Here is a 72089-nt window from a genome sequence, read left to right as displayed (position 1 = left end):
ATACAGTGGTGTTGCCCCTACTCCTGATAACCCTGGTGCAACTAATCAGCACCATTACCAATCATTACCAAGACCTCCTTAAAGACCAACAGATGGCCTACACTCTCTAACTTCTAAATGGGCAAGGTGAAGCTCTCAGGGTACAGTGGCTGATGCCTATATGGCTACAAAGGCCAGTTCTGACCTCATGGTTCTGACCTTTTATTATAGTTCAAAGAACAACAGCAGTTGAAGAACACCACTTAAGTTAATCACTGAGTGTATGTGCAGGACCGTCTCCAGGAGAGTGAAACGTGGAGTATTTAGGAGACATGGAAGTCATTTTAGCTTCTATTACTTGGATGCATTTCAACCTCCTGTTGCCTGACATGCCTCCCACAGCATATTACCTAGTAAACCTTTGACCTGAGTGCCATGTGATGGCCGGACCAGTTGTCAGAAAAGTCAAGAAGGGTCAAAGGGACATTGGATGGAGACAATTTTAAGATGTGGAGATATCTTGCTTTGTGGAAAAGCTTCTCAGACGTTTTATGTTCAGATTTCTTGCAAATAGAGATAAATAAAGTAAATAAAGGTGTGGTTGGAAGTCTACATAAACTCCATGCCATGCCATGGCTTTCAATGATTTCTTTTTCATACTGCTGAATATTCCTTTCTTTTAATTTACCAAGGCCTCTTAACTTCATGTTAGTGATCATGATAGACTACAGCCGGAAGCTTCTCTGCACCCACATAAAAACAGTTAGCACTGATTGGACTGACCAACACACATTACATTGGGAATGTCCAAGGAGCTGAGAAGGATCATTCCAGCTTTACAGATTTAGTAAGGGACGTATCTTGGAGCCATTTCTAAACATCCTCAGTTCAAACCATTGTACTCAAGCACAAGTTTGTTAGGGGTTCAGCCACTTTGCCATGGTCTGAAGAAAGATCCGAACAGTCACCCTCATCTGAGAGGAAATAGTTTGACTGGTCAGGAACAACCCAATAACCACCAAGACACTGGCCTGCCAAGAACTGGAAGCTGCTGGTCCACCAGTGCCACTGTCTATAGCCAAGCAAGTTTTACAATGCTGTGGACTGAGAGGCCGTCCAGGACAGAAACCCCTTCTCCAAAATCAGCACCCTTAAGGATGTTTAAATTAATGGTCAGATGAGAGTTGTTTGGCCACAATGACCAGAGCTATGTTTAGGGGAACACATTTACATTTATAGCATTTAGCTGACGTTCTTATCCAGAGCGACTTACAGGGTTACTCGTATTACAGAGGAGGGCCAATGTAGTGTTAGGAGTCTTGCCTAAGGACTCTTATTGGTGTAGCGCAGCATAATCACCCAGACCGGAAATCAAAGCCCAGTCTCCTACGTGGGGTGGTAGCTCACTGGCAGGTAGTGGTGTTATCTGTTGCGTAAAGAAGTAAAGGTGAGGCATTCAACCCAAAGAACTGTTAAGCGTGATGGTGGTAGCATCTGCCAGTAGAAGAGCGGTCAAATATCTGACCAGAATTCTGCCAGAAGCTTGTTGATGGCTACCACAAACAACTGGTCAAGGTGCAACTTGCTAGGCGACATACCAAAAATTAGTTTTTGTATGTTCTCTCATATCTTAGCATCTTAAAGGAGTGCCGTGTAGTACAGGGTCATAAATGTCCTTGTATGTGGTAAAAGAACAGAAATCCTGTAGTAGGGATACTTAAATAAGTACTCAGGTTTGTTTATGTTTAGTATTCAGAAGCATTCTGAGCCACATAAAGCCTTAAGATAGACCAGTTATTGTAAATACAGTGAAAATGTTAAAAAAAATATATTGCTAGTTAAGCTGATTGCATCATAAATTTTTGCCAGGCGGCTTAGAGCACAACAACTGCAGTGCTTTCCATGCGGCCAGTGAAGCTAAATGACCCTTTAAATCATGTGTAGAAGCACTTTCAATTATTGGACAATATGAAAAATACTGTAAAATATGTAAAATGTGTGATTAGAGGTTGGTATACCATAGGGCCATGGTCGGTTTGATGAATCATCTCAAATATGCAAGTATTGGGATCCTTCTTATTCAAGTAGTTGAGCTACATATCTAACAGATACTCAAGCCTATTGGCACTGGCATTTGACATGCTGTTCAGGTCAGCCTTACCTTGCTGAATCATGCTTAATATAGAATCTGAGGGCCAGCACTTTAAAGTCTCCTACTTCTCCTACTCCAAAACCCCTTAACTGTTACAGAACAGACCTGACTCATGCGTCCAATATTTACATACGTCCAGCCCACTTGTGAAAACCTTTCAAGGCTACTTCCAGAGAATATGGGTGCGTCCCAATTGCATAATTAATCATGCAAACTAGTTTTTGAGCATGTAGTGTAGATAAAAGTGTCAAAGTTGCGTATACCCAAATATCTACTATGCATACATAGAAGCGGCAGTTGTTTGAGTGTGGTTTAGAGGGACACTTGCTTCCCGAAATGCAATGCAAAATGCCATGGAAGGAGCAACTCACGTCTGGCAAAACGAGGAATCACTTCCTGTTATTATTATTTTGTGTACTAACCTGCCAAACTCGCATTGATAGGATTAATAAATAGTCTAAACCTTACAGTATTAGTGTGTATTATGCCATTGGAAAGGAGGCTATACAGGTGTAAAGCAAATGCTAGCCAAAGGTGTGAAGAAGGGCTGACCAGAGGATGCATTGCTGTGGCTATCTGTGCAAAGGCCATTCGGATATATCCACCTCATACCTCGCCTGCGCTTATGCCCTTCCTCAGGCTACAAGAGGGGGAGTATGGGATAGACCCAGCCCCACCGATGCGCTGTCAGTTCATCTAGAGGAGTGAGTTGTGGGGAAGCTGATGACGCAAGCTGGTTTCAGTGCTAGGCTAAAAGCGAACCCTACCAGACTGTACTTCAATCTCTTCAGCTAGCTAACAGCACACCACGCCGTCTGGACAAAGAGAGGACCCAGAGTGGACAACAACACTATCTGGTAAGACTCTGCAACAACCATAAGCCCTAATTACAGTGCTGAAAACAAAGGTAAGCTATGCTACGCGATGAGATGCTATGTGACCAAGTTGTCATGGATATAAACCAGTCAAAGCAGAGGTCATCACACAGTCTCTCATGAGCCCACCATAAAAGGAAAACAGCATGCTTCAAAATGAGAAAATAACAGGGTTGTAAACAGCATTGTAAAACCACACCTTAATGTTTTTTAACTTAAAATAGTGTTAAAACACATTTTTCTGGCACATTTGAAAGCTACTTTTGGAATTCCACATTTCTCCCGGCTTTACAGGTCTAACAAATGTTTTAAACAACAAATCCCCAAGAATTGTGTCTATTATTACCAAGCAGTGGCTTGCAGTTTTTATAGGCCTCCCATACGCCTCTCTGTTTCTCCAGAAAGCCATGAAGCACAGTGAATTTTACAGCGCTGCATGTCTCCTCACCACCCTCCTGTATAATACACCTCCCTGCTCAGTTCATAAAGGAGAAAAACCTGCATTCGCTTTGAGCTGTGACATCCCTTTCACCAATCAGGCCTAATCTACCGTGGCTTTGGAGCTCAAAGCGAAAGCCTGGTAAACACGGCCCTGCATTCAAAAGCCTCCGCCGCGCGCCTTTTCCTGCTGACAGCCTCCGCCACAGGCCATGGTGTCTCGCAAAAGCGATGTGCACTTCAACATGGTGAATTTATGGAGGGGAAGGGGGAGGGGGAGGGGAGGGTAACCAGTCCGACGGACCTTTACTGTTCCGAACGGAGCAGAGAGAAACGGAGAGACGTAACGAATCTTAAGGGCAGAGACAGGCTGTCCGCTCCCATTTGGAGAGCGGCCGTCACTGAAAGTTAGCGCCACCAGACAAGTTTGTCCATTCGGATCTGTCCACCTCGCCGGGGCCTGCGCTTATGCCCTTCCTCAGGCTATGAGAGGGGGAGTGTGGGATAGATGTGACCTCCTGCGTGCGGAGGACAGGCCCACCGGTGCGCTGTCAGTCCACCTGTGGGCACCGTGAAGCACACCAGCAGACGTAGATCTGCCGGGGCAGGAGATATATTTATTTATTTAAATAATAAATAAATAAATAAAAAACACTCACTTGTCACGGCATCAAAAGCTAAAGCTGAGCCGTTCGGGCTGTGAAGTGCATTAAATCAAAAGCACTGGAAGTGTTCCGTGGCCACACACGTTTGTTTTCCTTCTCTAGCTGCTTCGAAGCACAAATTCGCACAACGTGAAGCATTCGCAGTCGACAGCATGGCCAGGCGATGCAACGATATGTCATGTGCAATTGGATATCAGAAGCGATGTTGAATATTGCAATATCGCCTACAGCTAACCTACATCTATTCTTGGCCTTTTGACGCTGCATTGTATTATTTGGAGCCTAATAACCGGAGGCCTTGTTTATCAGGAGTGTCACAGTGAGAACGCTGATTCCTGACCAGCTCTTGGGCCTTTACGTTTGAGTGGTGGAGGAAAGCGTGTCCTAATACCAGTAGGCTTTATAAATACGGGGCCAAGGCTTGGGCTTAGACCATGAAGATACATTCCCAATGTACGTTCATATGTAGATTAGTGAAAAATGTGTGGTATGCCTAATAAACGTATAATACCTCAGTGTAGTTTTGATAAATAATAGATAGATAAATGGATGATCAGTCATTGGGTTGGATTAAGCTAAGAGCTAAGAGAGGAGCAGCTGTGTGTGTGAGTGTGTGTAAGAGAATGAGAGTTAGTTATAAGATTCAATCCATATTTCAACATAAATAAAGTGTAATCTTCCCTCTGAGCTCAACAGTAGCGACGCTTTACGTCACTAGGCTCTGTAAAGAAAGTGACCTATGGGAGGAAGTTGGGACCAGACTTGGTAAGATAATTCATTTGTATTAAAAAAAAAAAAAAAAGGTTAAGGTTTGCAGATTAATCGTGTGTGTTAACATGTTAGCGTAAACAGCACTCGTTTAGATATACCTCCGCTTTTATAAGAGGTGGAGGATGTAGTGTATGTTTTTGCTCTCCTGCTTTTAATGGAAATGATTACCTTCAAGTATTAAGTAAGTACTGTGTGAGCTTAATAGAAGAGTAGTAAGAGTTTAATACAATACAATTCTATTCATGTAATTTTGTCATTCTCTTTTAAAACTGTAGGCACGTAAGGAAGCCCATTCCTACCAGGAACAAGAAAAATAATAATTTTGTTGGAATAATTATCACACTTCTTGTATTTTTGACTTTTTCTTTGACTTATTTTGCTGAAATAATTACATATGCCCTTGATATTGTCTTTGATATTGTTAATTTGTTGACCTATTTTAACTTCTGATGCAATATTTTCTTGTGATTTGGGGAAAAAGATGGATTTTCTCATGCATTTTTTTCAAAATACAAACTTGTTTTCCCATGGTTCTGACTTAGGTCCTGTCCAGACAAATTCAGATATTTTTAAAAAGGTTTTTGTCTGTTTTGGTCTCCTGTCCACACAAAAACACAGTTTTCAGTCTCTGAAAACAGAGCGTTTATGAAAACGTTGACATCACAACGCATGCACATTTCTGTCTGAATCTCAAATTCCTCCTTCTACACAAGATGTAAAACTACAGCATCTACACGCAGATCTGCTCTGGACTTCAGATTACAACATATGAATAAATGTAAACACTGTTCTATTACAGATCAGCAATGCTGTGTTTAGATTCAGATTGTGTAAATTTGAGAAATGTATAGTGCACTACATAGGGAGTAGTGTAGTGATGTTGTGTAATCTGAGATCAACCCTCTGTGTTTTGGTCCTTCTTCAAGGTGTTCTGATGTCTCACTTTATGAGAAACTGTCATCTCGTACAGGGCTAACATGCTCACTCAGGCGATTTTGTCTCTGTGTGTACAAAGCCTTAATCTTATAATTAACTATTTAGTCAGACTTATTTTCCCATGTTACAGACTTTATATTGCATAATTATCTCATTGATTTTGCAAGAGAAGTTTGGGGCATGGTCCTTCTCCCAAAATTTTATGTTGTTATAATTTGAGATTTTGACTTATCCCCCCCAAAAAACTCCCAATATGGTAACACAAGGTCTTGTTAAATAAGGTGAGAATAATAAATGGAGGAGGGGGATTGGAGGGGTTGAGAACCACTGCCATATTGCAATGTCTGTAGTGCCTGTTCTAATATTTTGGAATTATACTGTATTTCATAGCTCTCATTAGGAGATGATGGATGTCTAGAAATTGAAAGCTATTTTATTGGCAGAGTCCATTTTCAGTAAATTACAACGCAATTATAATGCAATTAGTTGGATTAGTAGTAATAAGTGGATAGAAATGACTTAAAACAAGTGAAAAATGTCTAGAATAAGTTGAATATCCTTACAACAATCTCAGTGAGATATCTTAGATTTCTTAAAAATATTAGCAATGTCTAGAATAACTTTTAACAATTTATACTTTAGCAAAGAGCTATACCATGTTAGTCAACCCATGCCCCTATGCATCGAGCATCCATCATTCAGCCCAAGAGAAAAGCAGAAAAGCTCAAGAAGGATACAGACTGATAAATGACTGGCGTTTTTATTGTTGAGAGTGCATATGAGGCATTATATACTCATTATTTTATGGAAGAGGTAAAGGATAAAAAAAAAGCTCTTAACAGTCACATTTCCAGTTTAACACAAAGCAGACAGTATTCCAGATAGTATAATATTGACTGATTATTTTCAGCAGTCCTGGATTAAACACAGGAAGAAAGTGGAGAATGTGAAGGTGAGGTGAAGGTGAGGTGAGGCAGCCCTTGACAGTTCTATCCACTGAGTCAGTATCCTGTGTGTCAGGTGTGCTACAGTTCAAGTCAGTTAGGCTGTATTCAGACTTCACGACTTGGTGCACAATTAAAATTGCAGTGAAAACCCAGGCCACTGCTCCCTTAGAAGCAAAGTACTGCCACTCGAAGCCCATATCAGAATATTTGGACATACAGAGCGGACAAACAATACTCAAAGGCTAATTACATGTGTAGAGGTATCTGAAACACATATGCATGAAAAACACTTTGCATAAGTAAACTGTGGGTGATCTTAGTGTAAACTGACTGATGTGTCTAATCTTTAACCGCTCCACAATAAACATAAAATTCTACTGGCAGTAATGGTTCCTGACGGCTTGAACAGAAAATCACTTAGTGCAGCTTTCTGGCATTTAACATACTGGCATGTGGCGTCACAGACCTTTATTTATTTATTTTTTTTTACAGAAAAGTCTAGATTTGTCAATACATACAGTACAGTGCAAAAGTCTTCGTCTGAGAGTATGGTATGCAAAGCTATTTATTACAACAATTCCCATCCCTTCCCAGTTGCCATCCAAATACCTAGTTTGTCTAATCAGGTCTTCTGCTGGTAGACCTGAACAAACCCTCAGAGACATCAGCAGCCAAACCTGTGTTCTTCTTACCAATGTATCAATAATTTTACTGAAACCAAAAAATTCCTCTTGCTTTTTATTGGAGTTATGGTGTATATGTTATTATAATTTAGCAATGGACTATACATTATTTTGTATATTAAATGAATAAAATAACTATAATTTATTTGTCCTTTTCCAGGTAACAACACACTTACTGCCGAGATGAACAGCCCAATGAACTGTGACTTTTGCACAGTACTGTATAAGAGCATTTTTATACTGTTATTAAGACAACCTGGCTATAGAGATCCAACAGGGTCCAGTTAACTGAGCTGAGATACTTCATGGAAGTAAGCGCCCAACATCTTGGTGCCTTGGATGTAGTTGGATCTGTTATGAGGAAAAAGAAAGAAATTGAGAGCAAAGTCTCACAATGCAGTAATACATCTTTACACCTTTGGTAAGTAATAAGCTTTCAAAGCCCTCCTTGAAACATCAGCCACACACTCCTTTGCAGCAAAAATATTACCTGTTGAGTTTCTCGTTTTGAGAGTGCGCTCCATCGTCCGATGAGCCGACAGGAAGCAGCATGACGTTGCGGCCGGTGGCCTCCTGGAAGGTCAAAGTCACTGGGATACTTCCGCCCTCACGGGTCAGGTCAGGCTCCACTCCAAACACTAGAGAAAGAGAGGTAAAACAGGTAAAACAGAAGCACAAAGTAGATTTAGGACTGCTTATTAGTCAATGCATAGAAAAGGTCTGACAAGAAGCTCTGACACAACCCAAGAAGAGCCTAAGGTTCCAATGCCCAATATGAAGTGTCAGCTAGGTTCCATCCAATGAGTTCCATGAGTTCCATCCAATACCTCTGGTTTGGGTTCCAGAACTAAATATTCACCATCAGTAGCCTGGTTTTCACTAATGCTCTTCTTGCTGAAGGATATCAAATTCTTAAAGCAAGGTTGCAAACACCCAAAACTTTTTTTTTCCAAAACACAATGTAAAATAAACACAGAATAAATTAAATAGTACTGTTATACTGAAGAACCCAGATGGGATATACAGTTCCAGCACTGAGTGTACCGACAATAACATTAGGCACAAGTCCCTTACCTGTCTTCATGGCCTTCCTTCCAGCCATGTAGTGAGGATGGTTAAAATCAGACACCCAGGCCTTGGCTCCATGGCCCATGTACACGTTCATCTTGTTGGGGCTCTCCAGCTCAGCAAACTTCTTCTCCAAGTAGGAGACAACCTGAGAGACAAAGGAATCATATAGTTTCTGTAACATCTTTTGGAACTTGATCTTATCCACTATCAAAAGTAAAGAGCTTTTTATATCCCTATATTTTTGCAATTATCAGACTAGGTGTACATATTTTATTCACAGTCAAGTTCCACCAACAGACACTGCCAGTTCCTGCGTAATATTAGCCGTGTTGATGAACTTGACGATTGCTCCTTAGTCTCGACGAGTCTCCATCAAGGACTCTTCATATTCCAAAAATTCAATAAACAAGACATTTCTGACCCAGCCAGGTTTATATGTACATATAACATTTTATTCAAGTAGGGAAAAGCCAAAAAAAAACTACCCACTTGTTTTTCCACCACTTTGGGATCCATGTCTGGCACCAGGCGGATGGAGAACTTGCCGTTGACCTTGCGTGGGATGACCGTCTTGGCACCACCACCTGAGAAAGCTCCCTCAATGCCGTGCAGTGACAGAGATGGGTATCTCCAGCGGTGCATGAGGATTTGCTCCTGCACAGAAGGATAAGATAAAATTGTAATATGAAAGTGAAATGTAATTTTACTTGAAGATCACTCATTTACTTGAAGGCCCTATTACTTAAATATCACAAATTTGATGGCCTTTTCGTCCACTCCCCTCGTCCCTTTGCATGATACCAGAGGTCAGTGTGTGGACCTCTGTTCACTGAATCAGGGCCCCTAACAAGACTGGCAGTTAGCGCCCTCCTCTGAATGCATCTAGCTGACATTGCATTAGCATACTTTTCTACGACTCAGAAAAAGCACATGCTGGCTTTCCCATTCCCAGCACTAGTGGCATTGTGTGATAGGAGTCCTACTGGGTGAGAATTGGAATTGACTAAAATTGGGGTGAAAATTGGTTTACACAAATGAATATTCAAATAAGGCATGTGTCTATAACAAGCAAGCAGTTTAGAACTAACAAAGAATTAAACACATTTTTAAATTAAAATATATATATTTTAAAGTTTTACTATACCAATTTTCATCTTTCCTGATAATTATTAGGGTAGGTTACCGCACAGGTGGAAATTAGAGAGACACACTTATGAAAGCAGCAGTATGACAGTTCAGAGTTTAGCACTGTGCAGATCATTTCCATATGAATAAAGGAAAAGTGCGAGAGGCAGGCCTACCTTGGTGTCATGCAGCAGGCGGTTAGCGCCTACATCTTTGGCATATTCTTCCATGTCAAAGTCAATTTTCTCATAAAGCTTCTTCTCCTCATCTGTCAGTGGGGCCACATCACCGTAAATCCCTGGCACCAAGATCTTCCCCTTCTTATCCACCAATGAGCCTGAAACCCAAACACATTCACAAAGTACATAACAGGTATAAGCACTATGGTGACACCACAAATCCACCAATGAGTTCTAATTATTCTGCATAACACTAGCACAGATGGAGATGGAGATATCCAGACTCACCCAGAAGAGCAATCAAGTCAGTCATGGCTTCATGAACAGAGCCTCCAAACACTCCAGAGTGCAGATCCTTATCACAGCACTCTATCTAAGAGTAAAAGATAAAAAATAATAATAACATTATATATAATGCATGTATTTCTATATAACAATTCCTCCAGAATGCCAAGAACTTTGCTTCATAAAAGCTCAGGCATTACGAAAATGAAACCCTGAGAACCCAACAGTCGTGCTGGAACAGAAAAGGGCCTTTCCCCAAACTGTTTAAACAAAGTACAACATGCCTTGTAATGCTAAAAAATTAAGCCTTAGAAGCTGCCCTACACTAAGGGGCCCAGGCCAACCCCTGAAAAACAGCCCACAGCATTATCCCTCCTCGACCAAACTTTACAGTTTGCACAATGCAGTCAGGTAGGTGACTTTCACCCAGTATTCAGTCCATCAGACTGCCAGATAGTTTTACACCACTCCATCCGATGCTTGGCATATATACATACATATCCCACCCATAACTTACAGTACTTCTTTCTTATTGAATAGCAAGCTGAGACTCATCTAGCAAGACACTTCAACTGAAAAGAAGGGATTAGTTTGGCTTCTTCTTACTTCAACAAAGAAGTAGCAGATTCCACGCAGGCCGTAGGTAATGCAGGGCTTGTTCTTTCCCAGCCAGTAGTTGTCAGAGATGCAGACGTAATCCACGTCTTTAAAGAAGCTATCTTTGCGGGAGAACACCAGGTCGTCCAAACCCTCAGAGCCAGACTCCTCCATGCCCTCGAAGCAGAACTTGATATTGATAGGCAGCTCCTGCAACAGAGAAGAAGTAAACACCCTTGAAACCTTTCAAAACAGGAGCTATAACGCTATAGACTGCTCAGCCATAACATTAAAGCCACTAAAGTAAAGCAAACAGCTTATTATCTGGTTACAGTGGCACACGTCAAGAGGCTGGGTATACAGATTAAGCAGCAAGTGAGTGATGTGTTCAAGCAGGATAAGCACAAGGGTCAAACTGTGACGGCTAGGCAACTGGGTCAGAGCATCTACAAAACGTCAGGCAAGTTTTGTGGGGTGTTGACTGTCTGCAGTGGCCAGTACAACAGTTAACTGGGACAGGGTCATGGGTGCCCAAGGCTCATTAATGCATATGGGGAGCAAAGACTAGTCCACAGAAGAGTTCCTGTAGCAAAGAAAAATGTATGGGTCAGAGCCGTTTTGACAGCACAGCGGAATCTACACAATTTATAGAAGGGAGTTTTAATGTTATGGCTGATCAGTGCATTTAAACAGCTTGGTGTAGTATTTGTCCTGGTTTAGGATGCGGTCTCACACATAGACAGTATCTGTATCCTCTTCTAAAGCCTGTACAAAGTCTACATTTCCTTTAAAGAACAGTGGACCAACTTAAACAAAGTTCACTAGATAACCTTTGGATCCTACTATCTTTCTGAAGTTATCTTTAACATCTGAAATGAATACATAATGACATACTGCACTTCAGCCAAGGGTTTATTATGGGTCATAGGATTGTTTCATGATCTCTGGCAAATGACTCCATGAAGTGCTGAAGGCTGGCCAACAGAGTCTAGCCAACCTTAAATAAAATGAAGGCCTTACTCTGACACAGTTGAACTTCTTTATTTTATTAACTTGCTGTACTGTGTATATTTCAGTCATAGAGCTAGAGCTGGCATAGCTAAAAGATTAGTCAATTGGCCTAATTTGGGTTAAGTCAATAGGGGGACGCACCTGTCCTATCTTCTGAAAGGCCTCAATAACGTTGAACCAGGCGAGCACTGGGCCCTTGTCATCTGTAGATCCACGGCCATAAAGTTTTCCTGCAAGACAAACAGCATTTTGGTCATGCCAAAAGCACAAAACCACTATAAACTCAGTTGGTGCTAAAACCTGTACTGCTTAGACCCCTCCAGATAATTGTCCAGTCAGTAAAACTGATGATAAAAAAAAAAAAAAAAAAAAAACACCACCACTGCAACACAGAATAGAAGACTATTGCGCAGCCGTATAAGATATGATGTTTCCTGTTGTAACAACTTCTGCACAGTTTGGTTTCATTTTAAGGGAACCTGCGACAATCTTCCGTGCAGTCATCTGCAGCCATCAGCAGACAAGTCACAAGGCCACTGAATCAGGACTTTCTCAAAAGGAAGGGAAAACAAGAACTCCCTTGCTGCAGCCTACAAAATAAACTGCTTAGTCAGTGCCACTCTGCCCTAAGATTACAGCAACCCAGACGTTATATAGTTAGTCATTAATCAGATGAATCTTTGAGCCACAACAGCAATGAGTACCAAAGAGGGAGTAATGCTATCAATTCAATCAGTCAAATTCCAGTATCCAAGCAGTTCTACTGCAGCCCTTCAGGTTGCAAGGTACACTCCTGCATACCGTCTTTCTCCACCAGGGTAAAAGGCTCCGTGTCCCAGCCGTCCTCAATGTTAGCTGGCTGGACGTCCAGGTGGCCATAGATGCAGACAGTCTTCTTGCCTGGGTCTGAGCCCAGCCTGCCCAGAATTATGGGTGGAAGAGGAATCTCCTCACCCCCTGGCAACTACCAGAGAAAAACAAAGGAAGAGGGTTAAACTCATAACCACATGGAATTCAAGACACGACAACACCACACCCAGCTTGCATCTTTGACGTTCTCGCATCACTAAAAATAAAGAACCTGGCATCAGTCCACATTTACAGAGCATTTTTGAAATCCAGTCAATCCTAGGAACGCAACAGTGATCATCAGAGACTCCAAAAGCTGGCAAAACTGCAAATCCTTCCAGGCTCAAGACCATCCTGAACCCTGAACCTTCAGGCAGCTTCACTCACCTTCTCTTTGCCAATGTCCACCAACTCCACTGTGCCTCCGAGCCTCTCTATGTCTTTGGCAGCCATCTCCATCATTTTCTTGATCTCTCCTCGTTTCTCTGGCCAGGCGGACACACTCTGCACCGCCACCCAGTCAGCCAGGCGCTGCAGACGTGAGAACACTAGAGGTTAACGTGACGAGCCCCTATTATCCTCCACTTGTCAGTGACATTCACATTCATAAGCGGAAAAAGGAAAAAAGGAAAACACAAAGAAAATAGACGCAATACCTACCTTAACGTATTCCTCCTGGTGCTCGTCCACATATTTGAAGAGAGTTGGAAGGTAAGACATGGTTCCCTAATGTTTCAGGTCTGAATCAGCGAAGAGAGATCTCAGGTAGATGTCCCAGCTCTTCCTCCTAGAGAAGCACAAAGACTTTGGCTCAGAGAAAGAGAAAGACTCAGAGATAGAGTCAGATCAGCCCACCTATCTAACTCTGCAACTGCTGACAGCTATAGTCTCCTTTATCAAAACTGATAAGAGTGCTGTTGCGTTGAGAGATAGCCCTGCACCAAACCAGGACTGATGGTCATTCATCAGATTACCTAAAGTCCAAACATCACGTCAAAGTCTGATGTGCTGACATACATACAGACTAGAACACAGCTTTCAGGGGCTTGACCAGATTAACACTAACCATTCAAACATACTAGCTAAGCACATGACATCTGTGTTTACAATCAGGCAAGGGCTCCACTAAGTCTACTACTTTAGCTAGCTAACGCTTACAGCAAATATGCAGACACCTTTCACATCTGCTTATGCACTGACGTTAAACACCTGAACATATCGTTCTCTTAGATGTTAGCTACCTGAACTATGAAGCCACCTGAATAAAAATCGCACCGTTCCGTTGAATAAATATAGCTAGATACACACCTGGACACACAAGCCTCCTGTAACTCACTCCGGCTGGCGCTGATGAAATGTGTCGGTTCCTTTAACCGAGTCGTATTTCCGCTTCGTGCAGCGCGACGCCGCGTCGTCAACCAATCACATCTCTACACTGGCCTTTGGATTTAAATTGACACCTCGGTTAACCAATCAGCGTTCTCCGTCCGCTAAGGCGTATCTCCACGCCGCTCTCTGGGAATCATGTGACGGCAGCGCTCAAGCCCGTGAACTGTGAACGCAGTCAGCCAGCAGATGGAGGCAGATATGGACGTTGAGCTGAGTTGAGTTCAGTGGAGTTGAGTTGTGTTGAGCTGAAAATTATTACAACAGATTTGACCGATTTTTACTCCTCGCGTTGCATATTTTGCATATTTCTCCTTAAGATTCATCCTGCGGTTGCGATATGCAGATTCGTCAAGGCTTCATCGTACTTCCTGTGCTCTTCTGAGATCATTCTGTCGGTTTTCAAGTTAGATAAATTACGTTTTTACGTTTTATCCTCCTGAGATATACAGGGAAAAACTTTTCATAAGTATAGTATTTTAGTAGAGTTTTTTTTAATAATAATAATAATTATTATTTTTTAATAATATTTTTTTATTATTAATTAATTATGTAATTTTTTTTTTTTTCATCATGTTCCTTGTAGTAATTTCTCTTTCTGGACACTGTAAAACCACTGTAATAAGTTCAGAGCCCCAGCTTGCACATTTATTTTTATTCATAATGGGCGGTGGTTGTCATCACTCAAGCCTCCAGGAAGCTGATAGGTCTTCCTCTGAACTCTCACCTTCCTGCTCTGCTGTCTGGCCCTCCATCCTCTCAGCTGACAGCTTTAACTCCCCTTCCACAATTCTGAGTTTAAAAAAGGGTAGTGTGTTAGTCCTGCGGTCCACTATAGACCGGACATTGGATAAAAGCTGTTTTGAAAGAGTTAAAATGACCAAACTGAAGAAACCTGATGTCTGAAGCTTCACTCAGATTCTGAGGAAGGCACCCAGGGCGTATCGTTGCCTTTATCGGAGACCTTCATCACTACACTGCTTTCTGAAACACTGACTTGTAAGACAACATGGGCAGCAAGGCATCAAGTCAGCTATACCTCCAGCTGGTGACTTGTGTGGACTTGGGACAGCCGAAACATCCCAGAATGCAATTTGTGTAGTGCACTAAATAGGGAATAGGGAGCCATTTGAGATTGAGCCTGAACATAGAATTTGCTCTGTGTTTTTTTGAGCAAATAATTATTTATTTTGACAGAAACTGAATAGCCTGAATAGGAAAGATTAATCTGCGGTGTTGCCAAACCCGCTGACCTCACCTGAGAGACCTTCTATTGTCTTATTCCTAGGGATTTTATACTGAAAAATAGTCACAGTAAATAAAAATAAAGATATTTCTGTTGTAAATAAACCTAAAGAAAACAACACTGGTATCCAGAGCTGCATTTTGATGATGTTTGCATCTTAAATCAGTGCCATTTTTTCTAAATTAACCTGTAGGAAAACCATGTTAGAATCAAGAACTGGATTTTTGACTATGTTAGTATAGTCAAATCAGTGTAATTTATTCAAAGTAAGCCAAAAGAAAGCCACAATTGTATCCATGACTAGATCTAGACCAAGTTTGTGTCTTAAATCAGTGTAATTCCAAGTAAACCTGGAGAAATCTACACTGGTATAAAGAGCAGCTAGCTCCACCCCAGTGGCCTAATGGATAAGGCACTGGCCTCCTAAACCAGGGATTGTGGGTTTGAGTCCCATCTGGGGTGATGAACTTTGGGGCAGTGGTGGCTCAGCGATTAGAGCGCCAGGCTCTCGATAACAGGGTTGCGGGTTCAATACCCGGGCTCGGCAAACTGCCACTGTTGGGCCATTGAGCAACAGTCTCTGCTCCCCGGGCGCTGGAGTTGGCTGCCCACCACTCTGGTGTGTACTCACTGCCCCTCACTATTGTGTTCACTACCACAGATGGGTTAAATGTGAAGGACACATTTCACTGTACAGTGACAAATATGTGCACCTTTAGAACTGGATTTTGATGAAGTCAGTATTTTAGACTGAAAATACAGCAGTGGTGGCTCAGCAGTGGTGGCTCAGCGGTTAGAGCTCCGGGATATCGATAACAGGGTTGTGGGTTTGATTCCCGGGCTCGGCAAGCTGCCACTGTTGGGCCCTTGAGCAAGGCCCTTTACCCTCTCTGCTCCCCGGGCGCTGGAGTTGGCTGCCCACCGCTCTGGGTGTGTGTGTGTACTCACTGCCCCTAACACATGTGTGTGTGTGTGAGTGAGTGTTCACTACCAGATGGGTTAAATGCGGAGGACACATTTCGCTGTACAGTCCACACTGTACAGTGACAAATACATGCACCTTTATCCTTTATCATTAGTAGATAAATAAATAAAGATAAAATTATTTTTTGTGGATTTTTCAAAATCTGCTTGTCTTGTCTCTGTAGCATTCATTAAGTCTAAGGCATCATTAAGTGCAAAATGCAAAAACTTCTTTATTTTATTTGTAAATCTGTTTAAAATTAGTATAAAAATGTGTATTAAATAAATTAATTAATTAATTAATTAATTAATAAACCAATAAATAAATTAATAAATAGTAGTGTGTGTGTTTCTCAGCCAGCTCCAGTCACAGGCATCCGCCTCACTCAGTGTTTGGGACAGAGTCAAATGTGTCGTTTCCAGGGTAACGGGATCCGCTTGAGGCGGAGTCAGAGAAGTGTCGAGCCAGCAGCCTTGTCTCACCGGACAGACAGACAGACAGACCGGAGGAGAGGCGCAGTTTGGTGGAATGTGTCTTACCTCCTCCTGAGACCAGCCAGCCTTCACAACACACACCTGCACTGCAGAAGTAGCGAGCTGTTAACCCCCTCCTGAAGAGGCACGCTGAGTGCATTAGAGAGGAAGGCTGTGTTGTAGACTATGATCTGAAAAGATGTCAGAAAGTGCTGGTGTCAGTCCCGGGAACACACAGCGGCTGCTGCAGCTCTGTCTGAGAGGAGAATGGATTGCTTTCGAGCAAACACTCAAAGCCTTAGACAAGGGAGACCCAGAAGTCCTCCAGGCTGATGAGGTGAGTTCGTTTGCAGGTGTTTCTGCATGGCAATAAACAGCACAGGAGCTAGTAGACCTGGACCCATTACACCCAGTAGAAAGGAAAAGTCTAGAGATCAGGGCCAGTTACTGTGAGCTGATGTAGCTACAGTGGTCTGGATAAGTCTAAGCTGGTGTCCAGAACTGGATTTAGACTATTTTAGTGTCTTAAATCAGTGTAATGTGTTGTAAAGAAACCTAAAGAAAGCTACACTGGTATAAATAACTGGATTTTGACTAAATTAGTATAAAATCAGTGACATTTTATTTAAATAAACCTGAGGAAAACTGTACTGGTATCCAGAACCGGGTTTTAACTTGGTTAATATCATAAATTAGTTTCATTTATTCTAAATGAACCTGTAGGAAAACCATGCTGGCATACAGAACTGGATTTTTGACTATGTTAGTATAGTAAAATCAGTGTAATTTATTCAAAGTAAGCCAAAAGAAAGCCACAATTGTATCCAAGACTAGATCTAGACCAAGTTTGTGTCTTAAATCAGTGTAATTCTAAATTAAACCTGAAGAAATCTACACTTATAAAGTACGCTGGTATCCAAAACTGGATTTAGACTATTTTAGTGTCTTAAATCAGTGTAATGCATTGTAAAGAAACCTAAAGAAAGCTACACTGGTATAAATAACTGGATTTTGACTAAATTAGTATAAAATCAGTGACATTTTATTTAAATAAACCTGAGGAAAACTGTACTGGTATCCAGAACCGGGTTTTAACTTGGTTAATATCATAAATTAGTTTCATTTATTGTAAATAAACCTGAAGGAAGATACACTGGTGTCCAGAACTGCATTTTGACTAAGTTTGTATCCTCAAATCAGTGTAATTCTTTCTGAATAAACCTGAAGAAAACTATACTGGTATCCAGAACTGGACTTTGACTAAGCTAGTACTGTAAATTGGTGTCATATGTTGTAAATAAACCTAAAAAAAAAAACACTGGTGTCCAGAACTGCATTTTGACTAAGTTTGTATCCTCAAATCAGTGTAATTCTAAATAAACCTGAAGAAATCTACACTTATAAAGTACGCTGGTATCCAAAACTGGACTGAAGTTAATATAGTACAATCAGTGACATTTCATTTAAATAAACCTGAGGAAAACTGTACTGGTATCCAGAACTGGAATTTGACTAAGCTAGTACTGTAGTTTGGTGTCATTTGTTGTAAATAAACCTAAAGAAAACAACACTGGCTGTCCAAAACTGCATTTTGATGATGATTGTATCTTAAATCAGTGCCATTTATTCTAAATTTACCTGTGAGAAAACCACGCTGGTATCCGGAACTGGATTTTGTCAGTATTAGTATAGTGTAATGTAATCGAAATCAGTGTAATTTATTCAAGCCAAAAGAGCCAAACGAAAGCCACAATTGTATTAACGACTAGATTTAAACTAAGTTTGTGTCTTAAATTAGTGTAATTCTAAATAAACTTGAAGAAATCTACATTGGTATAAAAAACTGTATTTTGATGAAGTCCGTATTTAATATAAATCAGTATAGTTTAGTAATAATAAATAAGCCTAAAGAATGCTACTCTGGTATCCAAAACTCAATACTGACTGATTAGACTGATTAGTACCATAAATCAGTGTGCTTTATTCTAAATAAGCCATAAGAATGCTATACTGGTATCCAGAACTGGATTTTAATGAAGTTAGTATAGTAAACCAGTGTAATTTATTCTAAACAAGCCTAAAGAAACCGATACTGTTATAAAGAACTGTATATTGACTATTTTACTGTTTTAAATCAGTGTTGTTAATTGTAAATGAACCTTAGGTGGGCTACACTAGTATTTAGAACTAGATTTTGACTTAGTTAATATTTTAAATCAGTGTAATTTATTCAAAATAAGCCATAAGAATGCTATACTGGTATTCAGAACTGGATTTCGATGAAGTTAGTATCGTAAACCAATGTTATTTATTCTAAACAAGCCTAAAGAAACCGATACTGTTAAAAAGAGCTGTATTTTGACCATTTTTAGTGTTTTAAATCAGTGTAATTAATTATAAATGAACCTAAAGAAAGCTACACTGGTATGTTGAACTAGATTTTGACTTAGTTAATATTTTAAATCAGTGTAATTTATTGTAAATAAGCCTATAGAACACTACTCTGGTATCCAGAATTCGATTCTGACTAAATTAGTACCATAAATCAGTGTATATTAATTTAAATTAAATCTGAAAAAACCATGCTGATATCCAGAACTGAATATTGATTGTTAGAATTGTAAATCAGTGTCATTTATTGTAAATAAGCCTGAAGAAATCTATACTGTTATGAAGAACTGGGTGTTGTTGTCATGCAAAAAGCTCCATTTTGGCCTATTTTTTAATCTGGCAGTTGTGTCAAAATGTCATAATATATGGACCAATAGACCTGCTTCAAAATGACTGAATAAAATTCCACTAAAGGTTCATAAGGTTTTCCATGACAGTAACAAAATGCTGGTGTCCGAAACTAGGCTTTGACTACCTATTGGTAAGTTTCTACCTGAAGTGCTGAAGTTCTCTTGGTGTTTCTTCATATTTTAGGAGTCAGGCTTGAGCCTTATGATGATCGCGGTCCGTGAGAACCGCCTTGCTATAGTGGAGAGGTTGCTGGAACTGGGAGTCAGTCCAGGAGAAAAAGCTAAGGTAGGACTGGCTCAATATCCGCAAGCATTATACCCAAAGAGAACATTTCTTCAATCTCCAATCAGTGAACACACATGTAGTTCATTAGTAGGTAATTAGGTGATTAAATGAAAGTATCCAAACAGCTAGTGTAGGGAAATTGATTTCGGCAGCTTTGTGAAGGAATGGATGCCCAGTTTTTAATCCTCTGCACCTGTACACACACCAGTGTTTCCAATGCACACAGTGTCATTATACTCTCTTCCAGTGTACACTGTAGGTGGTCATTTATCACTGAGGATTCGGTGGGGCAGAAGTTCTCAGCACTCTCAGGCAATACAAAGGATATTTTTTAAAGCAGTATTCACATTTTTCCCTTAAGATGTTGTTTTTTGGTCAATCTATGAAAATGAACAGCAGTACAGATACAGTTCAGGTTGCCATTACTGGTTTTAATGTACTGTGTAATAGGTGTGACATTCAGTGATTTCAGTGATGGGAAGTGTGTGATGATCACAGTTTGCACAATGCTAGTTGGTGAACCATGTCATTGCTGATCATCTACATTTTACAAGGGGAAATCTGGAAGTCAGATTTTGGGATGAACAATTCTGGTTCTACAGCAAAATTGGTTCTATATAGAGTCATAGCAGCAGTGAAACCCTTTTCCTTTTACGTTGAGAACCATTTAACCATTTTAACTGTTCAGACAGTTTGGTTCTATATAGAATCATTGCTTTCGCTTTAAAGAACCCCCTCCGCTTTTATAAGATTAAGTTACTGCCTAAATGTACACTGATAAGCCATAACATTAACACCACCTGCCTAATATTTAGTAGGTCCCCTTGTGCCACCAACAGATCTCCACAAAACCTCTGAAGGCGTCCTGTGTTATCTGGCACCAAGACGTTGGCAGCAGATCCTTTAAGTCCTAAAAATTGTGAGGTGGGGATGATTGATGTGATGTATGGATCACATCAATAAGCCTTAGTTCTCCATGACCCTAAGGTTGTTCTTTCTTGAAGCACTTTTGGTAGGTCCTGACCACTGCATTCCAGGAACACCCCACCTGAATGATGTTTTGGAGAGGCTGTGACCCAGCTGTCTAAGGTCACCATCACATTTTTTCTCTTGTCAAAGTGGCTCAGTTTCATATGCTTGTCCATTTTTCCTGCTTTTAACACATCACCTTCAGAACTGACTGTTTACATGCTGCCTAATATATCCACCTTTTGTCAGATGCCACTGTAGATGACGATAATCAGTGTTTTTCATCTCTCAGTGGTGCTAATGTTATGGCTCATCAGTCTATGTCTCCAGTTCTGCATTGAGCACAGTGTTTCTACTTGTTGTCATTCTCTGGGTGTCCAAAGGAGTGGCGTAAGCAGGTTTTGAAGAGCAGCCAGTGGGCATAGTGTTAATGGGTGGGTGAGTAGAAAAGGGGGGGGCCGGCTGGTGGCAGGCTGGGAAAAGGTCATTTGCTTAGTAGAGGGAGACTTAACGAGAGTGGTGAGTTTTAAAGCTGACCTTTACAGTGCAACCTCACAGGGACGCCTCATCCTTCTTTGTGCTGAACACCAACAGGCCTAACCTGAATTTGAAGCCTGAAAGCCATCATCAAATGCCAAAAGTAGCATACAAAGAGACAACAAGCATAGATAACACACTCAATCCATTTTTTAAAGATATTAAATCTTAATTATTGCTGCTATGAGACATTTTTGAACCATGGTTTAAGCTGTTTACCCCAGTCTTTGTAGCCTTCAGATGCCTATGAACAAGAGCCATATTTGGACCGTAGGCTATAAAATAGACTTTGCAAGCATACATCACTCTTGTAGAGGATATAAAACTCCTTTCCTTGTGATTAGGAAAGTACAGGGGTTACGAAATCTGTGGGATGTCTATAACAATTTTCTAAGTGGAACGGGTTTTCTGGATGAACGCAGAAAGCTCTGCTTTATGGGAACAAAGCAGAGGGCGGTCTAACAGAGCGGTTTTGAACAGACAAAAACACACTTGTAGCTCAGGGCTCACAAATCTGGACTGTGATCCAGCAACCATACTGATGAATGGCCATCATTAACCTCTGTTTCATAATTAGAACGTTTAATATGAGAACATTTGGTCTAAGAGGAGGCAATCAGATCCATTTTATTCATTTCCATTAGAAACGTTTCAGAAAGACAGTCTAATGGACAACTAATGGAGGGTATCAGAGGTCCCTTGTAGAATCTGTTACTCCAGAATTGGCATTGGGGAACAATTAGTGGAATTTTGCTGCTCAGAAAACGAGAACTATGAATCATGGTGTTTCCAGCAAGCACTTTTGGAAAAGTACTCCCATCAAAACCACAAAGGCAAACACCACTCCAACTCATCCCAGAGGTATTCAATGGTTTCTCCGTCATTCCAGAGAGCCCGATGTACACCTCTAGACACTTGGCATTGGCGCTTGACCTTTTTCACTACATTTACATTAAAGCTTTACTAAACCCTTTTTAAACTTACTCCATTCCAAAATACACTCAGTGGGCACTTTATTAGAAACACTCACGTATTCATACGATTGCCTAATGAGCAGTGTACTGCATACAATCATGCAGATATGGGCCAACAGCTTCAGGTAATGATTACACCAATCAACCAGTTCGAATGGAGGACAACGTGATCTTAGTGATAAGCAAGAAAGTGTCTCAGAGAGAACAATGGTTTAAACATTAAGGCAGATGGACTACAACAGCAGAAGCCCACATCAGGTTCCACTTCTGTCAGCCAAGAACAGAAAGCTGAGGCTGCAGTGACTCAGCACATGCTCACCAAAACTGGACAGTTAAAGACTGGAAAAATGTAGCCTGGTCTAATGGATCTTAATTTCTCCTGAGGTACTCAGATGGTAGGGTCAGACTTTGGCTTGGATTGCTTGAATCCATTGACCCAACCTGTCTTGGACCCAGCAGTCCAGGTGGGTGAAGGCGGTGTAAAGGTATGGGGAATATTTTCTTGGCACACTTTTAGGCTGTTAATACTAGTAAATCCTTGCTGGAATTCCACAGACATGTGCATCCATTCATGGCCACAGTTTACCCATCTTCTAATGCCTACATTCAGCATCATAGCAAAGCAAAAGTCATCTCGAACTGGTTTTAATGAACATGACAATGAGTTCAGTGTTCCTCAGTAGGCTTTGCATTCGCTGGATCTGAATCCAATAGAACGAGATGTGGTGGAATGGTAGCTTTGCATGCAGTCATATCAGAATAGACCAGAACCCCGAATGAATGATTCCAACATCTTGTGAAATCCGTCCAGTGTTTCCATACCAATTGCTTAATTACATGAAACTAAGTCTAGCCATCTCTCTGGGTTACTTTCCAATGTAGTATGAAGGTCTTTCCATGGAGTACATAAATACCAGCAATCAAGGGAAGCAAAGCTTTGCAGTTGAGCTTTGTAATATAGCATCAATAATGAGAGGTCACCTTTCTCTGCCAAAGAGAATGGAAGAATCTTTAGCCATGACCAGCATGTGGCTTAGTTTCACTTCAGGTTTGTCTCACAATTGCAGGGTGAACCCCTGCACTGCTGAGTGTTTTTACTGGATGCAACCTCTGTGCAATTACTGGATCCAGTGTTCCACACTGGCTGGAGATTTTACACTAAATTACTCCTGTAATAGCTAAAATCAGTCTTGATGGAAACTAAGGTTCCAGCTCATTCTGCTTGGGTGTTGAAAAACAGCTCTCTTTGGAGCAGACTGTCATATCACCTCTACAAGCACTAAAGCCAGGCACTGGCTGTGTGCAGTTAGCGGAGGGTAGTGATGCCTGATTAACTGCAGAAATGTCAGACATTTTGGTGGCTTTTCTCGTAGTTGTAGAATACCACTGCAACCACTGCCGCTACACAGGTAAACACAAGTAAAAGGTCAATACCTGCTGACCCTGCTCTGTTCAGTTTAATGGAATCGTCCTTAAGAAGGATAAGATCTGCTTTTTCTGGCTCTTAGAAATCAGGATGCCATGTCTAGCCATGCCAATGAGTTCCGTGGCTTCTCTGGCATCCCAAAGCCAATGAGATGAGAAACACAGAGAAGATTATCTTACTGCTAAAGCAAGCCCAGCTGTCCTTTTCATAGATGTCACTATATGTGCAATACATTAGTGAGTACATTAAAATGCATCATTTGCAGACAAGCATAGTTTGCAGAATCTCTATGGAAAAGCATTGGACATGTCCAATAGAATGGCATACTAAGGTCACTATGCCCAACAGCAAGGGTTGGTTTGAAACTCACCAGCATTTGGGCTGTGGACCAGTGGAACTGCATTGACTGGAGTGATGGAGTGATGAATCCAGCACTTTTAAGATGAGTTGCAGTGCCAGAACTAATCATCCAACATCAACACCTGACCTCAAATGGTTCGTTAAAAGTCTAAAGCGTTTCCAGAGAAGTTAAGGCAGTTACTGCAGGAAAGGGTACAAAAACTCGCTTGATTTCAGAAGAAACTTTAGATGAGAAGGCGTCTACAGACATTCGGATATATAAATAACCGTATATATTGTACATATTTAAGTGAATTTGAGAGAAATTGCATCTATAGACTATAGCAAACTTGGTGTACTCATTTTTTACAGACATAATTGATGTCACTTGTAATCTGAATTACTTGATATTAACTGATTTCACATTGCTACTTCAGAATTAGCGAAATGTCTTGCTTAGATAAACACACAAAACACTCAAACAGACTATAGTGCTTGGAGGCTGTGGAAGCTAGTTAAATATGACAGCTTAAAATGAAAAGACCCAAGCTGTGTTTTTACTGGGACAGTCTCGAGGGAGATGGATGGGGGGAACTCCCAAAGCTCAATAAATGGTACATTCTGTTGTGTGTGATGTTGTAGGTGGCCTGCGGTTGGCATCCACACCAGTCCTCCTGCCCAAACCACATTCGCCATCACTGCTGTTGGCAATGTAACTCTGCTGAAATGCTCTCATGCCGAAGCCCAGACTCTACTAACCCTTCATAAATGGCTCAAATTGCATTGCTGTCCATCGGTTGATCTATAGCACCAATTTATCTAGCTGTTTCTGACAGGAGTTCTGCGAGCTCACGTTGCGACAGACGTTTGGGTGCTTTTTTTGTGGTTCACCTCACTGTGAAGTTATATAAGTCAGTGAATATACCGTTTGTATAATAAAACATGAGAAATGGAGTTCTGCTAAGGAAATAATCAGAGTGGGACAGACTTTAATAAAAGCCAGACAATGGAGAAAATCCCCAGAATTTACATTAAGGTGGTCCCTGGCCAGTTGCTGAATCTGTGAATGGTTACATATCATGAATGTGGGGGTCATTATAGCATTTTAGGCTTTGCAGAGTGTTGCGAATACACACTAACACATTGGCCCAGTGGAACTTCAACACATTCCAAGATTGATATGTCATCTAAAGGCCTAAGAAGTAAAAGTCTTGATTTCTCTGGCTCTCAGGGCTCAGAATGCCATGTCTGGTCATGTCTGCAACTTCCGTGGCACCCTGGCATGGAGAGAGGTTAAAGTAATGAGAAAAGCAGAGTGGATTATTTTACTGTGAAAGCATGGCCAGCTGCCCTGTTCTCAGTCCAGACATATGCATTTGAGAATCGGGGTGCCACGTCTGGCCATGCCTGCGAATTCCATATACTATTTAATACGACTGCGCAATATTGTTTCATAAGGGGTGGATTGATCATGCTTTAGGCGTATTTTAGCAGCCAGTGGCACAAGAAGCATTTCACTGGTGGGGAAGAATGGATTCAGTTAATTACCAGCAAACTACACACCTCAAAATCCAGTCAATCCAGACAATTGACTACCTCAAGAGGCGCAAGCTAAAGGTTTTGCCATGGCCCTCACAGTTCCTCAACCTAAACAACATCACAATCTGTGGGTAGATTTCAAAAGAGCAGTCCATGAAAGATGGCCCATGAGTCTCCATTTGTGAGAAGAATGGGCAAAAAGGGTGTCACCTCATATCTCAGACAGAGTAACTTTATAGGAGAGGCAGAACATGTTCAATACAATTCAAAACAGTGATGATTTGACATGGTGACCTTTAAGGTACATCAGCGAGCAGTGTTAACAAGTCCAATAGCTCCTAACAGAGAGGGGTGTGGGGGGGTGGGTTACCAGACTTTTATACGAGACTTAGGGGCTTTATCACCCCAGCCATACCACCGGAATGTCTGTAATGAACGTGAGTGAACATCTGGATGGACAGACAGAATGGAGGTATCACCACTGGTCTGGCATTGGTAAAAATAAAAAGTGGAATTACAGCAGATATGCTGACAGCAGCATTCATACGATATGAGGACTCAAGCTCAACATTTTTAACCTCCTCTTTCTGCCAAAGGCCCTTCTGCACAACTTCTGCAGACACAAGTAGACACTGAGCTGAACTGCACTCAGCTGAGAAGGAGAGAAAAGAGACTGGAGACTGGAGTTAATATGGAATATTTAGTAGGGATGAGATGGTTACCAATTGGAATGATGTACAGTCCACAGCCTTGCTCGGATGGGATTAGTTTAATATGGGGAGGTTGGGTAATGTAATTATTACCAGAGTTTCTTAGTGATTTTAGTCCCGTCCGAATGCGTCATGCTCGAAGGGTTTTTCATGTTTTTTATCTCCAGTATGGAGGCGCTTGAGGAGGCATCTAGTTTTGTTGTGTATGACACAGATACCTTGTCTTTCAAACCTGTGGCAAACCTCAGTTGAATTCAGAAGATGAACCAAAGGACTCCTCTGTGGTGCTACACTGCTGGCAGCTTTAGAAATGTCATTGTGTAGCATAGCCTACATACATGTCATTAGCATGTAGCTTCTAATTTTCTAACGAATGTAAAAACAAATGTAAAAAATTAACGCATTTGAATTGTGAATATTTGTTCCAGTGATGTGATATTGATTTCTCTGTGTTGTACAGGATGGCAGGACTGCTCTGCACATTGCTGCTGCCCACTCCAAAGATGACCTTGTTAAACTCCTAGCAAGAAAAGTAGATCCCAACACTCCTGGAGGGGTGAGATCCACCTTTTCCATTTGTCATTCTTATTTACTTTTCTGTTCACACTGTTTGTTTTTGATATATATATATATATATATATATATATATATATATATATATATATATATCAAGGCCAATTGTGCCCTCTCGCATTCCGGCTGCTGATGGCAAGCAGCATGACCCAGGATTTGAACCAGCAATCCTCGGCTCGAAGGTGCTGTCCACTTAAAAAGTTATGCATGGGGCCCAGAGTGGTAGCCGAGGCCCCGATAGAGCACAATTGGCCTTGCTCACTCCCGGGTAAGTAGATGGCGCTCTCTCCCCACATTGCTTTAATGCAGTGCTGGCAGTCACTGCCATCTGCAGGCTGGTGTGTTGGAGCCGGGTATGCGACGCTTCCCTCCAGGTGCGTTGGTTGCCCGGTGATGTTGCATCGGTGGCAGTTTGAAAAATGAGCGGCTCGACTAAAGAGGCGTGTGTTGGTCCACCCTCAATAGTGTCTGGGGCATCGAATGTGATGGGGGGCGGTCCAAATTGGGGAGGAAAAGGGTGAAAAAATGGATTAAAACATTGTATTTACTTTTGGCTCGCAGGAGTATTTAGCACAACAAAAAAGAAGAAGGAAGGCTGGGCAGTTCCCCGGCAATCTGAATGCCAAGCATAGAAACCCATTGTACACAGCCATTAAAAATACATGCTTCTCGGGATTGGTAAAAAAAACATTTTGTAGATGGCTCTGTATAGAACCTTTTAAAGAATGGCTATAGTAAGCACGAAATAAGGTTCCTGGGATAAACCCTTTTTCAGTATTATGTTACATAAAGTGAAACAGCATAGAGCAGTCTGAAAACTGCACAGTATCTGTGATCCCCTCATGTCCCCTTTACCTAATGACTTGACCTCAGCATAGCTCTAAAAGTGTATGATAACAAAAGGAAAAGGTTAGTAATCATTTAAATATATTCAATATTTTGTTATTAAAATATTAAATATCTAGCATTGGATTTGGACATGTTCTAACTATGTTTTCTGCATTTTGCATCCATCTTTTTTGTGTCAGTTCACCACTACTCTCTCGACATTCAGAAAAGCATGTAAAGAATAGGATTCCAGTGGCTTTGTGTCTTTGGCTATTCTTTCACAGTAAAACACACACACTGTAACTGAGCCTGTTATTAGATATCTACAGTAGGTTTTGGCAGACTGCAAATACAGTCTCCAACCACCAACTGCTTGGCTCAGGTTTCATTCTGTTTGGACATGCAGTACTCATGCTTACAATCATTCCCTATGTCCATATGCATGGTGTTGTCGCATGGAAATTCTAACCCAGTGATAATGATCATGTAGCTTTTATCAGGCAGTGTTTGAAAATGTGAAGAGTTAAAGCTCAGAGGAAAAAGAGGGAAGGAGGAAGGGTGTGTGTGTGTGTGTGTGTGTGCAGTGGGCCAGTTGCAATGGGTCACTAAAACAGGACCTGAATGCAAAACAAGTGGCGGGAAAAGTGGCACCAAATCTCCACTGGATCAGACTGTGTGAGGAACACACTCTTATTCCTCACACACGTACTACAGGGGACGCTGCAGACAACACATTCTAATGACATTATACACGATTAGTCCTGGGATTAATCTGTTTGTTTCGGGTTACTGACCAAAAAAGTAACCTAATAACCTTTTTATAATAACTCTTTCTGTCCAGCCCAAGGCTCAGCTACCCCTGCATTATGCTGCATCTCGTCCCGCTGGTTCCCCCACTGCTGTGCAGACTCTGCTCAAACTCTCCAATAAAGAGGCTCGGCTCACACCAGACAAGGTAAAGCCCTTACTGTACAGCAATGAATGGTCTGAACCGCTAGTCTGCTTCCGAGCCTGATTCTAATGAGCAAACCCTCCCTTATTCCCACTAATAGTTTCTTCTTGGTAAAATCAACAGCATGTGGTTTGTTACGTTTGCAAATTAAGTTTTAATTGTGGGAGGGAAATGTGGCTCTTTAAACACTTAAACACTTTTGTATTTAAGAAGAAGGACTTGGTTATCCAGAAATTCTCAGTGGAGTTTCTCAGTGGAAAAAAAGAATGGGCCTGAAAATGGGCCTGACTTTCCCAGGATTGATTTAAGACCCTAAAGTTATGGGAATTTTTCTTTCCAAGCTTAGGCCTACATCGTATCAGCAGAAGGGACTAGTTAGGTACATTAGTTGTATCTCTGTTCATCAGATAATAGGTACTATACTAGATTTCAGTGCATTTCTAACATATATTCCAATATTTAAAGAAGTCGTTTTCCAAAAAAATCCAATATTCTCAGTTCTTTCCTTTCTCCAAATGTGATCAACCAAGATAGGTTTGTTGTTTAAAAGACCAATATCCTAAATTGGTTTTGTATTTGATTCATTTCACATTTATGGTCAATATAGACAAAAGACTAGCATGTGAATACTGTATATTGCTCCATATATTATGGGGCATAATTCCCACTTTTTCTTTTTACTTTAGTTAGGCCCTTGAAGTCAACTTATGACATCTATGAGGGTTTATGTACCAAAAACAGCCATAATGTATTTTTACATGATTTTTTGAATCTCTTATCATTGCTTAGACTATACAACAGGCCATCTTTGTTACTGTACCTTTAAGACTGAGCTCTTTTCTGATTGGCTGCCCTGTATTGTGCCTATTCAAAATGGCATAAGTGCTATGTTTGGAACATTTCATAAAGTTTATATGTATACAAAATCTTGTATAAAAAAGCAACAAAATTCATGTTTGCATTATATGGAGTTCTCAAAAAAAGACAAACTTCAGGCTTTAGTTATGCAGTTTGCGTTATGCTAATTTAGAGGAATATACAGTTGCAAAGTAGTAAGTGAACTCTTTAGAACTGCCTGTAGTTTTGCATTGATAACTAATTAAGTGTGGCCTGATCAATATCTAAGTCACAGTTACAATAAAACACAGTCTTAACTAATTGTGAAAACACACTATCAGCAGCAAAGCAGCCCCAAAGCCCTAAATGATTCTCCCTCCACCATGCTTCACAGTTGAGATGAGGTTTTGGTGTTGGTGTGCAGACAGTTTAACTTGATAAGAACACTTTTATCACTTACCTTTTCTAGTCTGCTCTTTTGTTGTTGCTCAGTGTGCTCATTTAAAGACATTAGCTGTTATAACTGTGTGCTATTAGATTAGTTAGATTGTGTCAGGCCACATTGTATCAGTAATCAATGGAGAAACTACTTTTCCCTGCAGCTGTAAGCTTCCGTTCCATTCTATTAGCCTTGTAGCAGTTGTGGACCTTGATTAATAAGCAACATTAGATCATTTGCCAAGCTATTCTTTAAACTTTGGCTCTGTTCATGGCTATATGGCTAAGGACTTAGTCAGCAGAGGATGTTCAGCCTTATATATTTTTCTTTATTCATCTTTTATATATGTTATTTGGTCTTGTTGTGCTTTGACTCCCTTCTTTTCTCTATGATATCAAATGAACAGCACATCACTGTTTTCACCTCCCTTGTCTTTTTTCCCCATGCCCAGGATGGCTGCATTCCACTGTTGCTGGCCGTTGAAGCGGGGAATGTTGGAATCGTTAAGGAGCTTCTCTCTGGCCAAACGGAGCCCCAACTCCAAGCTCAGAGAACAGTAAGTCCTGTTGGGTGTCACAGAGAGCCTCACACCCAACAATCTGTAACGATTATTCCGTCTTTTCCACTCAGATGTGTCTGTGGATTAAAGAGCGTGAGTCATTGTTCATGGGGTGTTGCGTTTCTTTTGTGCAATGGAAAGTGCCTGTGGAGATACAATAGATGTTTTTAATAACAGCTTTTATTGATTTTCCACGCTATGCAGTTTATGGAGCCACGTTGATGGCAAACTAGTGAACCCCTTCAAGGCTCCTGTTTCCTAGATGAGCAGATCAGTCTGAAAAGATACCAACTCTGGTATCTCGAGAATCCTGTGTTTAAGCTCAAGTCTTGCTGTAACAGCGGCGTAAAAGCTGTTTGGAAGCAAATTCATTTACGGTGAGATGACCCAGCCGACGTAGTTAGCAAACACATTTTTAATTATGGTTTTACGTCAGTGGAGTAATGGATTGAAGCTCTGTATAATATGAGTAATAGACTGAGGCTCGGTTAGTGCTTTCAGATGGGAAGCTCCACTCACCAGACCGCTGAATTGTGGGATTGGTGTGTGGTGTTTTAAAGAGTAATATCGCCCATGCTTTTCATTTTATGGCTTCATATTGGCTAAGTGAAGAAGTTGCCACCCCAGCGTGGGAAACACTTGTACCACTTGAACACTTGAACTGTCTTCCAGTGTTGAATGTGCACCGGCCATGACATAAAAACCATGGCGGGTGTACAAGTAAACAACATCCGTGACAAGTAAACAACATCAATTATCTTGTTACAAGACAAGAAAACCATATTCACCAAAATGGAATGGGTCAGAGCATCTCCAAACATCAGGCGGGTCTTGAGGTCCTGGTATGCAGTCAGTACCTACCAAAAGTGCCCTAGGAAAGGACAACCAGTGAACTGCTGGCAGGGTCATGGGCACTGATGCGATCCATGGCGGCTATGGAGTCCATGCGTTGACTGGTCAGAGCTGTTTTATCAGCACAAAGAAGACCTACTCAGTATTAGGTTTTAATGTTATGGCTTAACAATGTAAGGTTTTTAATAAACCTTAACCATACTTACTTTGCGCACTTATCAAAACCTTCATCCTGATGACTAATAGCACAGTAGTTCTGAAAGGGTATAACGTGGTTTCTCTCTCATTCTGCTGTTTATATGGTTTTTGTTCCTGCTGCTTTACCTTATGCTGCATGACATTACTTTTCATAAAATAGATACATCCTGAATAATAATCATATTCTGCTTGTAGGGAAGTGGAGACGCAGCTCTTCATATATGCTGCCGAAGGAAGGATGTTGAAATGACCAAGGTGCTGGTGGAGCATGGTGCTTGCGTGGATTTCCAAAATGTGAGGGGCAACGCTACACACCAGCACTTTTAAAGGTTTTACTCAAAGTGGTTTGTGGTGTTAGAAATTCAGCATATAGGAGTCAGATTCAGGAGTCAGGAGACTGTATCTTTAGGAGTTTATTCACGTGCAGACAGAAAATCATACACGAACACAGCTTAGTTGATCACGGTCAGTCTAGTCCAGTCTGATCAAGTCCAGTCAAAAGAATGCATAGACTGTCAGAGTTTACTTGGGGTATTAACATTAGGGGGGTTGATAGTCATCACCTTAGGGCTGACTGATTGTATCACCCTATGGTTGAGACTTTAGAGAAATGCAGTAAATGCAGAAAATGCAGTACACAAAGGTGGGCGGCCATCAACACTTTTCATATAGTTGGCAGGCAAAGGGTCATACAAACGCCTTAGGTTAGCAGACAAAGAGTAATCTCCATAGAGACAAATGAGTAAGATGACCAGTTGTTAAGATTCTATATGGCAAAGACCATAGAAAAGTCATGTTAGTAAGGAGCACATTTCTCTCAGTAGGTTGGTGTGAGGCACTAATTTCATGCCAAGATTACAACCCACCCAGCAAAAACTCATTGAGGAGACGCTTTGCATGATGTCTCAGTGCTGATATTGGGTTAGAAAGTGAAAGGGGAAAGAAGGTCCTACTGGGTCTAGATTTAACCTGGTGCACTTGGCGGCAGTTCTTCACAGTGGTCAAAAGCAATCATTTCATGGATCTCCAGGATGTCAATGTATGAAGTTTTTGAACAGTGGAAATTATGTTCAGAAAGACTAGTCTGGGGTTGTACTCAACTTTTTCATCAAATAATATTTTGGGCTATACCAAAAAATGTGATCCACTTTGGTCTAAATTAGGACCAAATCACAGAACTAAATATTCAACGTCTCTTTTTGGGCCAAATAGTCCTTGGCAGGCCAACCCAATTTAGCCCAATAAACAACGTCCATATGACGTCTGTTGCTTGGTGGGAATAAACAACTGAGGCCCTCTGTGGATATGTCTGGATATTTTTGAATATTAAGCTCAAGATTGAGAGGCTTTATGAAGCGTCCATTGAGATATTTGGTTTGACTTGATTTGAGGGATTTGTGCTGCAAATAACTGACTGATTCTCTTATAGTTTCATATGTTGGCTACTAAAATGCCACCAAGATCACTAAACTGTGTGGTTTTGGTTTATTCGTATAGGATGAAGGACAGACTCCTCTGCACATAGCGGCCTGGGAGGGCGATGAGGCAGTGCTGAAGTTTTTCTACCAGAGCAAAGCTAACCCCAACATCGTAGACAAGGTGGGACTGAAAAAGAGAATGCTTCCCCAGAATTCTCCAAATGTTGTAGACGGAGCTTACTGTTTTATTTATATATATATATTTATATGTTTCTCTTTGCAATTTACATGCATGTTTAGCCTAGTGCAGGACTACACAGCATTCTGAATGGAGATTCTCAATTGCATATTTCTCTGGAAAACAGTTCTGGAACCCTGTATAGAAAATATGTAAATATAGGTGAAGCTGCAACTGAGACTTCTTTCCAGAACTGTGTAATGCTGCGTAACAAGAGTCATATGTAAAATCCTGTAGTATTACTCTTCTATTACTCCAGAAATGCATGCATACAGCTGTCAGTGAAGGGGCGCTCAAAGTGTGGTTTGTATTTACCGACGTGGAGTAAAAGTGAATTACACTCCTTACCTATAGGGGGAACCCAGGAACAATTTTCACATAATTCTGCTTTAAATGGCTCTCTGTCTGTTTAAAGGGTTCTTTCCTAGGAAAACCCTGGAAACTCTTCTTGATCTGGCCTTGTGAAATTCTTCTGATCATTTTTAAATGCCTTCATGGTCAAACTCTACTGTTCCTCAGCTATGTTCCTTCAAGAGCGCTCAGAGCAGCTGACATGAACATTGTGGGTGCATTTGTGTATGAAGAACCCTTTAAATTGAAATAGGTGCATTTACATAGCTGAATGAGTTGTCGTAAATCTACATGGAACCATTGTCTTTACTGAAACATCTTTGAGGAGACTTTACATTAAATGTTGGGGCGTTGTTGTGAAGATTTGTATTAAGCCACAAGAGTATTAGTGAGGTCAAGTACTGATACTAGATGATTTTGGATCACAAACTCCGCTCTAGCTTATCCCAAAGGTATTGGATGGAGCTTCATCACTACCAAGGACAAGTTCATCAGACACACGTCCTTCTATTTTTACGTGGCTGCTCTAGTGCATGGGTATCTGTAAACAGGTAGGGTCAGTTTTATGGACAATGATCAAGCCTAGTCTTGGACTACTGAATAGAGATTTTCCATTGATAGGATAATCTAGGCCCTGTCCTTGGAAACCAAGTGTGTTTTCTGTCATTCAGGACCTCATGCCAAGGAAGACCTCATACTCCCTGGAGCAACTTTGTTATGTTTAATGTTAAACATCTTGAAAACATCAGTAGTAGCAAACCCTACAGCTGGAATCAAGACCAAAACATTGAACATGCTGTACCTATCTTTTTTGTCCCTGTATAATTTTTTCATTTTCATTTTCCAGTTGGATAGATCCCCGCTCCACATCGCAGCAGAGCGAGGCCACACTAATGTGGTTGAGATCCTTACTGAGAAGTTCAAGTCCAACGTGTTGGCAAGAACCAAGGTCAGCATCTCACTCAAACTCTAAAACACTTACACGTACAATCTGGTGTTTGTAGCATAATGCTTGATCCTAATGCTGTTACAATTATTATAGATTAATTTACTTGGATTGCCTTCCTGATCTGTTTAGGATGGGAGCACATTACTGCACATTGCTTCCCAGTGTGGTCACCCAGAGACTGCCCTCACTTTTCTAAAGAAAGGAGTTCCTCTACACATGCCAAACAAGGTACTGCAGCTTCATAGGATGTGTTCACATTTCCGGCTTGCAGTGGTACAAAACTCAAAATCCAATTAACAGCTTTTGCTGCTACTTAGAAAGACTGACTCCCTACTTCCGACCTAATGCACTATATAGGTAGTAAAAATAAAGGCTTCTGTACCCAAACAGTGCGCTAACAAAAGAGCCAGTCAGGATTCAATCTGTGTGCACAGATCTTTACTGGACATATTGTGCACTATTTGGGTGTAGAAATCATAGTTAATAACTCAGAAAGTGCACTAGAAAAAAAGAAGCCATTTGAGATTCAGCCTTTTTCGATATTGATGAAGCCCGTGGTTTGTGAGGTTTTTGATAGTCCAGTGGATCAGCGACGGTGGTCTGATTTCTTACTGTGGTGTTATTTCTGGTAGTCTGGTGCAGTGTGCTTGCATGCAGCTGCCAAGCGGGGCCACACAGCTGTAGTGAAGTCTCTGCTCCTGAAGGGGGCGCACGTTGATGCCACCACCAAAGACGGCCAGACAGCGCTCCACATCGCTGTGCAGAACTGCAAGCCTCAGGTGGTGCAGATGCTGCTGGGGTTCGGCGCACAGGTGCAGCTCAGAGGGGGAAAGGTAACCAGACAATCTCTACATCACTAAACCCAATGTGGTTGGGCCTGTTAGAGCTTTCTACTAGATTTGATTGCATTCGCCCCAACTCCCCAGCTCATCCCACCGTTCCACTGCTCCACAACTCAATATTGAGGGCTTTATACCCCTCTAGTCTACGCATGGTGCTGATAGGTTCATGTTTATCTGCTCCAGAGTGTCCTGTTAAGTAGCCAAAAGCATTAATTAGAAGGGGTGTACCCAAACATTTGGACATATAGTGTATAACACATGTGGTTAACGGATTAAAGTTAACTTGATCACAAATCAATATGATTAACATTTTAGGTATTTATTCTAAAGCAAGTGATTGCATCTTATTTTTAAATAGCTTAACAGTCCATTAGCAGCAATAATTTGTTAATTAGTGTCTCATAGCACCATGGAGGAATGTTGTCCCACTCCTCCTTACAGAACTGCTTCAGCTCAGTGACATTTAAAGGCCTTTGAGGTAATTTGAGGTGTTGCCAGCAGTCATTTAACTGGGGGCTAAAGCTAAAGCTGAAGTGCAGTTGGGTCATGCAACAAGACAATGATCCAGAGCACACAAACAAGTCTAACTAACAGTGGCTGAAAAAGAGCTTTTGGAATTGCCTAATGTCTATGTCCTATAAGTGGGATCATATTGTGTATTATTACATTTTTGTACTGTATATTCTTATATAATAAAATTCTATATTCTTATTTTAAAAAAAACTCTTATATCAGAATTTATAATATGTATTCATTAGTTTTTTTTATTTTACTTGTTTAACGTTGTGGTCAAAAATATATTTAACCAGTGCTTGACACACAGCCTTTTTTTCATTAATCGTGTATGACATTAATGCAGATATTTGTATGATTTTTAGGTCGGAAAGCATGGTCTGGTTGAAACACAATACCGAAATGCGTTAAGTGGTACCTTACTCTCCCATAAAATGTGGCTGTATATACACTCATATTTCATGTGAACCTCCGTTCTGTGTGTAGGACTTGGAGACCCCTCTGCATGTAGCAGCCAGAGTGAAGGAGGGGGAAAAGGTGGCAGACATGCTGCTTAAGAGTGGAGCAGAAGTTAACGCAGAGCAGGAGGTCAGAATAAAACATCTCATAATGTATCATTTTCAGAGTACAGTGAAAGTGTCTTGCCTATGTTAGCGGATCCTAACTCTTATCCTTCGAAATGTTGTTGACGATGTCTGAGATAACATAAAATACTACAAAGTGCATATATTAGCACCACATTTTTTATTGATTAATCTAAGTATGCATTTCAGGGTACTGATCTGCAACAACACATACCTCAGTGGTAACAGCAGTGGTGCAGAAACTTACTGTGCTGTTATGCTGCCATCTTAAAACAGTTCTTTTAGCCATAGCTTGCTGTCCGAAGAAAGTAATGCCTGCATCCCAAACCACACACTACATTAATGAATGCACTTATATGTAACACACTGTTTAGTGTGGTAGTGTGTGGTTTGGGACAGAACCCCTGTTTCCAGTGGGCGTAGCCATCTTTGCAGCGCATGTTATGCAAAGTGACGTATATGTGTAATTGATAATGGCGATTATATCAACAAGTCACCCCAGCCATACCACAGACATCATGACCCCTGAGTTCCTATCATCATGACAAAGCTATTATACAATGCACCTTTTACAATTTAACATCAAACCACTGTTTTTACCATTTTATTATCTGAATAAGTGACGTTTTGGTGGAATTGGTGGAATTTCCCTTTTACAAGCCTCTTCTTGGTTCAAGTGGGTTCAAGCGCAGGCCGCGGATATTCCCGGATCCAGTCCAATTCAGTTGTGCAAAGCAGTCCTCTACAATCTACCATCCTGGGAAGAGGACCTGAGTGAAGCTGAAAGCTGGTTAAGGTTGATGGTGGATCTAGAGCCAAGGGTAAGCTGTTTTGCTGAACCAGCCCTCTGTCTTTTTCTGGCTCAGAATGGAGAGACTGCGATGCATGTGGCTGCACGTCATGGAGCTTTGCAGATGTTGAGAGCTCTGACAGAAGAGGGAGCTGACCTCACCTGGAGATCCAAGGTAGGCGTCCCCAAGCAGGCGTCCCAATACTTTTGTCAATGTGGTGTATCATTAACGAGACATTTTGTAAGAGTTAAAAGAACAGAGTTGAGCTAATGGAATTTATTTGTGTTCTCATATGAATTCAGGCAGGAGAGAGCCCACTCCATGTTGCAGTGCGTCACTGCCATGTCCGCATGGTGGAAGCCATCTTAAACGGCCTCACCAGCGAGAGGAGCCGAGAAGAGGCGGAGCTCTGTGTTCGTCAGGAGAACCAGGTGAGCCTGGCAAAGAATGGGAAAAAGTAGAAATGTGGAAAAGTTAATTAAGTGCAATTAAGTGAATACTTTTAAAATCAATAGTTTGCACAACAGCTTCAATTAGCCAGTGTAGTTTTGTGCTGGAGGTTATGAGGCTAATATAGCTAGCAAGTAATGAAACCTTAGTCTGCCAGCAATCAGCATAGTAGAAACTACATGACTGTATCACCACACATTTGCCTAAAACAACACCAGCAGGCTCTTATCTCAGTTTTTGGTGCTATATTCTTGTTCATGGTACACTATATGTCCAAATGTGTGTGGACACCCCTTCAAATGAATGCATTCAGCTACTTTAAGTTGCACCCATTGCTGAAAGTAGAGATGCAAATACACACATACAGCTTGTCTTATGCTTGTAGGGAAGCACTGCCAATAGAATAAGACTTTTTGGAGCAGCTAAACATGAACCTATTGACTTCATGCCTGGCATAAAGCTCCGCAGCATTGAGCTGTGGAGCAGTGGAGCTGTGTTATCTGGAATGATGGCTGGTGCTCCATCCAATACTTTTGGGATGAGTTGGGGATAAGGTTGGGTGGTCTTCCAACATCCTGACCTCCCCAAGGCTCTTGTCGCTGAATGCAATCAAATCCTCACAGCAATGTTCCAGAATCTAGTAGAAAGCCTCTTAATTCCAGAAGAAACAATAAATGAGCAGGTGTTCCAATATTTTTGTCCATATAGTTTTTCATCTTTATTCCTTCTGTAAGGTCTTGGTACTGTGTGATGTCTCTGCAGATTGGGGAGACTGCCCTGCATCTGGCAGCTGAACTGAGGAATGAGATGGTACACAGAGATGAAGAAGATGTTCTCATTATCAGGACTCTAATGGAGTATAGCGCTGACATCACAGCAGCTACCAGACAGGTAAGTCACTTGCGCATAGCTACTCTCCTGAAAAAGCACACTGAGGAACATTCAGAGAGTCACCACCCATCTCGACTTAATACACTATATGGACAACAAAAAGTATTGGGACACCTACACTTTACACACTACAGGAGCTTTTATGACACCCCATTCTAAATCTATAGTCATTGACATGAAGTTGGTCCCCTTTTGCAGCTCTAACTGCAAGTTTGGAGCTCTGCAGTTATTGAGTCTATGGAGCACTCATGGTCTGACACTTGGTGGCGTTGGAGTTGCTGTGGTTCCTAAACGCTTCTGCTCACATAGTGAAGAACAGCTGAATTCAGGAGAAGTCTATTGATAATCTATTAGATGTTCAGGTGCATTACTGAACATTACTGATATGGTGTTGAGATGTTACAGTGTTTATTTCATTTAAAAAATATTGTGTGCTTCTGCTGCTCCTATAGATGGGCGAAACTCCCCTGCATTACTGTGCCAGAGTGGGCAACGCCGCAGTCCTGCAGGAAATGCTCGATAATGTCCCCAGCAGCCGCCTGCAGACAGCTATCAACAAGCACAGCAAGGTACTGCCATTCCAAGCTCAGCTAGCCCCACTAGTGTCACTGTGGTCAGTTACTTTTTTGCCTTTAATCATGGCAAGTTGCATTCTTTATTTCTGTACATCTGACCAACACTCAGTCTCACAGCTTCAAATGAATGCCTGTCTGACCAAACTCTTTTTCTTGTCATGTCATGTGTGTGTGTGTGTATAACAGAATGGCAGGTCTCCGCTGCTGTTGGCAGCTGAGCGAGGTCACACAGCGGTAGTGCGGGTGCTGCTAGAGAACAATGCCAGAGTGGACGTGTTTGATGAGGTGAGACAGATAAAGTGTCTCTCAGCTTGACCACAGACACACTCAAGGTCCTAAAACTGCAGGATTGCCAGTGTTGAATATTACTGTGTAAAGTCAGGCAGCCTACATGTTTTTAGGCAGCGCTTGATGAATAGTGAGTGAATGCTGGGCTCCAAGATTTGATGCTACAGGTTATTTATCAGTATCCTAGGATCTGTCTCAACTGGTGCACTGTGCATTGTATTGGCACTCTATACACTATGTGCTTCACTATTCAGTGCCTGGATAGAAGGGAATATGCACTGGAAATGATATGTTACTGAGGGGTGCCTCAAGTCTTTGAATCACACATGAAAAACCTGCATACAAACAAATGGCAATTTTATTATGAGAAAATTGAGTCAGAGGCTGCTCAATAATTCAAGACAATCCACTATTGAATTAGATTAACTGGAAAAGGCATTTCCAGAAGGAAACGTAAGTGGTTCCAATGACTTCCAAAGGCTGTTGCTACATGGTCACTAGAGTGAAACTGTATTTGCTAGATGGCTGTTATGGTATACGAGATGGATGCCATGGGTAGTTGCTAGTTGATTTTGCTTCTAGTACAACGCTATGGCGTTGCTAGATGGTTGCTGCAGTGTTGCTGTACCAAAAAGTGTTGTTAAAGTGTACCAGTTGATTACTATGGTGTCGCTAAGTTGCTAGATGGGTTGTATGGTATCGCTTGCTATGATGTTAATAGGTGGCTGCCAAGTGGTTGCTAGATGGGTTACTAGATATCTGCTCAGTTTCTAGACGATTGGTACAGTGTCCCAGGTAGTGCGGATGCTATGGTGTTGCTTAGTGGTTGCTAGGTTGTTATTATGGAATTGCTTAGTGGTTGCTAGGGTCTTGCCAGGTGGTTGCTGGGCAGTTGCTATGGTATCCCAGGTGATTATGGGGGTTCTTAAGTGGTTGCTATGGTATCCCATGTGGTCGGTTCATTGTTATTAGTGTATTTTTGCATCCTGTCATTTCCTATGGGGATAAAATACTGTTGCCACTCACATGATAGCCATGTTACCAGTCATGAGACTTGCTTTACAGGAAGGCAAAGCCGCCCTTCACCTGGCCGCTGAGCAGGGCCACGATGACATTGCTGACATCCTGCTGTCCCATAAGGCCTTTGTGAACGCTAAGACCAAGCTGGGCCTCACCCCACTGCACCTCAGTGCCCAGAACGGCTCGGCTCGCCTGGTCAGACTGCTGGTGGAGACTCATCAGGCCTGCGTCGATGCCCTCTCTCTGGTCAGACCGCTGTTCTAACTGTTCTATTAGCCGTCTTAGCACTGTTAGTATTGTTTTGTACTGTGAGCTATAAGCATCCTGACCAACCCCAGTTTTGCAGATGAGTTTAGGTGTTTAATGATTTAAAATGAACAATCATGTCCATAAGTATTTGGACAGTGACATGATTTCTGTCATTTTGCCTGTGCACATCCATTACAATTGACTTTAAATTAAATAATTAATAAGTGGCTGAGATGTACAATATATAAGAATGAAAAGTAATTGGACAACATATCTAAAATATTTTACATGGCATTTAACATCTAATGAGATGCTTTGCCAGCTTCTATTGGCAGCCATACATGTGGTAGGCTTTTTTCCTTCTCCATACTCAAGCTAAACTTGCTTTCATCTGTCCAAAACATGTAAAGTGGGCCTTTTTGGATATTTTCTTTCATTCTAATCTGACCTTTCTGTTCTTGAGTGTTACCATAGCTTTCCATCTTGAAGTAAACCCAAACTTCTTGACTGTAAGAAATAATCAAATAGTGTAGGCCTATCTTTGACCCTGTCATATCATCAATTGCAACGCGTATCACATTTATAATATTGGACAATATACTGTAATTACAGTGTGGGTTTTTGGTCAGTAATGTGTAGCTTTAGCTCACTTAAGCTATTCACATTGAAACTATCAATAATGCATTTCCTGCACTTCAGATGTCATTGTAAATGCTATTTATTGATCAATTCTGTGTTCCAGAGTAAGCAGACTCCACTGCACTTAGCTGCTATTAGTGGACAGCTAGACGTGTGCAGCAGTTTGTTAAACCTCAGAGCCGACATCACTGCCACAGATATTGTGAGTATTTATCACAACCTTGAATGTGTGTTTAGCTATACACGTCTCGTCAAAAGTTTGCCGAAACCCATCTCTGAAATTGTTTATCCTCGTCTAACCTTTTAGCTTTTTAAAGAGGCCATGGAATGCATTTATTGAGTATTAACGTTGTTAGTTGATGCAAAAATAGTATGCATGTGACTTTGGTTGGGGTGGAAAATGCTCAGATGTGGTTTTACAAGTCTATTTACCACCCTGTTATTTTGTCTCAGAATGAAACTCAAACTGACTTTCCTTTTATGATGGGCTTGTAAAAATGATGAGCTCTGTTTTTATTGGCTGGGCCCACATAGTAGAGCACCCTTTTTTCAGTGTACTATCAGTATACTCCTGTGGTTAGCTTGCTGAGGAGATTGCCAGTCAGCTAGTTACTGACATAGCACCGACTCCCTTCCCCAGGTTTGGCTTTCTTTTGCAGCACAAGATAAAAAGAACAACTAGCAGAGTCTGGAGCAGTGGTTATCTAGGTTTTGACTCTAGATTGTCTCAGAAAACTGATGCAACTGGCCTTTGTGTTTGGCTGCACCACAGCTTTAAACTAGAACTTGCAGGGCTATTAAAATTGACCAGTTCTTCAGTGTTTGGGGTTCACAGTTTTCACTTCCATGTACTGCACTCACATCAATCAACTATGCCAAGCTAAATACAGTGTTTTAGTCAATGGCACCCATTCTATAGCACTGTTGCATTACCTTTAGATCAAACAAGTGTCAATGTGTAAAGAAAATTGTCTCCCTCAGCATGGACAGACCCCTCTTCACCTGGCAGCAGAAAATGACCACTCTGAGGTGGTAAAGCTCTTCCTGAAGCACAGGCCCGAGTTAGCCACACTGGCTAACGTGGAAGGAGCCACATGCACCCACATCGCTGCAGCCAAAGGCAGTGTAGCCGTCATTCGAGAACTGCTCAAGTTCAGCCAGGGAGGACTGACCACACTGCATAACAAGGTCAGTAGCCACTTTTACAAAGAAGAACTGTTACATTAAATAACAGTTTAGATAACTACCATAAATACTATAAATGGAACTACTATAAATGGTTCATTTATGACTTAAAACTATTCATTGGGTGCTAGGTAACTGCTATGAATGATTCAGGAACTACTATAAATGATTCAGTAATGACTATAAATGATTCAGTAATGGTTTTGAATGATTCAGTAACTGCTATAAATTATTTAGTAACTGCTATGAATGATTCAGTAACTGCTTTAAATTATTTAGTAACTGCTTTAAATTGTTTAGTAACTGCTATCCATGGTTCAGGAACTACTATAAATGATTCAGTAATGGTTTTGAATGATTCAGTAATGCTATAAATGATTCAGTAACTGCTATGAGTGATTCAGTAATGCTATAAATGATTCAGTAACTGCTATGAGTGATTCAGTAATGCTATAAATGATTTAGTAACTGCTATGAATGATTCAGCAACTGCTAAAAATGATTCAGTAACTGCTATGAATGATTCAGCAACTGCTATAAATGATTCAATAACTGCTTTAAATGATTTGGTAACTGCTATCCATGGTTCAGGAACTACTATAAATGATTCAATAATGGTTTTGAATGATTTAGTAACCGCTATGAATGATTTAGCAACTGCTATAAATGATTCAGTAACTGCTATGAGTGATTCAGTAACTGCTTTAAATGATTTGGTAACTGCTATCCATGATTCAGGAACTACTATAAATGATTCAGTAATGGTTTTGAATGATTCAGTAACTGCTATAAATGATTCAGTAACTGCTATGAGTGATTCAGTAACTGCTATAAATGATTCAGTAACTGCTATGAATGATTTAGCAACTGCTATAAATGATTCAGTAACTGCTATGAGTGATTCAGCAACTGCTTTAAATGATTTGGTAACTGCTATCCATGATTTAGGAACTACTATAAATGATTCAGTAATGGTTTTGAATGATTCAGTAACTGCTATAAATGATTCAGTAACTGCTATTAATGATTCAGTGACTGCTTTAAATGATTTGGTAACTGCTATCCATGGTTCAGGAACTACTATAAATGATTTAGGAACGTATAGGAATTGTTCAGTAATGATTTTAAAATATTCAGTAACTGCTATGAATGATTCAGTAATGCTATAAATGATTAAGAAACTGCTATACATGATTCAGGAACTACTATAAATGATTCGCTAACTGCTATGAAAATAATATGTAAATTATGTTGTTTGAGGTCATCATTTCCCCCAATCATTATTTCCAAATTAGAAATGCAAAGCTAAATTGTATCTGTAAAATGTGAATCTAAATATTGTAAGGGTCTTTAGTTGACAGATGTTTTAAATTTTCTTTACATTTGTTATTTTATTGTTTTTTTATTTAATCTTTGAAAAGGGTTGGGTTAGTTATGGGTTTTATTTTATGAATAAAACTAAATGCATGAGTTGCTATGTGTCACACTTATTACCAGTCTTTATCCTGGTAACTGTATTTTTTTTAAACAGACATTTGTTAGACACACCTATCATAAAGAACTAATAGGACTAATAACTGTCTGCCTCCACAGGCTAACGGATCATGTCCTTTGCACCTGGCTGCTGCAGGAGGTCACACAGAGGTCGTTAAGGTTCTTTTGGAGGCGGGAGCGTCGGCCACGGAGGAGGATTTAGTAAGACCACAAAATTCCTCAATACAGTCCAAATACTGAAATAGCACCTGAACACCACACATTTGACATTTGTTCACATCAGATCACATCATATTGTCCTGTGCTGGTGTGTGACTGCAGGAAGGAATGACCGCTGTCCACTTGGCTGCCCGGAGTGGGCACACACACATTCTTGAGGTGCTGAAAGCAAACGTCTCTCTGAAGATCATCAGCTCTAAGGTATCTAACCCCAGCTAGTGCAATGTGTGCGCACATGAATGAAAATTATATTATATTATATGGGTGCTGGGTTATTAAACACAAGGTTGTGGGTTCGATATATAAGCTTCCACTGTTAGGCCCTTGAGCAAGACCTTTAACCTTCTCCAGGGGTCCTGTAGGGGTCCATGGCTGACTCTGTGATTTGACCCAATCTTTCTGAGCTGGGATATTTATATTGATGCTGCAGTAGTGTATCAACAGTAAAGGTACATAAAATAATAGGGGAAAAATACACTATATGGTCAAAAGTATTGGGACACCTGCGCATCATAGTTTCTTCCGAAATCTGAGGTATTAAACCTTTACACTGCTGTTGTTGGAGTAGCTGCCTCTACTGTCCAGGGATGGCTTTATACTAGATTTTAAAGCAATGCTGTGAGAATTTGATTGTATTCAGTGACAGGAGCGTTAGTCAAGTCAGGATGTTGGATGATCACAACCCCACCTCATCCCCAACTCGTCCCAAAAGTATTGAATGGAGAACCATCATTCCAGAGCACACTGTTCTACTGCTCCACAGCTCAGTGCTGGGGGGCTTTATACCCCTCTAGCCCAAGCTTGGCATTAGGCACGGTGCCAGTAGGTTGATGGTTATTCTATTATTCTATTCTATTAGTCCTATTCTATTGGCAATACTTCTGTACAGGGACTAAACAAGCTGTGTGTGCGCATCGCAAATATTACATATAAATGCGTACGTGTGTGTGTGTGTGTGTGTCCTCTGTGTGGGTAGCACTAGGGCTTTTGGAAGGGATATGACTTAGTCTTATTTTCCTATATTATTACACACACCCATTGGACACTGGTACTGTAGACACAGTAGGTGTTAAGGAAATTAAATAATTTTTTTGTGTGTGTGTGTGTGTGTGTTTATAGACAGGGCTGACGGCTCTGCATGTCGCTGCCTGTTTCGGACAAGTAGATTTTGTGAGGGAGATTTTGACCAAAGTCCCAGCGGCTATCCGCAGTGAACTGCCCACAGGCAACAGCAGCAGCCGAGATGGCACCATGAAACACCAGCTTCACACCGAGGTACACCAACCTGCACTGCGCAACACACACACACTTACACACTAGCTTTCAGATGAATTGCTGCTTTTTATTTGTGTGTGCATATAAATGTCCCTGATACGGATACTCCAGGAGCCTGCACCATGCAGTTGAATTGTGGTTAGGCATGTTGGTTGACCAATCACTGTTCAGCATGAGTGCTTCTGTAGACTGAAAAGTGAATCAGTAATGTAGACCAATCTATAATCTTCACATTTTGTTAATTTATTCCTTCACAGTAGTAAATAAACAGCAAATACAAAATAAATATACAGAAAATATACACATTAACTTACACTATACATACTATTGCACTGCTTTAAAATGTACAAGTTATTAATATAGAAACTATGAAATACACAGATATGTACATTCCTATATATATATGCATTTGATCATACTGTAATACTGTAATACAGTCATATTATGTAGCAGTATAATCACAGTGTATTGTCTATATCAGTCAGTTACTTTGTTTTGTGTGTGTGCGTGTGTGTGTGTGTGTGTGTGTGTGTGTGTGTGTGTGTGTGTGTGTGCAGTCAGGGTACACTCCCTTACACCTAGCAGCTCAGTCTGGGCATGAGAATGTGGTGCGCTTGCTACTGAATTCACCAGGAGTGCAGGCTGATGCAGAGACCGATTCTGAGGCAAGTCCCCCCTGCTAGCCCTTCCAGCACATACATATATATAAGCATACAGTATACAGTACATGCTGTAAACATAGAGAAAATGAGCAGAAATGGCATTAGAGCAAGGATGCACAACTCCAGCCTCCAGTGTATTTTAGTCATTTTCCAAGTCGAACACACCTGATTCAGCAGGTTTACTACCTGTATTAATGTTCTAATTAAACATTCTTTAAACATCAGTCCCAAACATTTAATCCCAAAAACTCCAGTTTAAGCCAAGTGGCAAATGATAAGCCAAGTGGCAAATGACACTTGGTTTTAGGAGTATTATAGTCAACTAAAACAAAAATGAATGAATGCACCAGTGTGGGAATTGGGCACTGATAATTATTTCCAATATTTTTCCAATATACCTGTCAGTGCAGGTACATAAACATAAAAAAATTGGGAATACAATTCTCTGAATTAGCATTAAAGAGAAATGTAACAGTTATTTGTAGAATGTTATACATACAGTTTAATTATACATACATTTTAGTGTAGTAGCCCAGCCTCAATAAACTAACTGTAAACTCTCTAAACTCTAAACAAAGTAAAGTGTTTACTGTAAAAACAAGGCTAGGAAAGTGAAAGCCTTTTCAGGCTTTCAGTCCTTTTTTAAAAAGTTAATTCATTCTGGAGTTCAGGATCAAATATTGACAAACATTAAAGATGCCATAGAATGCATTTATTGAGTATTATAAGTTGTAGTTTGACATATAAATATCAAGTATGTTATGTTGGTTGGGATGAAACAGGCCCAGATGCCAATTTAGACACCTATTGACCACCCTGTTATTTTGTCTCAGATTGAAACTCCCTGATTTCTCTGTCATGGTGGGCTAGTGAAACAAAATCTCAGCACAGCTTTGTTTGTAGCACTGCAAGTTAGTGTTGCTACTGTCCTCAGGATCAATGGGCAGCTACACTAAATTATTTGTAATTATTTGTGTGTGTGTGTATACAGGGTTCAACCCCTCTGCACCTGGCCGCTCTGAGTGGTCACACGGCTGTGGTTGGTCTGCTTCTCAGCAAGTCCGCTTCGCTGCTGCACCTAAGAGACCGACGTGGACGCACCTGCCTGCACCTGGCCTCCGCTCATGAACACGTGGCCACAGTAAGGGTCCTTCTGGGCCAGGGTGCCGACATCAACCACACTGACAAGGTGTGCAAGTCTGTTTAATGTGTAACTGAGTTGGCATACGGTCATGGTAAAGTCTGAGCTATATCTGAGCTATATTAGCCTCATAGATCCAGTACTACAGAAGCAACCCTCTGTCCCTCTCTGCCCCTGTGTTGTGGCCTCCAGAGTGGCTGCACTGCACTGCACTATGCTGGTAAAGCTGGCTGTTTGGAGGTGGTGCGTTTCCTGGTGGAGAGCGGAGCATCAGCGCGGGCTGAGTGCCACGCCGGCCGCACACCGCTGCAGTACACAGCCGAGGAGAACCACCAGGCCACCGTCAGCTTCTTGCTCCGCAGACGAGACAACAACACGCTGAGACTTCTGGAGGACAGGAAGGTGGGCCTAGCATCACTGGCACACCCTTCAGCCATGTGCCACCCAATGAAATTGAAAAACTGGCTAAAATATTTTTATTGTCAGGCCAGGGCAGGAAAATGTGATGGCTGCCCACCACTCTGGGCATGTGTGCTTATGGTCACTTGCTCACTACTGTGTATGTTTGTGTTTACTGCACAGACAGGTTAAAAGCAGAGACCAAATTCTGAAACAAATAGTGAATATGGTTGTCTGTTTTTTTCTAGTAGCAACACTAGAGGGCAGTACATCACAGTGCTGAACAGTGCTGTCACGTCTTAATGGAGAATACATTACTTTAGGGGTCAGCCATTCTGGACCTTTGAGAGCTGATTATTTCCTTGCTCAAACACACCTACTAAACCTTGTAAATAAGTTTAAGCAGGAAATCCACCATTGACAAGTTGTCAATGAGTCAATTGTCAGCTGCACATAAGTAGGCTAGTTATAATAGTTATAATAAAAGACTTTCTTAATCATACATCAACATCAGTTGCTTTATTTGGAGATTAGTAGTTACTGAATATCCACACCTCTGAGCAGGTGTAAGTATATAACAACAGAAATGCATTCAAATTGGCAGTGCTCCAAAATCTAATGGAAAGCCTTCCCTGGACAGTAGAGACAGTTACTCCAACTCTCTTTTTAACACCCTTAATTTTGGAAGAAACAATGAATGAGCAGGTGTCCCAATACTTTTGTCTAAATAGTGTACTTCATGTAGCAGTTTGTTAAAACAAACTATTTGTCCAGCAAAAGCCTTTTTATGCTGATGAGGCTCAAAACCTGGCTTTTGCGGCAAGTAATTATTAAAAAAGGTAGAAACATGGCCCCCCCAACTGCCCCCTGACCTGGAATTGTTATCATTACCTGTACTTTTTAGCTGCCTTATAACATTTATGACTTGTTGTAGCTTATGTACAGTTTGACGTGTGTTTGAAATCATGGTGTATTTATGTTGTGTTCATTACCTATAGTTTGTTTTTGACCTGATGGTGTGCGGGAGGCTAAATGCTAACGTAGCTCTGGAGGAGCTGGTGCTGCACTCGACATCTCCCCTGACCACTGCCGTGCGTCTGTCCCGGGCTCTCAGTCTGGCCGCTCTGAGGGAAAAGGAGCGCTCAGCCCACCTGCAGGCCGCTGCCCGACACTGCGAGGTCATGGCCTCAGACCTCCTGACCTTGGCCTCCTCGGCTGAGGGGCATGGAGCAGGGGTGGTCCTGAGGGCACTGGACCATCGCGGGGCAAGTGTGCTGGACTGTCTGATAGAGGGGAGGCAGAAGGGTGTGGTAGCCCACCCTGCGGTTCAGAAGTACCTGACAGAGGTGTGGTACGGCAGTCTGCAGTGGGACTCGTGGAGGATCTTGCTGCTGTTCTTCAGTCTGCTGCTCTGCCCTCCTCTCTGGCTCTTCCTGTCACTGCCACTCAAACACAGGTAGCCCTTACTGATCTGTTCTGCATGTGGATATTCAGTGGGGGTGGGCATTAGGAACAGGGTTCAGCAGATATGTGCATAAGCAAATGTTAGATATTGGCACAATTCCTGTATCCTGGAACAACAGAGTAGTGTCCAGGTACCAGGTCTATTTTTGCTATACAAGATTTACAACTGACCTGTACACTCCCCACAGGTTCAACACCGTTCCCATCATCAAGTTTATGAGTCATCTAGTGTCCCACCTTTTCCTCCTGGCCCTCTTTATCCTCACCATCGTCTATCCGCCCATGAATCCTCTGTCCGAGGGGCGCCTGCTTCCAGGCTGGTGCGAGTGGCTCTTGCTGACCTGGCTGTGCGGGATGCTAGTTTCCGAGCTGAGCCACCCAGGGGAGCGGGCAGGGCTGGCCTGGGTAAGGCTCCTTCTCCTGGGCTTCTCTGCTTCAGCTCTTCTGTGCCACCTGCTAGCAGCTGCTCTCCAGAGGTGGCCCCCAGCTCCCATGCACTGCCTGTTCGCCCGCAATGTCCTGCTGGCGGTTGCCATGACACTAGGTTTCATCCAGCTCCTGGAGTTTCTGACATTCCACCACCTGTTTGGTCCGTGGGCCATCATCATCAGGGACTTGATGAAGGATCTGTGCCGCTTCGCCGTCATCCTGCTACTCTTCCACACTGCCTTCTCACTCAGCCTCACTGCCATCTGCCAACCTGTATACCCAGAAAATGACCTTCAAGTCAGCAACATAAACGGCAGCAACCTTGAAGGGACCAAACCGGACACAGAGCTGAACCCCCTGGACGTCTCTGTGCTGCTGTTCTTCGCTCTGTTTGGACTGACAGAGCAGGAGGACATCCCAGCTATGGATCGTTCACCCGCCGCGGCAAGTATCTTAGCCCGCCTGGCCTTCGGCATCTACCTTGTGGTGACCGTGATTGTGCTGGTCAACTTGCTCATTGCCATGATGAGTGATACCTATCAGCGTATCCAGGCCCAGTCAGACACAGAGTGGAAGTTTGGTCGTGCTGTCCTCATCAGAGACATGAGCCGCAAGTCCGGGACCCCCTCCCCTTTCAATCTGCTCACCAGCCTCTTCTTTTACATCAAAATTCTATGCAAGCATGGTGGTAAGGATTGGACCATATATTATATATATGTACATATATATATTATATGTATACTCTCTCTCTCTCTTTCTCTCTCTCTCTCTCTCTCTCTCTCTGTATATATACAGAACTGGTTTCTGATCATTTACATGTGACCATCCATTTAGCTTACAGCATAGCAAGTAGTGTAGGGGTATGGCAGGGTGGAGGGCCAGTCCCCGGCAAAGTTTGGAAGTTGCCCTGCTCAAACACACCCACATTGTCTGGTAATTATCTGACATGTTGAATCTGGTGGGTTTAAGGGCAACAACCAAACTTTGCTGGGGACTGGCCCTCCAGGACTGGAGTGATGCAGGTAACCACTGGTGGTTGATTGTCCGTGTGTGATGCTCTATTAACTCTACAGGTAAACTATGCTCAGTGGAGGGCCGTGATCTGATGGGGGAGGAAGAGGAGGCCGATAACCCCTTGCCAGAGAACTGGTCTATGGATGCGCTTGCAAATAACTCCATAAGTTGGCTCAGGGGGAACAAAAGAACCCAGATCCTCCCAGAGGGTGAGTGTGGAATTATTCTGTTTGAAAGAGTTCATGCAGTTTATGCGGTGGTTGGTGTGGTGCAACAGATAACACCACTACCTGCCAGTGAGCTACAACACCATGTGGGAGACTGGGGTTCGATTCCCAGTCTGGGTGCTGTGCTACATCAATAGGAGTTGTTGGGCAAGATTCTTCTGTAATAGATAACCTCTGTAATACGAGTAACCTTGTAAGTCGCTCTGGATAAGAGTGTCAGCTAAATGGCGTAAATGTATAATGCTCTTTGCTGAGCAGGGTGGACATTATCCTTCAGGCGTGGTCAGTTTACATTTTCACTTTGTAATAACTGACTGTTGAAACTGTTGATGTCATGTCAGAAGTACCAGTATTCAGAAAGTGTGCCGGTCAGATTTCTCACTGATCCATCTTGTGTCATCTAACTTGTGTTCCTCCACCTCTTCCTACTGTCCTGTGCATCCTGTGTAGGTAGCCCTATCGTGATGCCCAGGCTGGGAGGACCGATGCGGGTAGAGAATGTGACTGACTGGACGGTGGTGGTCCAACGTTTTCTAGCGCTACGTGGACAAAAGGACAGAGCACCACTAGAGATGGACAGCTATTAAAAAAGGTCATTCCCTTCATCATCAACAGGAAAACTACCACCTACGCATGGGCATCCAGAACTAACACAGTCATGTTCTCGCCACATCAAGTCTCCATTTCTAGGGTAAGCATTAGCTCTGCATTGTCACAGCCTACATCTAATCCCGACCATCCACTGGAAACATTAGCGATAAGCTGAAGCTCCAAGCTTGGAGGACAACTGAACAGAATGCTCTAACATTATATCCAACCATATAACATAAGTGTTTTTTTTTTTAATGGACACAGCTCAACAGCACTGCCTTTGATGAAACTGTATGAGGTTTTTATTTCTCTTCTTCTTTTTATCATGCGTTCATGTTAATTTACGCTGTTTATTGATATCAATTGTGCATAACAATTGCTTACAGATTTAGGAGACTATTTCAGTTAAGTGAACTGAATGTGTTCTGACACACACACACACTACAAAAGGTGTTTGGGACATCTCGTGACTTTCAGTAAGCAGAATAAGTTCAATTGTAAGTTGTAAGTCCATCCTAAACCACACACTGAACGTAGTTAGTGTAACTAAACTAGTACTGCGTAAAGCAATGATAGCAAACTGGTCTCAAAAGGAAATTGTACATATGTGACTAAAAGATCATTTCAGGATTTAGTGTACTAAATACAGCTCGACCCTCGTGCACATGCACTATTTACTTAATTCTAACCTACACCTCAGACTACACCTAATCTTACCCTACTACACTTAAACCTAATTCTAACCTACACCTCAACTTAATTCTACCCTACACCTCAGCCTAAACCTAATCTTAACCTACTACACTTAAACCTAATTCTAACCCTTCACCTCAACCTACACCTAATCTTAACCTACTACACTTAAACCTAATTCTACCCTACACATCAGCCTACACCTAATTTTAGCCTACTACACTTAAACCTAATTTCACCCTACACCTAATCTTAACCTACTACACTTAAACCTAATTCTAACCTGCACCTCAACCTACACCTAATCTTAACCTACTACACTTAAACCTAATTCTACCCTACACCTCAGCCTACACCTAATCTTAACCTACTACACTTAAACCTAATTCTACCCTACACCTAATCTTAACCTACTACACTTAAACCTAATTCTACCCTACACCTAATCTTAACCTACTACACTTAAACCTAATTCCACCCTACACCTGATCTTAACCTACTACACTTAAACTTAATTCCACCCTACACCTAATCTTAACCTACTACACTTAAACCTAATTCTAACCTACACCTCAGACTACACCTAATCTTAACCTACTACACTTAAACCTAATTCTACCCTACACCTCAGCCTACACCTAATTTTAGCCTACTACACTTAAACCTAATTCCACCCTACACCTGATCTTAACCTACTACACTTAAACTTAATTCCACCCTACACCTAATCTTAACCTACTACACTTAAACCTAATTCCACCTTACACCTAATCTTAACCTACTACACTTAAACCTAATTCCACCCTACACCTAATCTTAACCTACTACACTTAAACCTAATTCTACCCTACACCTCAGACTACACCTAATCTTAACCTACTACACTTAAACCTAATTCTAACCTGCACCTCAACCTACACCTAATCTTAACCTACTACACTTAAACCTAATTCTACCCTACACCTCAGCCTACACCTAATTTTAGCCTACTACACTTAAACCTAATTTCACCCTACACCTAATCTTAACCTACTACACTTAAACCTAATTCTACCCTACACCTAATCTTAACCTACTACACTTAAACCTAATTCTACCCTACACCTCAGCCTACTCCTAATTTTAGCCTACTACACTTAAACCTAATTTCACCCTACACCTAATCTTAACCTACTACACTTAAACCTAATTCTAACCTGCACCTCAACCTACACCTAATCTTAACCTACTACACTTAAACCTAATTCTACCCTACACCTCAGCCTACACCTAATTTTAGCCTACTACACTTAAACCTAATTCCACCCTACACCTAATCTTAACCTACTACACTTAAACAGTCGTGGGCAGTGGTGGCTCAGCGGTTAGAGCGCTGGGATATCGATAACAGGGTTGTGGGTTCGATTCCCGGGCTCGGCGAGTTGGCTGCCCACCGCTCTGGGTGTGTGTGTGTACTCACTGCCCCTAACACGTGTGTGTGAGTGTGTGTTCACTACCAGATGGGTTAAATGCGGAGGACACATTTCGCTGTACAGTGTACACTGTACAGTGACAAATACGTGCACCTTTACCTTTAAACCTAATTCTACCCTACACCTCAGACTACACCTAATCTTAACCTACTACACTTAAACCTAATTCTACCCTACACCTCAGCCTACACCTAATTTTAGCCTACTACACTTAAACCTAATTCCACCCTACACCTGATCTTAACCTACTACACTTAAACTTAATTCCACCCTACACCTAATCTTAACCTACTACACTTAAACCTAATTCCACCCTACACCTAATCTTAACCTACTACACTTAAACCTAATTCTACCCTACACCTCAGCCTACACCTAATCTTAACCTACTACACTTAAACCTAATTCCACCTTACACCTAATCTTAACCTACTACACTTAAACCTAATTCTACCCTACACCTCAGCCTACACCTAATCTTAACCTACTACACTTAAACCTAATTCCACCTTACACCTAATCTTAACCTACTACACTTAAACCTAATTCCACCCTACACCTAATCTTAACCTACTACACTTAAACCTAATTCTACCCTACACCTCAGACTACACCTAATCTTAACCTACTACACTTAAACCTAATTCTAACCTACACCTCAGACTACACCTAATCTTAACCTACTACACTTAAACCTAATTCCACCCTACACCTAATCTTAACCTACTACACTTAAACCTAATTCTACCCTATACCTCAGACTACACCTAATCTTAACCTACTACACTTAAACCTAATTCTACCCTACACCTCAGCCTACACCTAATTTTAGCCTACTACACTTAAACCTAATTCCACCCTACACCTGATCTTAACCTACTACACTTAAACTTAATTCCACCCTACACCTAATCTTAACCTACTACACTTAAACCTATTTCTAACCTACACCTCAGCCTACACCTAATCTTAACCTACTACACTTAAACCTAATTCTAACCTACACCTCAGCTTACACCTAATCTAAACCTACTACACTTAAACCTAATTCTAACCTACACCTCAGCCTACACCTAATCTAAACCTGCTATACTTACACCTAATTCTAACCTACACCTCAGACTACACTAAATCTTACCCTGCTACACTTAAACCTAATTCTAACCTACACCTCAACCTACACCTAATCTAAACCTACTACACTTAAACCTAATTCTAACCTGCACCTCAACCTAAACCTAATCTTACCCTACTACACTTAAACCTAATTCTAACCTCCACCTCAGCCTACACCTCGCCGCTGTTCTCAATTTGTCTTCAAGTACATGACAGGCTGTGTTGTGTGTATTTGGCAAAACAGTGCTACCAGTGGACGGGAGCTTCTTGTGAATCATAAAATATTTATGAATGTCTTTGTACGAATGTTACGAATTTCTTGAGGTGCACTTTAGTGATATATGCACAAATTTTATTAGATCTTGTTGACAGTAGATCAGAACACAGTCACAGAGATGGGCGTTTTTAACCCTATGCAGCCACTCCGAAATGTTATTCAGCATAAACAGTATTATAACTAAATAGTATTATATTCATAATCTTTACCAAACGGTGAAGTCGCTGGCATTGTTTTCCCCCTCCTACTATGTATTTATTTCATTTAAGGTATGTCTGTCATATTTGTCATGTTTCAGCAACATGTTACAATCTTCAATAAAAATCCCATGTGTTGTCCCTTGTGTTTCTTCTGTTTGGCTGCTTTTAGTTTGGTCATTTTGTGGGTGAGTCTGGGTTTCTTGCAAATAAAATAAAACGAATATTAATGAACGGTAGCAAAGTGGTTGCTAACTTAATTGCCAATGTAATGCACTGTACAACAGGAAAGGGTAGTGTAATGTTATTAAGGTGTTATAAATATGTTTTGTGAACTGTATGGTAATAATCTCTATCTATGTCCTAGTTTGATCCTCTAGTGTACCTAAACATATACTTGTCGTGGAAACCTCGACACAAATCAAGGTGTACTTACTTTTCTTGGAAGTTTTCCCATCGCTCAAAATGACCAGCCACCTTAGTCTTTCAATGTGGTACTGCCTGTTATCCCACCCATTCATACCTCTCCCAGTAAAGCTCCCAACACCAGGAGGGTAAAGACCCAACACGTGTCTTCTCTGATACATGCTGAGCCAGCCACCGCCTCTTTTCAAACTCCAACCAACACACTGCACTGGGTCCCCAGCTCCACCACACCAGCTAACAGACACCTGTGCCAGCCAACATCACTTAAGAGTGATGAGGGGAGAGTGAGCGCCATCTACCCACCTTGAGAAAACATGGCCAATTGTGCTCACTCTGATTCTGGCTGCTGATGGCAAAACAGCAAAGCAGCATGGCTCGGGATTCAAACTCAGAATCCCAGGGCTGTAGTGGTAGCACATTAGACCACTGAGCCACTCAGAGCCCAACTTAAAAAAACTTTACAAATAATTTAGAACATATTATAGAACATATGGCATAAGGACATAGGGCCTCATTCACCACTATTCACAGCTATGCTCGTGTAATGATGGATCCCACTGTCCTTGTTTTCCACATTAGTAAAAACAGCATAAGTGGGTTCTAAGATGGAATTTCTTCATAAGAATGGTTGGTGAATGAGGCCCATTCTTATGAACTTCCTAGTGTTTATCTTAAGATTGTCTGTTAGGTTTTTCTCAGCAATGCTTTTGTTAATCCGGCCCCTGATTGTCTTATCTTAAGTTAATGTCACTGAAAAGGCTAAATTTAGTCTCTGGAGTCTGAGATTGTAGTTATGTAAGCTTTTTTTATTAATGTGGGCAGGTTCAAACTTCCACATGCATTACTGTAAGGACAGCATTTATCTTCAAAATGATTTTCTTTCTGGAAACTTGTCCTAATGATGTCAGAGCTCGTTTGACATGTGGAACAGTAGATGAGAAAGGACAGCGTTGCCATATTGTTTAAGCAGACCTGTTTGACCTATTTGACCTGCTTGTCTGCCTGGGCCAGTTCTTCAACACTGGTCCAATCACAGCCACAAGACATCCTATCATTACTAAACCTCAAGCTCTCCAGGTCTCATTGTCTATAACCTGCCATACATTAAGCCCAGATGCGTGAGACATCTGAAGACAGCATTGTTCTGACCTGCTTCTGTCCTCTGGTGTGAGACTAAACAGGTGTGTGTGTATGTGTATGTGTGTGAGTGTCCGAAGCCTTGTGGTCAGATATACGACGTCCTGAACTGTCATCCATCTTTTGGGACCCCTCAGCAGAGGAAGGGCTCTCTGTCTAACCATGATGAAAGCTGAATGAAAACAGAATGTCCTCGGCTCACTCTCCAGATTAATGGCGCGGACGCTTAAAACATTGCATAAGTCACGGTTCAGACCCTCTGTGGAGTATAACTTTGGACAGGGGGGTGAGCAGTGCAGTAAACACTGATGATAAGACTGTATTTTTCACTTTTATGAGTGTTTTTACCCAGTCGGAATCAATAACCTCGATTTCCTGCTTTAAACTGCAGATTAATAGCTGCATATGTGGACGCTCGAAGGCCGATATTCGCTTTTTTTAAATTGAATGGAGCGACTACCTCTGCAATTTATTCGCTTCTACATTCCTTTGTTTTTATAACGGTGGCTTCAGACGTTCATGCGTCCGGTTCCTGCCTTGGATCCGTTGGACGTTTGACATCCTCAGCCCCATTCCAGTGTGATACTCTCTCACTCTTTTCACTCACAAAGCATAAAAATCTGGTTCTGAAGCCAGATCAACTTGACCTTTTGCTACGAATGTGCAGTAATGATGTACAGGTCTGGATTCTTCTTTGCTTTGGCCAGCTAGGCCAGATTTAACCAGGTCAGCAAGCTCCCTGCGCCACATATTTCACGTGTTTGTGTGCAGATGCACTCATAGCCATGGGAATGTAGAAGCTATGGGAATATGACAGAATTTGGATCACTTTTGGATCATATCTGCCAATGCAGCAATATTCATTTGAAATGTAATCTCTGAATACATAACAAATAATTATATCCGGGCCTATTTTACATCTTTTGGACTGTACTTTGGACTTAACATTCAGTTATTTATTTTAAGAAGGAACACTTTGTCAGTTTGGTTATTTTTTATGTCAGAATGGGATCTTTACCTTCTAAGATACGAAAGCAAGGAAAAAACAGACCTGTCTTTAGGGATGCATGAAATGGATGGAAGTCTCACTTTCCAGGAATCAACAGCGGCATAATGGCTGTATAGACTCCCAGCCCTTTCTTCAAAGCCTTCAGACCATCCACTAGCCGACCTCCTTCAAACTCACACAACAGACAAGGCATTATTACCTAACGAGGATAAGCTACTTACTACTTAAATAAAAACAGTGATGCCGGAGGGAACGATATTTCAAAATAACGACACATCTGATGTGTCAAATTTCTGTTCGATGTCTGTCTAGTACATAGTCAAATAAGCCCATTCCACCATGTGCATTTAAGATTGCCACAGGGTGGGGGAGCTGTGGGAGAACCCGTCTGAGCGAAATGTGCCTAAATACAGTCAAAAACACTGCTAACACCATTCACTTGACTCTCAGATTTAGGCTCACTCTCCAGATTAATGGCGCAGACCTCTTAAAACATTTCATAAGGCACTGGTTCAGACCCTCTGTGGAGTATAACTTTGGACAGGGTGGTGAACGGTGCAGTAAACACTGATGATAAGACTGTATTTTTCACTTTAAGGAGTTTTTACTGCTTGTTTCTACCCAGTCAGAATCAATAACCTCAATTTCCTGCTTTAAATGTAGTGGACTTGGGCCTCAGTTAGCTAGAACATGGCCTTTGCTGTTGTGTTAAACCTGCTAGCCAAATTACCTAAACCTAGCTTGCTGGCTACAAGTCCAAACATGGCAGATTTCACGGTATAATTTTTCCAATTGCTCGACTTTGCTCTCTTTTATTATAAGAAATGTGTCGGTAGCTCAGCAGTTAGTCAACAGCAGCTGTCCGTGCCTATAACCTTCAGTCTGCTGGCTTATCCTTTTAACCATTAGGCTCCTGTGCTGCATAATAACAGAGGATGGGAGTGGGCAACAGATCCAAGACCACAGGAAGAAAGAGCAGTCGCTTGATTGTTAGTCCCCAGTCATTCTCATCTAAATGTTTATAAGTGGACTTTCTGTCAGACTTGTTTGTTCTGTGACTAACTAAGCTAATGCTAACCAGCTTTTCTCTTCTGATTCAGAGCAGTTTAACAGTTGTTTAGTCAGACTGACGGTTTAACATTTATTGAATGAATAAACTTGAACTGAATGATTCATTTAAAAGTGTGTGCAGTGTTCGCTCAGTTTGTGCTTTATTCATCTTAAAATAATGCATAAATAATCCCCCCCAGTAATATTGTATACCATCGTAACATTTTGAGACTTTATGATGGTATTAAGAGAAAGTGGGTACCACAGCTTGGTACCGTAGTTGTTAACCCCAGTTTCATGAAAAGAACACCTCTCCAACTGTTAAGCATGGGGGTGGATCAGTCAATGTTTTTGGCTTGTGTTGCAGCCAGTGGCACAGGCAACAGTTCACTGGTAGAGGGAAGAAAGGACTAAATACCAGCAAATTGTAAAAGAAAAACAGGACACCCTCTGTCATGGCCCTCACAGTCCCCCAATCTAAACATCACCACGACCTGTGCAGAAGTGCAGCAAGACAACATAGGAATTTCACAGGAATAGAAGCCTGTTGCAAGGAAGAATCGTCGAAGTCCCCCCAAACAAGGACTAAAAGAAGAAGGACTGGACATGGCCTTTATTTGGATGAGCATTAAAGTCATTAGGTACAGTGCTACGCTACCTTCTCACAAGTCAGCCACTGAAAACTCTCCAGTGGCTTTGCAGTAAAGAGAAGACATCCTCAGGACGTTCTCCAAGAATGCGCACCTGCACTCTCCTGCTGTTAGTCCCTCTGTATATGCAGGCGAGTGGATGTTATAATACAGCTATTTTATAGGGGGTTTAAAAGGCCAGAGCTGAAATATAGTGATCCCCTGGTCTTCGTCACCTTGACACATGTTTAAAACAGGAAGCCCGAGGGGTCCAGTTCAACGCCAGCCTACGTTACAGGCACAGCAACAATGCTGGAAGTGAGGGAATTACAGCATGTTTGACAAACCCTTTCAGCTTTCTAATAGCCTTTGGTTTATTTTGAATGTACCACCACTTCAAGTGCTATATGCCAACTATTCAGTGGATATGAAGAGTCGCTTTATATCCACTGAATAGTGACAGTTGTCTCTCATGTCAACATTGTGTGGCCTACATTTGTCTTATAAAAAATACAAAATACCAACATTGCCCTCCCCCTGGCAGACTACTAAGGTTCTGTTCCCCAGCTGTACAAGTACATCACACTACACCAGTAAGAGTCCTTGGGCAAGACTCCTAACACTAGTTTCTTATCTGTGTAACTTGATTCTGGTGTAAGTTGCTCTGGATAAGTCACCAGCAAAACCAGAATACTGTTTGCTAAAATGGTCTAAGCTGGTTAATACTGGTCTGGTGCAAGTTCTTCTCCAATTGACTTCTATCGAAAGTTAAGAAGGCTTTTTCCTTTTACTGTAAAGTTGACATTATAGAGATACAAGGTTTATGTCCAACAGTGATGATATGTTGTGTGCTGGTCACTATTATTGTCACGCAAAAAAATTCTCCATCTCCAAAATGGTAACTTTACAGGTAAAGGAAAATACCTTCTGAACTTTCAATGGACGTCAATGGAAAATATTTTTATTCCAGGTCATTTTAGAGCATTTCTATTGGTCTAATCATGAAACTATGGCACAATGCAAAGAACAACCGCCCGATTCACATTATTTCAGAAAGTGAAAACCGGCAAATGCTGTTGATGATGCAACTAAACCTGCACTAGACCAGTATAAACCAGCGTAGCCCGTTATAGACAGCATGGAATTCAACAGGGCACTCACTGGGCCATTTCTCAAAAACATTACATGTTTCTGTGCTCACCAACACTCATCCAGTAGTGTATTGTCTCTGGCATGAAAACTCCAGCTCACCCCATAAAACTGTACCAACACCTACGGGCACCTGACAATGACATAATAGGTGGCACTGTAAAGAGGCCTTTAAATGTTTATTAATGGCAAAGCAGAGCACGATGGCAGACCACCCCTGATCCTGCCTTAGGTCTATCCATCCCTTTTTCTCCTCAAGCGTACAGCATCAGAGCCGTGAAACATGACCTTTCAAAACAATGGCCCGGCGCTTAAGCCCCCTAACAGAAACACAGAGAAGAGGGAGTTATTCTGGAGAAGCTCTCCAACTCGCTCTTTTCGGGGCTGCGTCTGCGAGGTGGAATGCGGAGACCCGTGGTGGTGACAAGGCCACCATTAATTACCTCGGCAGTTATTTTCGCACCGTTATTTGTTATTTGCACGGACCATGCGAATCAATCTTCCCTGATAGAGACATATTTTGGAGGATTAAGCCATCAAGAGTTCAGACCTTGTGAATTCCGAAGAGTAAACTGTATAGAATAACGGGAAAGGTGGAAAGATTGGGCCTGCATGTTCGCGCCTTGTTCTGACGAATGCAGAGAAGCTGAAGTTTTGCATTTATCATTCCTTATGGATTCTTTGATGAAAGCTTTAGTGTTCTGTTCTCTGTACTCTGGACATATTGAGAGTGTTCACTGTGTTTAAAAGTTGCTCTCCTGACATATTGTCATATTAGAGTTGTTCTAGATGCTTTTTAGCGAAGCATCCACTCTAGATTTCCAGTCTGTTGCACTTTATCCGTCAAATCGAGGAGTAATTTATAATCCCGTCTTTTAATAAGTCCACTTTTTGATTTCCTTTTAAGTCCAATGCTTTATAACAGCCTTGGATGCAGAAAACCAGCCTTGACTACACATATTAATTAGAGGCATAGTGTTTTATATGGAAGGGGATCTCAGTGTTACTGGGGTTTCCTCATTGTTTAGGTTGGGCAGCTAACCCCACTGTACAGAGGCTGTACTCTCCCTAGAGGACTCAAAATCTCTGACCAACTGGTCCGTTTTACTCAGCTCTTCATCTCGATCAGCTCTGCATATGGAGCCATGCTTGAATTGTAGTTGGAGATGATGTGATCCCCAGAGCGACGCACTTGACCTGAATTTCTCCAATTGCCTCATCTGAACGTAGGACATAAAGCTTTGATTTACATGTCACTTTGGTAATGGACTCCTGCCAGGTGACTTACTGAAGATGTTCCCTCAGCAGAGCTGGATGAATTAAGAAAGGTCTGTTTACAGAGAGGTCGGAGTGAGTTAAACACACTGCTCGCTGTCCTATCTCTTCCTGGAACTGGCACAGCACTATATCGCAGTCTATTCATGTGATATACAGGAAACTGATGTCTCCAACACGGCTTCAGTTCATACATTTGTGTGTCATCATGTGCATAGTTTTTAGGCATATACACCGGATGTAGTCAATCATCCAAGACCTATTTGGAGTACAAATTTGAATTCTTTAGTTTACTGCTTACTACCCTGTGCACTCTTACACCCCACCAACAGTCTGTTTTCACGCCTTCCGCCTGCATCGCTCAAATAGCAACGGTGCTAGTGAATATATCTACACCGATGGGCGTGGTGGTCTCGAAAAGAGGCGTGTTCAGGTACATTTCTGGCATGTTGCTAGCTTGGAAACGGAAAACACAGGAGTGACAACCTAGGCAGACGTCAACAGTCAGACGTTCATTGCTGTCTTGGCAGTGAATTGTCAACACAGGCACGTGCCCAACGCGTGTACACCCCTGCTTGTTTCGCAGACATGGATGCGCAGCAGTGTACAAACCCATAGCATATATATAGTATAAAATTATTATTCTAGAGGCGAGGCGTTCCAGTGCTTCAGCAAGCCTTCCCAGGCCGTGCGCAATGCCCCATTGAAAAAGCAATCTGCCAAAGTCAGACCATACCTGGCTCTTAAAGAGAATGGCAAGTGACACGCTGATTGGTTTAGTGCACATTACACCCAAAACACACCCATGATTTATTAAGAGACTTGTGCCTTTTGCACGCTTCCAGCCGCACAAGACGTACTTTACTTGTCATTACGATAAGACACGCTAACACGCACTAAATCAAGCTGTGCTGGGCACAGTTGACGACTCGCCTAAAGATCACCAAAATAGCGCCCTAGAAGTCAATAGCCACCCCAATCCTTTTCATAAATACATGATCAAACACTTCTCTCAACCCTTTCAGACCACATCCTGGTCATAATCATAACATAATCATAGTAGAGATGGTAAGAATAATGAGTAATGAAGGTTAATAGTGGCAAATTGTTAAGAGTCCATGTCAATTTTAACATAGTCATTTAGGTAGGTAGCAGTGGCAAGTGGGTGGGCAGCTAGTCTGACTCGGGTGGCAGGGGAGCCTGGAGGTCAGTCCGGTGGGTGGCAGCTAGTCTGACGCAGGTAAACTATACAGAGTAGCTGAATTTTAGACAGCGGGTGTCTACATTGAAGGTACCCTGCGTTCAGCTACACAGTGAAGCTACAAAGTCTTCAAGTTCACACTTATTCATACTGCACCCAAACCACACCAACATGTCAGCTCATCCTTAACTAAGACCTGGATGCAGTCTGAGTGGGTTGGAAGAAGTGATTGATCCTGCATTTGGGTGATAATTGACTTCTGCTGTTTGCTAGGTTAGCCTTCTAGCGCCAGCACTAACCTAAACTAAAGGCTTAGAGGTAAATCCTGCATATTATATTTGCTAGTCTGCTGAACTTTGCTATTTTCATATGGCCGCTGTCCAATGAAAATTATTTTTATGTTTGTAGTTTTTTCAATGGTTTGAACCTTGTAGCTGCTCTGTACACTGTCTAAATAATTCTGGATGAATGGACCAATAGAATTGCTCTAAATGGCTTGGAATAAACTCTTATTTTATCTTGACTTCCATTCAAAGTTCAAAGACCATAGAGATACTGTTTAATGATGTTTTTCATTAAACAGTGACGATATAGTCCCATGACATAGGCCAAAACCATAGATAATGCCCATGATTGTAACCAATCGTGGTTCCAGATCTTTTCTGGTTAAGAGGGAATAGCCTCAGCCCACTGTTGTGACCTGGCACTTTCCTAACAACATTCACAGTGTTTGATTTGCAGGTTTGGCTTAATCAAATTGGGTCAAATGATTTTTTTTGTTTCTTTAAACATATTTTTTTAAAATATCACTGTCATTGCCGTATAAGGCTTTTTACACTCTTATTCCTGTGATGAGGTTTCAGCCCTTGATTCACAGCCAGTGACGTCAGAGCAGGAGCAAATTTGGGAAGGTTTCTCCTCCCCGTCCAAGCTCCGGGGAAAGAGAGGGATTTGGAAAGAGAGAGTGAGAGAGGCCCTAAACTCCAGCACACACTCAGACATGGTAAAGGACTCAACAGCAGCAAAAGAGACACAGGCAACCAAAACTGAGCGACCAAGAAAGAGACAGCGGCTTGTTTCTGGACAGGATGTGAGTTCAATGATTTAAAAAGCATAGAGTGATCACCAGGTTGAGACTGGTCCGGATTTCAACCACTCAAGACCTGGACTCTCGTGCCGTTGAAACATGGGATGTTTTCATGTGTCCAAATGAATGAATGAAGTTCAGCACTTCAATTCCGATTGGAGCTTCTCAGTGACCGACCTAGTGTGAGAAAAACCTCCTCGGAAAGCCTTCAGAGACCCATCAGACCACTTGTTCTTAAAGGTAAGGTTCAGTTTCAGTTGAGATATTCAACTGAAGTTCTGTAGTTTTTTCATTAAAGACGTTAGTGGTGTTTCAGCATGGTTTGGAAATGTACTTGCTAACATTAATGCTAATATTGGTTCAAACATACCCATTAAATGTTCAATTTGTTATTATTTTTTATCACCAAGTTTGGAGTCATGAGAATACATTCATTCACCATGGTGTGCAATAAGCTTCGGAGTGTTAGGGGTTAAATGTAAGGAACCAGCCAAAATGTTTCAGGGCCCCAAAATGCTCCTTAGGTTTTGCACCCAGAGCTTATTTAGCTCAAATGTAACCGAAGTTATTACACTAAGCTGTTAGCATTGTGCTAATGGGATGATTGTGTAAATCTGATACTTTGACTAACTATTCCCTTAGGCATCAAATTATTAACTGTGTATTAACACAGTTAGTAACTGTGTAACTGTGTATTAACAACAGTGTATTAACAGTGCAATTGTGCAAAGTAACTCTTGAATATGATGTGTAATGGTGCAAAGTAACAATATTCATTAGGATGTGTAACATGATGCAACGTAACTATTAAAACTTGATGCATAATAGTGCAAAATAACAATATTAAATATGATGTATAATGGTGCAAAGTAACAATATTAATGAACATGTTAGAAAGTATCAGTATCAATTTTGATTATGTATTGGTGCAAAGTAACAATATTCATTTGCTTGTTGCAACAATAGTAGTAACAACTTTTGCTTGTAGTAACAATATTAAATATGATGTGTAACATGTTGCAATGTAACTATTAAATATGATTTGTAATGGTGCAAAGTAACAATATTAGCATGCTGCAAAGTAACATTATTAGTTATGATTTGTAACATTGTGCAAAGTAATAGTATTAATTATGATGTGTAATATTGTGCAAAGTAAACGTATTAATTATGATGTGTAACATTGTGCAAAGTAAAAGTATTAATTATGATGTGTAACATGGTGCAAAGTAACAATATTAATATGATGTGTAGCATTGTGTGAAGTAACTAATAAATATGATGTGTAATGGTCCAAAGTCACAATATTAATTAGCATGCTGCAAAGTAACAGTATTAATTATAATATGTAACATTGTGCAAAGTAACAATATTAATATGATGTGTAATAGTGCAAAGTAACAGTATTGATTATGCTGTGTAACAGTGCAAAGTAACAAAATTAATGATGATGTGTAACATTGTGTAAAGTAACTAATAAATATGATATGTAATGGTGCAAAGTCACAATATTAATTAGCATGCTGCAAAGTAACAGTATTAATTATGATGTGTAACATGGTACAAAGTAACAGTATTAATTATGATGTATAACAGTGCAGAGTAACAGTATTAATTATGATGTGTAACATGGTACAAAGTAACAGTATTAATTATAATGTGTAACATGGTACAAAGTAACAGTATTAATTATGATGTGTAACAGTGCAGAGTAACAGTATTAATTATGATGTGTAACAGTGCAGAGTAACAGTATTAATTATGATGTGTAACATGATGATAAGGGGAGCTGTAAACCCAGCCAACAATTTGTCAATGGTTCTAATCATGCTAATATGTAACTTATAGATAAAGATCTCCATGCTGAAGAAGAGACTCCCAACCTAACTTAAACAAGCCAGACTAGATACAGTGTTTCTTCAGCAGAAACATACTTTTAGAGTAAGGGCAGGAAGGACAGACATTTTCTGTGATATTTCTTTTTAATTAAAGTCCTGAAAATACTGTTAGACTTTCCCTTGTATTTTCCAGCCTTTTAGAGGGTTTTAGTAAGTACAGTAGTTGTGACTGGCTTTTTAGGTAATTGGTAAAGTAATCCCATTGTGGTGGCATTAACATTAAACTCAGAGTAGCTCTGAGTTTTTTTCCTTTGTTTCTACTTTGACAGCCATGGAGACCCTCCTTAGAGAGTTCTTCAACATCACTCCTGACCCTCTGCTCAACACCTCTCACCGCCTCTTTGGAGTGCCCTATCTGAAGCGACTGGCCCACCTGGACGAGGCCCTCTACCAGGACTTTCATGGCCTGTGGGTTGCCCTCATGGTGGTCAACAGCCTTATGTTTGCCGTGGGCCTGTCACTCAACAGCGTGGCCCTCTACGTCTTCTGCACAGGCACCAAGTCTCGCACAGCGCCCGTCATCTACACCATCAACCTGGCTGTGGCTGACCTGCTGGTGGCGCTGTCGCTGCCGGCCCGCGTGGCCCTCTACTACAGTGGCGGCGCCTGCCTGGCCTGCTCATACCTGCACACTTTCAGCTACTTCGTCAACATGTACTGCAGCATCCTCTTCCTCACTAGCATCTGCGTGGACCGCTACCTAGCGGTGGTCTGGGTGGCAGCCAGCCGCTGGAGGAGCCCAGGCATGGCTAAGGGTGTTAGTGCTGCTGTTTGGCTTTTTGCTGTGGTGGTCACTTACTCCTTCCAGACCACAGCCCTGGAGTTCCACGGCGCATCCTGCTGCCAACTGACAGCACTCTTTGCCCTGACCGTTCTGGAGTTCGTGCTCCCCTTGCTGGTCATCATCGCCTTCACGGCACGAGTGGCCTGTGCACTGACCGCTGGCCGAAGCCTCATGCCACAGAGCTGGGGCAGACGGGCACGAGCCGTGCGTCTCCTGGTGGCCGTTCTGGTGGTCTTTGCCATCTGCTTCATGCCCTTCCACGTTCGCGAAGCCATTGTGTACTTCCGCCTTGGGGGCAGCAGGGAGCAGCACGTGGTGGCCTACCACACTACGGTCACCCTCAGCAGCCTCAACAGCTGCCTGGACCCGGTGGTCTACTGCTTTGTGCCAGACAACTTCCGGTCGGCTCTAAGGAGGGCGTTCCACAGGAGGGAGCCGCAAAGGGGTGGAGCTGGGGAGGGGGCCGGCCCCCGGAGGAGCTCCAAAGGGTCGGGAGCTGCAGTGGCTCTTGTCTATAGTGTAGCCACTCTTACCCTGACCCCTTGCCAGCTGCCGACAAGTGAGCTGCCTGCATGAAAGGTAGGAGAGGACGACAAAGACGTTCTGAGGAAGAACAGGCCAGGAATGTTTTGACATGCAGTTAATGGGGCCATATTCTACATGTTTCTAGTATTTTCATCTGCCTGAAGTCGCTTTTCTGTCCCAAATACAGTCGTAATTCATTTTTACATCATTTTCCACCCTTTTAGCTCTCAGAATTTTCTTTAAAGACTGAAATGTGCTGCATAAATGACCCCCTGTTCTGACGGGCTGCTCCGTATTGTGCCTCATTCAGAAAGTCACGTTCAGACTGAAATCCTCAGGGACCTAGAAAACGACAGTAGAGTGGATCATTTGGATGGCTACAATGATGCTCTCATTTCCTGACATCATCTACACCGCAAACAGACCATCTGCAGGAACATCATTCCACATCGCTTTCATGAGAATGGGAGGGGCTAAACTGCTGTAGGCTGAATAGGCAGTCTTAAGATCAAGAGGATTTTAACACAGACCGTTTTTGGGAGCTTTGTTTCTACAGACAGTTTGACAGCCCAGACGGACAGATTGTGGGGTGAATGGTACTTTGTAGAACAGTGTTTACGCAGTGTGTCAAACTTTTGTTATTTCATGATGTGGGCTATGGTACAGGGACTGAAGGAAGAATCCAGTTGAGGGACCCAGCAGAGTGAAAAGATCACATCTACACCCCATTACAATTGTGTATGTGATGACATCAAAGTAGTACAGTGTGTCAGTTTGTTAACTGGTAAGCAGCATTGAGTTATGTCTGACTGAGGAGGTGACAGTACAACTCTAACATACATCTCTAACAACAGAGAGGGAGTGACTGTACTTCAGAAGGTTTCCAGTAAAATAAAAAAAGTAAAAAATAAATACATTAATAAATAAAGACAATAGAAAAAGTGCTTTTGTGGTCATATAAACGGTCAGATCTGTTGGCACAATGGGTACATACTTAATGTTAGGCATGTGGTGCTGACTTTACATGAGAAGGAATGAAACCTTAACTTTCAATGAAAGTCAATGTTAAATATTTTGCTCCAAGTAATTTGGAGCATTTCAAAATATATAAAAGCGTCAAATATATATATATATATATATATATATATATATATATATATATATATATATATATATACAGTGAGTCCAAGAAGTATTTGATCCCTTGCTGATTTTCTTTGTTTGCCCACTAATAAAGACACTATCCTTCTGCACTTTTAATGGTAGATATATTCTAACATGGAGAGACAGAATATCAAGACAAAAATCCAGAATATAATTTTAAAGAATATATTTTAATTAATTTGTATTTCAATGAGGAAAATAAGTATTTGATCCCTCTTGCCAAACACACTCAATACTTAGTGGCAAAGCCTTTGTTTGCAAGCACAGCGGTGAGACGTTTGTTGTAGTTAACCACAAGTTTAGCACACACACCAGGGGGAATTTTGGCCCACTCTTCTTTGCAGATCCTCTCTAAATCATGAAGGTTGGTGGGCTGTCGCTTGGCAACTCTGACCTTCAGCTCCCTCCATAGATTTTCGATCGGATTGAGGTCTGGTGACTGGCTGGGCCACTCCATGACCTTAATGTGATTTTTCTTGAGCCAATCCTTTGTTGCCTTTGCTGTATGTTTAGGGTCGTTATCATGTTGGAAGACCCAACCACGGCCCATTTTCAGATCCCTGGCAGAGGGGAGGAGGTTGTCCCTCAGGATTGTGCGGTACATGGCTCCATCCATCTTCCCAGTGATGCGGTGAAGTAGCCCTGTACCCTTGGCAGAGAAACACCCCCAAAACATTATGCTTCCACCTCCATGCTTGACGGTGGGCACAGTGTTCTTGGGGTCATAGGCAGCATTTTTCTTCCTCCACACATGGCGGGTGGAGTTGAGGCCAAAAAGTTCAATTTTGGTCTCGTCTGACCACAAAACCTTCTCCCAATAACTTGGTTCATCTTTCAAATGATCATTGGCATACTTGAGGCGCGCCTCCACATGTGCTCTCTTCAGCAGGGGTACCTTTCGGGCACTGCAGGATGTGAATCCATTGTTGCGCAAAGTGTTGCCAATTGTTTCCTTGCAAACTGTGGTCCCAGCTGCCTTCAGGTCATTTGCTAACTCCTGCCGAGTGGTTGCAGGACGATTTCTGACTGTTCTCAGCATCATTGCCACCCCACGAGGCGAAATCTTCTTTGGAGCACCGGGCCGAGGTCTGTTGATTGTCATGTTATACTCTTTAAACTTTCTGATAATTGCACCAATAGTTGTTACTTTCACATCCAACACCTTACCAATCTTTTTGTAGCCCATTCCAGCTTTGTGAAGGTCAACAATTCTGACTCTGAGGTCCTGTGACAGCTCTTTGGTTTTACCCATGTTGGAGACTTGAAATCTGTGTGATCTGTCTGATTCTGTGGACAGGTGTTTTTCACACAAGTGATTAGTGAGAACAGGTGGCTTCAGGTCAGGTAACAAGTTGATTGGGAGTGTCTAACTGGTCTGTAAAAGCCAGAACTGCTAATGAATACTAAGGGATCAAATACTTATTTCACTCCATGAAATACAAATCAATTAATATATATTCCTTAGATTTATTTTCTGGATTTTCTTTTTAATATTCTGTCTCTCCATGTAAGAATACATCTACCATTAAAAGTATAGAATGATCATGTCTTTATTAGTGGGCCAACGAAGAAAATCAGCAAGGGATCAAATACTTCTTGGACTCACTGTATATATATATATATATCTACACATACATATGTGTTAAGATTTAGCATCAGTGGACACTCTCATTGGGCATGTTGGGCTTACGCTTATGTGCAGCAGGTGTGCAGTGCCCCATTCATTTGAAAATGTCTATGGAAATTGTACAAGCTGTGTGTGAGTTTTTTGCCTATGCTCTAAAAGTGATCTTCCCCCTTATAAAAAATAGTAAATGCAGACAATTACTATAATTTACTATGGGATACTACATTTGTAGTATATATTACTATAAGATAGGAATCTTATCCAGTGTTCAGTGCCTCCTCCATCACATTGCAGTCAGCCATTGCAGTCAACCAGGCTACCAACGCGTTCAGCAGACGCCAGTGCCGGCCAGTATTGCACTGGAGTAATGTGGGGAGAAAGTGCCATCTTCTATCCACCCTGGAGAGAGCAAGGCTAGTTGTGCTCACTTGGGCTCCGGCTGCCGATGGCTAGCAACATGACCGGGATTTGAACCAGTGATCCTCAATGCCATAGTGACACATGCTGGAACCCAAATAAATAAAAAGATTGTAAATTGAACTCCTCAACTATCAACATTATATCTACAAACTAAGAAGGCAGAGTAGATTCACTGGTTGTTTTGGGTAGTAAATGAAATGGCTATGTTGTGTCCCATCACCAACGCTGTAAGAAAAACGTACTAAATTTCATGCAGAAAGTTCCCATTCCTTCTAGAAAGGAGCACTTACTGTGTACCCTAAACGGAATGTGTTCGCTAATTGCTTATTTTCTTCCACACTTGATTTAATGGACAAATTAGCTCATGTGTTTATGTCTGGAAGAGTGGGAGAGAGGCTGCGGAGTTAAACCTTTCCACTCAGACATTCAGCTGAACCTGTTTCCAACCCGCATGCAAAAACTGGGTCTGGCATTAGCGAGATAAACCCTCTTGATGGTTTGTTTTAGCTCGCTGTTCCATTGCAGAGAATGAAAGAAAAACAGAAGCCTGCCACCCACCCAGCTGTTTGGATGGTCTTCTACTTTTTTCTGTAGGACTGGAGGTTTAGCATGAAAGTCACCAAACTCTCATCTCAAAAAATAGCTCTACAGCTTCGTTGTGGATTAGGCCTCATGACAATGGACTGATTTATTGCAGTGGTTTTAAAGATGTACTAGACCATCTGCTGATGCATGGTGTGCGTTGGTCATCCCCTAGACCTTCACCTACAATATCTGTTGACCAACAACCTACGCCAACAACCAGACCATCTGCAGGCCATCTGTCTTACTTAAGCAAGACCACCACCAAGACTGAAGTTCAATACCCGGATGGCCAAGAACACCATGCTACACCAGTAAGCGTCCATGGGCAAGACTTCTAATGTCAGTTTCACCATTGTCCTGAGATTCTGATGGGGAGCTTCATTTAGATTTAAATTATATGGGTCTCAAATTAAACACTACAGTTAGTATCTTCTCAAAGACAACCTTTTGTACTCCTGCGGTGACAACCCTCATGACAACTGGGTGCCATTTCCATGTTGCAAAGCAATCCACAACATGTAAGATGTGTTCATCAAAAATAAAATAAAAATTATATATATATTATTATTATATATATATATATTATCATTTCTGTTCAGACATTCACTGTTAAAAGTAAAAGATCCTTGAGGGACTTTTGGAGGTTGTTCAATTTAAACCTATAGAAGGCTGTTCCGAAGTGCAGGACCCTTCGTATACAGCCTAAAAATGTAGTCTACGTTCAGAGTAATTTGGAGGACAAAAATAGCAAAAAGCCTCTAGAACAGAGTTCTAGATAATTAATTTCTGTGAAGAAATGAAAAAGCAAACAAGTTTTCCGCCACAATTGCAAGGGACGGGAACTTTCTTTAAGGGGTCTCATATAGAACCATGACAACTGCATTTGAACCATTTGATTGCTTCAGTAGTTTTGTGTGTATATATATATGGATGCAATAAGCCACTTTAAGTTGCACCCTTTGCAAATGCACACATACACAGCTTGTCTAGTGCCTGTGGAATAGAACTGCAAATAGAATAGGACTCACTGGAGCAGATATACCTATTGGACCTATTGGTACCCTGCCTAACGAATTCCC

General features: G+C 41.5%; 3 protein-coding genes across 3 annotated transcripts; 2 read left to right on the top strand and 1 right to left on the bottom strand.

The window, feature by feature from the left end:
- Positions 1 to 6557: 6557 nt before the first annotated feature.
- On the bottom strand, positions 6558 to 13934 carry cndp2 (carnosine dipeptidase 2). Its single transcript, XM_072674617.1, has 12 exons — positions 13872 to 13934; positions 13224 to 13350; positions 12951 to 13094; positions 12516 to 12678; positions 11856 to 11944; positions 10713 to 10913; positions 10110 to 10194; positions 9819 to 9979; positions 9007 to 9171; positions 8521 to 8662; positions 7937 to 8084; positions 6558 to 7797 (listed from the first exon to the last, which is right to left on the bottom strand). The coding sequence occupies exons 2-12, from the start codon at positions 13281 to 13283 to the stop codon at positions 7731 to 7733; spliced, it is 1425 nt and encodes a 474-aa protein (XP_072530718.1). The 5' UTR covers positions 13284 to 13350; positions 13872 to 13934; the 3' UTR covers positions 6558 to 7730.
- Positions 13935 to 16730: 2796 nt separating this feature from the next.
- trpn1 (transient receptor potential cation channel, subfamily N, member 1) lies at positions 16731 to 53876 on the top strand. The gene is made up of 29 exons (XM_072674616.1): positions 16731 to 16969; positions 19558 to 19659; positions 26614 to 26709; positions 28396 to 28509; positions 30234 to 30338; positions 31587 to 31685; positions 32889 to 32990; positions 34246 to 34347; positions 34477 to 34575; positions 34980 to 35180; positions 36189 to 36290; positions 37153 to 37251; positions 37380 to 37508; positions 38290 to 38418; positions 38871 to 38987; positions 39180 to 39278; positions 40347 to 40547; positions 41293 to 41391; positions 42171 to 42377; positions 43968 to 44069; positions 44190 to 44288; positions 45207 to 45362; positions 45920 to 46027; positions 47016 to 47213; positions 47358 to 47567; positions 48563 to 49020; positions 49217 to 50145; positions 50531 to 50680; positions 51149 to 53876. The coding sequence occupies exons 1-29, from the start codon at positions 16832 to 16834 to the stop codon at positions 51283 to 51285; spliced, it is 4887 nt and encodes a 1628-aa protein (XP_072530717.1). The 5' UTR covers positions 16731 to 16831; the 3' UTR covers positions 51286 to 53876.
- A 12300-nt stretch (positions 53877 to 66176) lies between these two features.
- LOC140551227 (G-protein coupled receptor 20) lies at positions 66177 to 67265 on the top strand. Its single transcript, XM_072674615.1, has one exon. It carries the CDS (start codon positions 66177 to 66179, stop codon positions 67263 to 67265), a length of 1089 nt encoding a protein of 362 aa, XP_072530716.1.
- The last annotated feature ends 4824 nt before the right edge of the window (positions 67266 to 72089 follow it).

The sequence above is a fragment of the Salminus brasiliensis genome, chromosome 3 (genome assembly GCF_030463535.1).
Source record: "Salminus brasiliensis chromosome 3, fSalBra1.hap2, whole genome shotgun sequence".
Taxonomy (NCBI): domain Eukaryota; kingdom Metazoa; phylum Chordata; class Actinopteri; order Characiformes; family Bryconidae; genus Salminus; species Salminus brasiliensis.
The sequence above is the reverse complement of the archived record's forward strand: the minus strand, read 5'-3'. Positions and strand labels throughout refer to the sequence as shown.

What these genes read in the sequence shown, in the direction of transcription:
- cndp2 (XM_072674617.1), bottom strand. Translation starts at nt 13,283, where the DNA reads ATGTCTTACCTTCCAACTCTCTTCAAATATGTGGACGAGCACCAGGAG. An exon ending in TGGACATTGGCAAAGAGAAG is followed by an intron (nt 12,679 to 12,950) that starts GTGAGTGAAGCT and finishes TTTCTCTGGTAG; the next exon opens with TTGCCAGGGGGTGAGGAGAT. An exon ending in CCTTTCAGAAGATAGGACAG is followed by an intron (nt 10,914 to 11,855) that starts GTGCGTCCCCCT and finishes TCTCTGTTGCAG; the next exon opens with GAGCTGCCTATCAATATCAA.
- LOC140551227 (XM_072674615.1), top strand. Translation starts at nt 66,177, where the DNA reads ATGGAGACCCTCCTTAGAGAGTTCTTCAACATCACTCCTGACCCTCTG.
- trpn1 (XM_072674616.1), top strand. Translation starts at nt 16,832, where the DNA reads ATGTCAGAAAGTGCTGGTGTCAGTCCCGGGAACACACAGCGGCTGCTG. An exon ending in AAGTCCTCCAGGCTGATGAG is followed by an intron (nt 16,970 to 19,557) that starts GTGAGTTCGTTT and finishes TTCATATTTTAG; the next exon opens with GAGTCAGGCTTGAGCCTTAT. An exon ending in TGAAGATCATCAGCTCTAAG is followed by an intron (nt 44,289 to 45,206) that starts GTATCTAACCCC and finishes GTGTGTTTATAG; the next exon opens with ACAGGGCTGACGGCTCTGCA.